The 72089-nt window shown below is 34.2% G+C and overlaps 7 protein-coding genes and 2 long non-coding RNA genes across 21 annotated transcripts in view; 5 read left to right on the forward strand and 4 right to left on the reverse strand.

Annotated features, from left to right (window-relative positions):
- Positions 1-48: 48 nt before the first annotated feature.
- Positions 49-2482, forward strand: LOC127264049 (uncharacterized). Its single transcript, XR_007841591.1, has 4 exons — positions 49-226; positions 1728-1826; positions 1925-2070; positions 2333-2482. It is a non-coding gene; the product is annotated as an uncharacterized LOC127264049 (long non-coding RNA).
- A 4298-nt stretch (positions 2483-6780) lies between these two features.
- On the reverse strand, positions 6781-10102 carry LOC127264079 (protein SIEVE ELEMENT OCCLUSION B-like). Of its 2 annotated transcripts, none has more exons than XM_051293454.1 (6): positions 9652-10102; positions 9359-9541; positions 8712-9160; positions 8505-8614; positions 8271-8413; positions 6781-8182 (listed from the first exon to the last, which is right to left on the reverse strand). In XM_051293454.1, the coding sequence occupies exons 1-6, from the start codon at positions 10048-10050 to the stop codon at positions 7070-7072; spliced, it is 2397 nt and encodes a 798-aa protein (XP_051149411.1). In that variant the 5' UTR covers positions 10051-10102; the 3' UTR covers positions 6781-7069. The 2 variants fall into 2 exon arrangements, with proteins under 2 accessions (XP_051149411.1, XP_051149409.1); XM_051293452.1 differs by having other exon boundaries at positions 9631-10102.
- Positions 10103-31116: 21014 nt separating this feature from the next.
- Positions 31117-36945, forward strand: LOC127263563 (protein-tyrosine-phosphatase MKP1-like). 11 transcript variants are annotated; one of them, XR_007841526.1, is made up of 6 exons: positions 31118-31403; positions 31987-33903; positions 34012-34140; positions 34226-34343; positions 35684-35808; positions 35937-36269. XR_007841526.1 is itself a non-coding variant. In XM_051292661.1 (2 exons), the coding sequence occupies exon 2, from the start codon at positions 32019-32021 to the stop codon at positions 33831-33833; it is 1815 nt and encodes a 604-aa protein (XP_051148618.1). In that variant the 5' UTR covers positions 31117-31403; positions 31987-32018; the 3' UTR covers positions 33834-35081. The 11 variants fall into 11 exon arrangements, 1 of the variants encoding a protein (XP_051148618.1); XR_007841525.1 differs by having other exon boundaries at positions 35726-35808; XR_007841528.1 differs by lacking the exons at positions 35684-35808; positions 35937-36269 and adding an exon at positions 36325-36945.
- On the reverse strand, positions 36494-38381 carry LOC127263564 (probable protein phosphatase 2C 14). Its single transcript, XM_051292662.1, has 5 exons — positions 37816-38381; positions 37590-37751; positions 37342-37515; positions 37086-37265; positions 36494-37018 (listed from the first exon to the last, which is right to left on the reverse strand). The coding sequence occupies exons 1-5, from the start codon at positions 38185-38187 to the stop codon at positions 36557-36559; spliced, it is 1350 nt and encodes a 449-aa protein (XP_051148619.1). The 5' UTR covers positions 38188-38381; the 3' UTR covers positions 36494-36556.
- A 5594-nt stretch (positions 38382-43975) lies between these two features.
- Positions 43976-45343, forward strand: LOC127263964 (protein CANDIDATE G-PROTEIN COUPLED RECEPTOR 7-like). Its single transcript, XM_051293287.1, has one exon. It carries the CDS (start codon positions 43976-43978, stop codon positions 45341-45343), a length of 1368 nt encoding a protein of 455 aa, XP_051149244.1.
- Positions 45344-46016: 673 nt separating this feature from the next.
- On the forward strand, positions 46017-49136 carry LOC127264061 (uncharacterized). Of its 2 annotated transcripts, none has more exons than XM_051293412.1 (15): positions 46017-46190; positions 46329-46442; positions 46533-46644; positions 46765-46887; positions 46957-47061; positions 47274-47357; positions 47429-47544; positions 47661-47762; positions 47851-47964; positions 48068-48124; positions 48239-48305; positions 48415-48468; positions 48559-48633; positions 48743-48778; positions 48868-49136. In XM_051293412.1, exons 2-15 carry the CDS (start codon positions 46405-46407, stop codon positions 48958-48960), a joined length of 1176 nt encoding a protein of 391 aa, XP_051149369.1. In that variant the 5' UTR covers positions 46017-46190; positions 46329-46404; the 3' UTR covers positions 48961-49136. The 2 variants fall into 2 exon arrangements, with proteins under 2 accessions (XP_051149369.1, XP_051149368.1); XM_051293411.1 differs by having other exon boundaries at positions 46017-46164.
- Positions 49137-50130: 994 nt separating this feature from the next.
- Positions 50131-52538, reverse strand: LOC127264222 (uncharacterized). The gene is made up of 2 exons (XM_051293680.1): positions 52123-52538; positions 50131-51645 (listed from the first exon to the last, which is right to left on the reverse strand). Exons 1-2 carry the CDS (start codon positions 52228-52230, stop codon positions 50548-50550), a joined length of 1206 nt encoding a protein of 401 aa, XP_051149637.1. The 5' UTR covers positions 52231-52538; the 3' UTR covers positions 50131-50547.
- An 11752-nt stretch (positions 52539-64290) lies between these two features.
- On the reverse strand, positions 64291-65038 carry LOC127263848 (uncharacterized). The gene is made up of 2 exons (XR_007841557.1): positions 64870-65038; positions 64291-64775 (listed from the first exon to the last, which is right to left on the reverse strand). It is a non-coding gene; the product is annotated as an uncharacterized LOC127263848 (long non-coding RNA).
- Positions 65039-69234: 4196 nt separating this feature from the next.
- LOC127263966 (magnesium transporter MRS2-11, chloroplastic-like) overlaps positions 69235-72089 on the forward strand; it is a 15696-nt gene continuing 12841 nt past the window's right edge. Inside the window, exon 1 of the mRNA XM_051293288.1 lies at positions 69235-69355. Coding sequence (XP_051149245.1) covers positions 69235-69355 — 121 coding nt within the window. The remainder of the gene's footprint in view (positions 69356-72089) is intronic.

Below are 72089 nucleotides of genomic sequence, written 5' to 3' on the forward strand. Positions count from 1 at the left end.
AATTTACATTTCGACCTCATATTATCCCAAAATTAATCTCCTATCGCCCTATATCGATCTCCGATCCACAGAAGATGCTCTCCGCTTCGAGTTAGGCCAAGAACGACCGTGGCTACCTTCCCTCGCCGACGCGGTTGGACGGTCGTCATTCTTCGAGTGATTGCTGGTGTAAATCTTCCAAGCCGCGACACTGTGCTCAAAAGATCGACAAGAGATAAAAACCTAGGTATTCTATTGTGTACTAAACGTCCACTTCCTTTTCTTTAGTAATTTTAAATATTAGGAGTGAAAATGTCTAAGAACATTCTGGGCATTGCCTTTATAGTAGCTCAGGTTGCTTTTCCGGTATTTTCGTGCTTGTGAAATTGAAGGGATTTTCATGGAAGAATGGTGGGTTTCTTTTTACTTTATAAATTCTTAACTTTTATGACATCTTGTGTCTTTTTTTAACTTTTCATTACGTTTTGGGAGGATGACCAGTGCCATGGTGGTAGAGTAAATCAAGGGATTGCTATGTTGTGTTATTTTTGTGACATAATCTTGTTGTTTTGTTAAGCTATGCTTGTTGATTTTCTTATGTGTTTTGTCAATTGAGGTTGAGAGGGGGATAAAGAAGATGGAGACAATGATAGCACTCCTTATTTTGAAAGATACGTGAGGGCGTGAAATTGGGATATTTGGTTTGTTACTGTTGTTTAATCAATCTATCGATGATGTTGTGTTTTGAATATGTGGTTCTGTGCTCTCAATATACTATAGAATATAATGCGAATGAAAGGGATCTTGATATAGAATGGGTTTATTTGCAGTGTTTTCAAACTTCATTTAGCACTAAAGTTAAGTATATTACCTGCAATATCTATTTTTATGAGGATCAAGAAATAAAATCTATTTGCTCATTACTCGATTCTGTTATATCTTTTGTTTGGAAGTAACCATATTAGTTGCAGTATCCAGTTTTGTGCAAAGACTAAGTTTTTTTTATTTGTTTTTTTTGTTTCAAGTATTTTGAGAACAATAACAAATTTGAACGTAAAATGGGTATTGGAGACTAGGTTTTTTATATAATGTTTTAAAAGAAAAATAATTGTTGATATGATGTTTTTTTTTTTTTGCAGAAATATAATTGAGAACACAAAAGAGCTTAGCCTAGCACTTTTAACTTGAATGGTGTAATGAAATTCTTATTATTTTGTTTATTTTATATTATCGTAACATAAACTAAAATATTTGGTGAAGGTGGCCCAAATAAGTTATTCGAGAAGTGTGAATACTGCTATTCCTAACAATGTTTTGTATCATATGCATTATTGACCTTTTCTTGGATAATGCTATAACTTATTCATCGATTCTTGAGGATGGGGTTTTACCTACAGAAATTAACACTATCCTTTAGACATAATTATCTTTCTCTTACCCTGGTTGATTGAATTTTCTAAATTGGAAAATAGATCAAGTTTTCTCATGAGGTTGCCACAACTGATGGAGAAGATGATAATCAGCTTTTGTGTGTAATATTTTGTATGAAGACATGAGTTCTCATTTGTTCTCCTTAAATTCTGAGAAAGCCAGAATTTCACTCATAACCCAGTTTATAGATTTCTATCAAGGGAAATTAGTACAATGGTAGGTATTATGAACTTATGAATTCTGTACAGGTTGTTCTTATCTCAGCATGATAGATGACTATTGGGCCATATTTTGTGAGTTACATGCCATATTTGCAGGAATAGCACAAACAGTTCCAGTTGGATTGATAAAATCCTTAGTTTGAAGACCCTTAATTGTGCATGATCTTTTAACAGCAAAAATCACAGAACAAACAAGTACTACTTTGGGGCTTCTTTTGAACAATTCAGACAATTCTACTATGAGGATTAGTATGATGAAATTTCTCTTGAATGCTATCTTGCTTTGCTTATAGGCATTTCCCCAAAACTACATCTTGGAGGAAGTTTTTCCTGTATCTGAGAAGATATCAAATACTGTAGAATGAATTCAACAAACTCTTTTGTGACTCCTTGCCGAGCAAAGCAAGATAGCATTCAAGTTGATGTTAAAGAACGGCAGGTATATGTTTCTTTTTTTCATAGATCGACTTAGATTTGTGTCTGATTGCTTCTAGAGTTTTGGAAATAATTTATTTTATTTTATTTTCTCATTTAATCTTCAATTTCTTTCTACCTATTTGTGTTAAAGACTGATTGCAGCCCCTATCCGAGCCACAAAGATATTTTCGCAATGTAGAAAATGGAATTCTATCGCATCAAGTCTTAGTTGTTGAATTTCTTAGATATTGAATATTTATAATTGTTGTTTGGTTTGACTGCAGCCCCTCCCAAACCTAATCGGGGTTGTTCGAGGACGAACAATGATGCAATTGTGAGGAGGGAAGTTTAATTGTTACAACAAATATTTTTGTAAATTTGAGTGCAACAAGATAAATCATGGGAGTTTTCACTTGTTTCCCCTTCGTACTAAACCCTGTTGATTGTTAGTTAAATAGCCTATTTAATTCGATATCTCCTCCTTAGCTATACCAAGTTATTAAATGATACCATTACTTTCCTATTCTAGCTAATGCTAGTATTCATAGTAGATTTGGTGATTCGGTGACAGTGTGTTAACCTACGTCCACGGGCAGGAACCAGAGAGATTTTATTATACCGATTCAGAGAGTTACAATCATATCATCCGACTATGAACCATAACTATCTATTTATAAGCACCCCAAAACACCCTAAACCCTAGGCTTATTTGTTATTAATTAGGATAAGCTCAAAAGGAACCCTGCCAATTGATACAACCTTTTTGCTTTGGTTTCGGGTTGGGTAGACCGCTAAATCCAAGTCATGATTCAACAATCTCCACCTTGACTTGGAGTTTCTCCAACCACCAAAGGTTCTTCAGTATCTCTTAGTTGTCTCCTTCTTGCCAGATGCCCCAAGAGGACTTTACCCACTGCAAATATTCACCAAGTTTAAGTAGTGCTCGAACTTCTCTGTCGGTAGCGCATTTGTCAACATATCAGCTAGATTGTGTTCTATAGCTATTTTTCAGAATAGAAAACCTGTCTTCCTCCAGAACATCACGGATAAAATTCAATCTTACATTAATATGCTTGGTTCTTTATGATACATTGAATTTTTAGCTAAACTCAAAGCACTCTGACTATCATAGAATAACACCGGTTTCTTCATCTTCAAACCCAAACTCTGCACCAGACCATGTAACAAGATATCATCCTTAATAACTTCAGCCATTGGCATGTATTCCGCCACAGTCGTCGACGATAGTGCAACCGTAGGTTGTAAAGTAGACTTCCAATTGACTACACATCCAAACAGAGTGAAGATAAAGCAAGTCAGTGATCTTCGTTTCACCAAGTCACCCCGTAATCAGAGTCTGCATAGCCAACCAGACAATCACCATGGTCTTTATCATCATACACCAGAGAAATATCATATGCTCCTTTCAAATATCGCAAGATCCACTTTACAGCTCCCAATGAGTTTTACCCGGATTAGACATAAACCTGCTCACCACGCTAACCGCATAAGCGAGATCCGGTCTCGTACATACCATCGCATACATAAAACTTCCAACTGCACTTGAATATGGAACCGTCTTCATGTAGCTAACCTCTTCATCTGTAGTCGGTATAGTGCTTCGATCAAGTTTAAAATGTGCCGCCAAATGAGTACTTACCGGTTTGGACTGATCAACAGAGTGCCTGCAAAACTTTTTCAATATACTTTTCTTGAGAAACCCATAGCCGTCTTGCTTCTCTATCATGCCAGATCTCCATACCCAATATTTTCTTTGTCGCACCCAAATCCTTCATCTCAAACTCACTCTTTAGTAGAGCCTTCAAGTCATTAATTACAACCATGTTTTTAGCTACAATTAACATATCATCCACATACAACAGCATATACACAAAGGAATCACTAGAAACTTTCTTCGAGTAAACACAGTTATCAAACTGATTACGAGTATAACCATTAGACACCATGAAAAAATCAAATCTCTTACACCACTTCCTCGTACACTGCTTCAAGCCATACAAAGATTTATTTAAAAAGCATACCTGGTCCCCTTTAGAACTGTCGAACCCCTCTGGTTGAAACATGTAAATTCGTTCTTCTAGATTACTTTGAATGAATGTTGTTTGTACATCAAACTGCTCCAACTCGAGATCAAAAGCACCCACCATTGCCAAAAGAACCTGATGGTTTTGTGTTTCACCACAAGAGAAAAGACGTCATGGTAATCGATTCCTTCTTTCTGTGAGAACTCTTTTGCCACCAGTCTCACTTTGAACCTAGCAGGTTCAACACTAGGAATTCCCTACTTTCTTTTAAAGACCCACTCGCATCCCATTGGCTTCACCCATTTTGGTAGTGCAACAAGATCCCAAGTCTTGTTCTTTTTAAGAGACTGCATCTCTTCATTTATTGTTATAATCCAAGTTTCTGCATCTTTACTCGCCACATCTTCGTTATATGTCTTTGGCTCATCATAGCCAAGATCATCACCAACCGCCAATGCATAAGCCACATAATTCTTGTCACATGTATTGACACATCCTGCAAACCTAGATGGTTCCTGAATATTTCTCTTTCCCTTTCTTGCTGCTATGGATTCTTCAACCCCAATACCAGCCTCATTAGCTTCCTCCTCAACCGGTTTTCCTTGAGGTTTTGACTAATATGGTTGATCGGATTGATCAATAGTATTATCATGCTGCTCTTCCTCTAACACAACTCTGTCAAGAGTCTCAAACGTCACCCTCTGGTCAGCACCACAATCTTTTGTACCGGCAATACTTTCACAACCTCTACTCTGATCAAGCATAACAGATTCATCAAATGTTACATCTCTGTTAATAAAAAATTTATCAAGATTGTTACCTTTTGTACACCACAGTCGATAACCTTTGACTCATGTTATATATCCTAGAAATATGCATTTTACCGCCCTCGGCTCCAGCTTACCATCATTCGCATGAGCGTATGCAGGGCATTCATATATTCTTAGATTAAAGTAATAAGAGGGTTTACCGGACCATACCTCTTGAGGAGTCTTTATGTCAATTGCAATTGGTGGAGATCTATTAACCAGATAGCTAGCAGTGTTAACTGTTTCAGCCTATAATTGCTTAGATAAGCCAGCAAATATGCGCATACACCTAGCACGCGCCATGAGAATTTGGTTCATTCGCTCTGCAACACCATTTTGCTGTGGTGTGTGCCGTAAAGTGCGGTGCCTCACTATACCTTCTTTCTTGCAGAAATCATCAAATGGAGCGTTGCAGAATTCCAACCAATTATCAGTTCTTAGAGACTTGACCTGTTTACCCGTCCGTTTTTCAACCATAGTCTTCCACTCCTTGAACTTCCCAAACACCTCATCTTTAGTCTTCATAAATTATAACCAGACTTTTCTTGAATAATCATCTATGAAAGTGACAAAGTAAGAACAACCGCCCTGGGATATCACCGGAAATGGACCCCATAAATATGAATGAACATACTCTAGAATTTCTTTTGAAGTGTGACGACTGGTACTAAACCTTACCCTGCGTTGCTTCCCTTTTACACAAGCCTCATATAATTGAATTTTACCTGTCATATCCCTACCAAATAAACCCTACATGCTCAACACAGATAACCCTTGCTCACCCATGTGATCCAATCGACGGGGCCACAAATTTGTCCTGTCATCATGTTTATCCAAGGACTGGGATACCGCCGTCGTTCCCATCACTGAAATCCTTTACCTGAGTACTTTCGGACATCCGGATGGTGTAAAGACGTTGCTTCTGATATAGCCTGTTCGTTTGAGAGTTATTCTGATACTTCTTACACAGTTTATTCCATAGCCCAAAAGCCGTCGCCTGATCTACAACCTCTCATAACACCTCATCAGTAACTGACAACAAGATCGCGGAATGAGCTATTGCCAAAATCTCCTTATTTATCTCATCCTTCGTGTCTTTAGGAAACTTGTCTTCTCCCTTCAACGCAGTCGCACGTCCTTGTTGAACCAGAAGTGCCTTCATCTTGACCTTCCAGAGAGTGAGGTCATTCGACCCATTAAACTTCTCCAGATCAAACTTATACGAGGACATCTTCAATCAATCAGATATGGCTCTGATATCACTTGTTATGTGAAAAACGAGAAAGAAAGAAAATAAAAAACACAGAGGTTTTATGTGTTCGGTGACGGTGTGTCAACCTACGTCAACGGACAAGAACCGGAGAGATTTTATTATACTGATTCAGAGAGTTACAATCATGTCATCCGACTAAGAACCATAACTATCTATTTATAAGCACCCCAAGCATCCCAAAAACACCCAAAACCCTAGGCATATTTTTTATTAATTAGAATAAGCTCAAAAGAAACTCTGTCAATTGATACAAACCTTTTCACCTTGGTTTCGGATCGGGTAGACCGCTAAATCTAAATCACGTGTCAATATATATATATATATATAAACATATTTATATTTCTCCTATATCCCTCCCTTCGTTAATAACCAGCAATAAATAAATCATTTTATATTTTTTCACATATTTTTCTCTCTTTATTCCGATAGGTAAGAACTCAAGTGAAAAGATAGATGAATTTTTCCATAAAACTATTGTCTTTGTTCTCAGTGAAAACTGGGGGTATGACTTATGACTTATGAGGAAGCATTTCATGTGCAGTTGATCTTATATAGTTAAAATGCAATATTAAAGTAACAGAGAGAGAGAGAGCAGTGCAGGAACATAAAGCAGGCAACCTTTAATTAATTTATTGATGGACAGCAATAACATTAGCAAACATGGCATTATTACAACAAATCACATGCAGAAATCCAAGCGGCTGGCTGGAAGCCGAACGGAAGGAAAACAACATGACATACAGAAATTAAAATATATAGATATAGATATATATGATAGATTTATTTCATCTCATATATATATAAATATGTATACTCTCCCATGTATATATATATGCTGCAGACTATATATATATATATATATAGGAATCTTGAAGTTAGAGGTGCAAGAAGGGATCAGTCGGTGCAGCAGCGGTACATAACATACTTGTCCATGGTCTTCCCGCACTCGGAGCAGACGACCCTCTCGGGGATGTAGCCGGCGTGCCCAGGCAGAATGAGGCGGTTGCAGTGATGCTCGGGGTGGAGCCCCCGCAGCTGCTCATCCAACACCGTCACAAACTTGTCGGGATGGTCGACCTGGTAAGCCCAGTCCTGGTAATTGTCCAGCACCGGCAGCAGCTTCTCCCCGTTCCCCTTGGTGATCTCGTAGTTGCCCCTGCTGAACACCGCCCAGCCCTGGTCGCTGCTGTCGAAGGTCAGGACATCCATGATCTCCTGCATTATCCTGTCGCTGTCCACCGTCATCCCGATGTGCCTCTTGGAGTTCCACATGCTCCACAGCCTCACCCAGAAGTACCACACGTAGTCGTAGTAGTCCGCCACCGAGAACACGTGGCTCAGCTTCTCCCTGTCGATGATCTCGTGGCACCGCCGCACTTTGTCCCGCGGGTTCCGCTTCCCGACGTACAGCATCTCCATGTCCACCTTCAGGTCCCTCGCCACCGACCGGGCTGTCAGAGTGAACTTGCGGATCCAATCGATGTCCTCCCCTCCGTACAGGCAGATCACCTTCTGCTCCCTGATCCAATCAGGAATGCGTGGATCAATGGCGTCGGCCAGCAGGTCGATGTTCCAGGTGCTCTCCGACCAGAGGGCAGACTCTCTAGCCTTGGTGAAGGGGAAGGCTGTGCTCCCCCAGATCCACATCATGGGTAAGGCGTCCAAATTCGATGGTTTTCCTTGGGGGTCGAGGACCACCAGCATCGGGGTGTGGACGAACTTCCAGACATCCCGGATGTACCTGATGGCCACCGGCTCCACCAGTGAGTGGTGGTCGACTGAGTACCAAGGCATGTGGTTGTTTCGAAGGTCGTAGAACACGCTGTCCTGCAACTGCCCCTGAGACGACGATATTGGATCCACGATGGGAAACCAAAGAACCTCGTACTCGTGCCTCATTGCTTGTTGGTTGTAGATCATGTGCAGCACATTTAGCTCCTCGTGAGGAAGATCCAGATCCGAAATCAGCAGCAGCACATACTTCAGCCTCAGCGCCTCAAGCCGTTCCTATTTATATATATATATATAATTAGTTTAGTTTAATTTAGTTGGAATAAGGGTTAAGGTAATCGAAAGAAGTTAGTTAGTTAGTTACATTTATCTTTCTGGTGCCATCGTAGAGCGGCCTTTGATCCTCTTTGGATCGAAACATGGCCCTTAGTACTTTCATGTTGTCAATATGAGCAGATTCGATAATTCTGACGAATGTCACGTAGGCATCCTCTTCCTTCTTCTTCTCTGTACAACGATTAATATACAGATCAAGTTAGCTTAGTTATCGAGAGTGAATCATCACATCAACATCAGACTGATCGATGTAATAACTTACCAACTAAGCCCTTGCAGAGTCTCAGTTGGGTTTGCAGATGCTCCATTATCACTTGCAGCTTATGAGTCAGGCTCAGAATCTCCCATGACTCAGCAGTAGACGAAAGATACCTGCAAATACAATCAAGAATGTACTGATGAAACATATCATATACTATAGTAGTTGACAAGATCGAAGAGTAAATGCAGGACAGAAGACATGACATACTCAGCGCCGGTGCCGATCAAGCTGAGGAGTGTGGACGAGCAGACGAGAAGGCTCCTTATGATCCAGTAAACAGCAGTGGGGATATGAGCTGTTGCAGCCGTGATTTCCGGCGATTCGCGGCTGATGTAGAGAGGGGGGAGCTCCTTGAACTCTATGATGCAGTGTGACACCTTCAGTGCTGCATTCAAGAGGCCAAGCACGGCCTCGAACTTCTTCTGTAATTCTCCAGCATTGGTCATCAGGTCCGGAAGATCCTTAAGAGCAGCAATGTTCTTGGCGAGCGGATCCTTGGTGTGTAAGTGCTCCACCAGCCAAAACTCGCCGTAATTGATGGCGAAAGCAGCAAAGGTAATGACAACCTTGGCATCCCAGGCGTAGCTCGACAGCGATTTAAGTAGCTCCATTGTTACTGAATGCGATTCTCCTCCACCAGAACATTTGCAGATAATCTGTTTCACACACATTTATAGATCTCAAAAACTAATTTTAATGGCAGCTGACTTCAGGCAAAGTTATTTATAATTCACTTCGTTTGAAAATTCAATTTTACTCGTGTTTTAAAAAATATTGCATAGAAACCTCTAAAAAGAAATATTTTGTGCAATATTTTTAAAATTACGAGCAATTTTTCCCTATCATTATTATACCTCACAGGAAATCTTGTTGATTGGATATGCCAGCAGTTTAACAATATCTGATTCATGCTCGGGATCGCGGTATAGCCTTTCATCGGAGTGAGTAGAGTGGAGCTTTTCATCATGGTGGTACAAGGAAGGTTGGTGGAGAGCCCTGTCCTCCAATGGATCTTTATGCAACTGAGTCTGTGTACCCTGAAGCATATTCATAATCCAAATATAAAAGAAGACTATATTAAGACAGATAAATCGATGGATAGATATGGAAGAGATCGAAATCCTACTACAAGGGTTGTTTCAGCAACATGCAATGGCTTGGCCAGGTGCAGGATATCCTCGACAATGGCGAGCACTGGCCTGGCATCAAGATCCTCAAAGTCTGGGGCATGTGTGGCCACAATCTGCTTGCTCAGGGCATTGTCGTCCGATGAAAAGAAGTGGCGATCCCTGTCGCGCCTCAATGTTTGTCCCCTTGTGGGAACTCCACCTACACTGGCTGCTGGTGCTGCTGCTGCAGGGACAAGCTTGGGAGTCGAAGGATTGTGATCAGGTTCATCGACGTGCTTTGCAATGGGATCCGGCGCATACTGCATTAGTCCACCCGCAGCAGGTTTAGGTGCAGCAGCAGAAGCAGAAGCCGCGGGTTTTTCAGTGATCCGAGGGAGGCCAGCCCTGCTTGCCGGCACAAATTCGCGCCTTTCCATTGAAAGATAAATAAATGCAGGATAGGATATGGAGATGAATGTGTGTGGTGTGAGTGTAATTTGGTGATGGATCTTGATGTCTTTATATAGAAAGAATGAAAGAAAGAAAGACAACAAATGGAGCTTGCAAAGAAAGATGCATACATTGCAATGATGAAATGGAATAAAGGTGTGTGTGGTGAATCTTCTTTGCTTGGGGTGTGGTGTAAACTCTGTTGGGGGTTTGGAACTCAGTTCCCTCTTAATTCCCACTCCCACCACTCAAGATTTTCAAGATTTTGATACTATTAAAATTTTAAACAAATATTACGGATCCTTCAGCTCTAAAGGTTGAATATTAATTATTATATCAAAACGTACTATAAATTAAGAAAAATTTACAAAAATATTTTGATTAGTATCTTATAATACTAATAAAATGATACTTATACAAAAAAATTATACAAATATAAGAATATTTTTAATGTTTATACAATGACGCAAAAGGTAAATATGATCCTTAGAAGACGGACGAAGAGAGTATAATATTAAATGTACTTTTTTCTTATAAAATATTATACTCTCTGTGTCCAAACTATCCGTGTTTTTATTTTGGTTCCCTTTTTTTTAGTAACTGTACTATCTACTTAACATTACAAATACTTTTACAATTTACAATACATTATACAAATGTCGTTATCTTTATATCACGCAATATTAATAAAGTCATTTTAGTCATTTCTATTTTATTTCTACTGTATCTCAATATAATACTAATATTTATAAAACTTCGTGCAAAAAATAAACGGAATGTTTTTGTCGAAATAGATCCTTAATTTTCCAGCTTATTTCATTACTTCATTGCTGCCAAACCTTTTTGCTATACCTTAAATCAATATGTATATATATATATATATATTTAGGAATCTATAGTTAATCAATATATTAATTAGTCTTAATCGGTACATAAAAATATATCAGAGAGCACTTATTGAGATAAGTTGTAGTATTCACTATATAAACTCATGTATTATATCTGTATTATATTAACATGTAATTTTGTGTTATCTATATATATATTCTGCGCAAAATCACGAGAGTAATAGCAATCATATTATATATATATATATATATTATTTTCATAATCACCATCACAATAATAATCCAATATTGTATCCACGTGATTCATGCCCCTATCTACTTTCTTTACTTGTTGATGCATCATTCTCTACGAAATCGTATTCCAGGCTCAAGTGTTCTTTTATCTTGCTTGGTTCTGTTCTAAGATCCTCCCCAGCCCAGGTACATTCTGAAGCAAGCTGTGATTCTTTAGTTTTCTAGGTCTAAATTACAGACAAGTAAACATGTATAGTCAAGACAAAAAGATGTAATATATGTATATAGACAAAATTACTTATAATCCACTCTAGTTAGGAAAGTTGCATCATACTCCCGCAACTTAAAAATTGCACAAGATTTATTTGTGTTTTAAAAAATATTACGCATAATCTCCTAAAAATTATATGAAACTTTCTTATACTTTTAAAAATATTACATAGAATTTTCTAATTTTTTTTTTATATAATTTTTTAATAAAGAGAGGAGAATAAGACGGACTTTCCCAAGCTTAAATGGGTCATAAATAATTTTGCATAGATATAAGGACTTTAGGCAGGCATTGTGTGTCGCATGTTGCATCTGTTTGCATTCTCATGGGATCCTTTGTTTCAAAAATAAATTTTATTTTCCTATCTCCACACATAACGTGTGTATATCACTACAAGAAATTATCAATTTTCTAACGAAATTTTTTCGTTACTAAATTCACTTTTTCTGTTACTAATGATATTAGAGACGGAATTAGAGATGGAATTACGTTAGCTACGTGAACTTTAGGAACGGAATTCCGTTACAAATATACTAATTTTCTTGTAGTGTATAATATATATATATATACACGTATGTATATATACATATTATGTGTGTAGGGATCCGATCTAGTTTGCATTGGGCTACTCTTGAATGCTTCTTTACTTGAAACTATGGGTTTATTTTATTGGTCCCAAAGTGATGTCATGAGATGAGATGATCATCATCTGTTGTTGAAGTGCAGTCCAAGGCAAAGCATATTATTATTCCCTTTGTGTCTCCTCTAGATCTGTTTTAGTGTGTATGTTATTAATTAGTATTTATGCATGCATGATACAGTAAAAGGGTTTTAGCTTTTTATGAGACACAAGAAACTATTAATTATTTTTGGGTGTTAGGAAAATTAAAGAGATTCTTCTGCACTTTGGATAAGGATTATTACAGTACATTACATTACATTACAGTCCCGACTACTCTTGGAAAGCAGCTTCAAGTTATTAGAGATGCGAACAAGAAATTTGTGACAGGCATGCTGATTTAATCTCGGTCACTTTTATGTATATTTAAGGGTTTAAACTCCATAACCATAATTTAATAATATTATAGTTGGAATTAATTATTTAACAATTAAAAGAAATATAAAATATGTGTTTAAATATATTTAATACTCCCTCCGTCCCGAAACTAAATATTCATTTGTTTATTGCACGTAGTTTTAGAAATATTAGTACTATATTGAGATATAGTAGAAATAAAGTAGAAATGACTAAAATAATCTTATTAGTATGTGTGATATAAAGATAATGACATTTGTGTAATATATTGTAAGTTGTAAGGGTATTTGTAATGTTAAGTAAATAATACAGTTACTAAAAAAATGGAAATGGATACTTTGTTATGGGACTGAATAAAATGGAAAAATTGATACTTTGTTATGGGAAGGAGGGAGTATTATATTTGAATAAAATATATACGATATGGATATTATTTTTATAAAGAATAAAGTTTTATATAATACAAATAATAAATTGATACTTTGTTATGGGAAGGGAGTATTATATTTGAATAAAATATATACTATATGGATATTATTTTTATAAAGAATAAAGTTTTATATAATACAAATAATAAATTGATACTTTGTTACGGGAACGGAGTATTATATTTGAATAAAATATATACTATATGGATATTATTTTTATAAAGAATAAAGTTTTATATAATACAAATAATAAAAAAAAATATTTATTTATTTATCATTATCATTAATTAGTTTTAAAAAAATGAAGAATTTTAAAGATAAATAATAATAAAAAAAATTGTTATTCGAGGAGCGATAGAAATAAAAGGTTTTGAATGGGTATTAAAAATTAGAAATTTAATTTAATTAATTTATATTTGTTAATTATGTTTAAAATTGATAAATTTATTAAAAATAGAAAAACATCGTCTTTTGTAGAACGGACAAAAATTGGTAATGTACGACGGGATGGAGGGAGTATGCATTTACTGCTATATAGTTTTAAATAACATTCATTGTATGATGTTTGTATTTATATATGCTACTAATTAAATATAAATTTTGTGTTATTTGTACATATGTATAATATATTTTAAGTTATTTCTATTATATAAAACTAGATAGACGTTAACTATGTGATGTTTGTATTTATATATCTTATAAATTTTGTGCTATTTGTATATAAATATAAAAAATTGTCCGAAAATATTTTTTAAGTTATTTTCACTATATAGTCCTAAATGAATGTTAATTATGTGATGCTTGTATTTATATATTCCACTAATTGAAAATAAAATTTTGTATGCAAGTATAAAAGTATTCAAACATTTTTTAAGTTATTTCCACTGTATAGTTTTAAATGAATATTAATTATATGATGTTTGTCTTTATATGTTTCGCCAATTAAATAGATATAAATGATGTGTTTTGTATCATAAGTATAAATTTTTTTTAATATATTCTAAATTATTTCCACTCTATAATGATATTTGTATCATATGAATAAAATTGCTTAAATGTTGTCCCGTAAGGGATGGCCTGTAGAGTGAACTTGTGATTGTGATGTCATAAGTTCAAACTGCGATGCCTCCAGGTCCACCAGCCAGTTGAACCTAGTGTGGTCTGTCTTGTCGGACCTAGTTTGCAGGATATTAGAGAAGCGATTATGCGGGTGTAGTGGAGAAGAAAGGCAAAATAGCAAAAACTCTTCTGTGGTTTTCCGAATTCGCTGAAAATCCCTCGTGGTTTTAAAATTCCAAAAAACCTATTCGTGGTTTCCAAAAATGTTGCACACTTCCCATATTTTATCTTCTTTCTTCTTCTCCAATTCTTCTTCAGGCTAATACTCTTTTTTTTCCAATATTTTTCTTTTTTCTTCTTCTTGCTCAATTCTTCTTCAGGTTAACAAGGCTCTTTCTTTTCTTATTTTTTTCCAATCTATTTTCTTCTTTTTTCTCCTTCTTCTCCAATTCTTGTTCAGGCGCATAGGTTCTTTTTATTCTCTTTTTCTCTATTATTTTTTTTCCTTCTTGTTATTCCCCAATGCTTCTTCAGGCCCACCACGTTTTTTCTATTCTTTTTTTTTTCATTTTTTTTTCTTCGCCCTTCTTCTTCTCCAATTCTTCATCAGGCGCACCAGGTTCAAACACTGCGATTTGGATCCAGAAATTTATCATTTCTGAGCTTGAATGGACAAATAAGAGAAAGGGAATGAGAGAAGATAAAAGGAAGAAGAAAATAGTGCTCAAATGATCATTTTAGTAACTTGCAGAGATACTTATCACTTTTTTTTGACAAAAAATCGCATTTGAGGCGCGTCACATACACTCTCCGTTAAGTCTTAACGAAAGTAAGGATTTTATGCAACGTTTTACGAACTACAAGTAGGTTTTTTGAAGTTTTAGAACCAGGATGATTTTTTTTAGCAAATTCAGCAAATCACAAGAAGTTTTATGCTATTTTTACGGAGAAAAAATGAAAAGTAGGAAAAGAATGAAGAATAATAGTAAGAAGACAGAGAAAAAAATTAAATGATAATTTTGTCCTTAGTATTATAACTACTATTAAATTAAAAATTAATCTAATGAACTAGATTTAATCAATACGGTGATGATTGTCTATAATTAACAATGTAATCTTTCACATACTTGACAAGTTTGTGATAGGATGTAAAGCTCGATTAAAAAGAAAAAATATAAATAAATAAATGAAATTAAAGGTATTTATTTCTTAGATTGAGATTGAAAATAACAAAAATAATTAAATTGATATTAATTTAATATTTCAAATTAAGAAAAATAATATTATATAAAAAAAATAAAAATAGTATTTAATTTGATTTTTTGTTTTAGAAGAACAAATTATTAATAAATAGTAAAATGCTAAGAGAAATCACACATACAAACAATATTATTATTCAACTTGCAAATTTTTATAGTTTGCTAGTAAATTGCTCAAGACGTTGGCTAGTAATAAAAAATTGTGGATTGCTTATTGGTGTCGACTAACCGTGTGGCATAGGCCTTTTAGTTTATATTTGAATGAATTTCTTTAAAATAGTGTTTAAAAAAAATTGAATTTAATTAAATTTAAATACTTTTAAACGGACAAAACTATCAAAAGATTAATATTAATTTATTTTTCACTAAACTTTCATAATTTATTTAAATTTTATAAATTATATTACAAATTTTAGCTTCGTATAATTGAAAATATATTTTTTCAATCTGAAATCTTATAATTTCTAATTAGCGGTGGTTAAACTATATTGTATGAGATAAATAACTATAATGTGAGAAAAATCAATATAGTGCTAATACAACGTAGTAAAGAGACAATTAGCTTACGATAAAAATACAAACAATACATGAACTATTAAATAAAAATATGTGATTGTGCTGGATAAATATTATTTCTGTTGAATTCATTTATAGATTATATTATATTTGATTATGATATTTTATCCGTTTTATGTTAACATAATTTGAATGCAATACAACTTAATAGCACATTGCATAGTCACACAAAATACATAGATTCGGTCAGAGATGGGCATTTTTATGTAGCTATTACGGATTCTCACGTTATAAAAAAAATAATAATATAAAGACAAATAATACATAACATATGTGTTGACAGTACATAGTAAAAGAGAGTTAGTATAAGATATAACTAAATAAAGGGTAAACTGTTTTTTTAGTCCCGTAACTGGACCTCCTTATCATTTTAGTCCCGTAAGTGGAGCCTGTCGCAAACTAGTCCCATAAGTGAAAAATTTTCGCTGTTTTAGTCCTCCGGCGCCGGAGACGCCCGCGTGACTCGCCGGAGGTGACGTGTCCGCCAGGTCAGCGACACCTGGCGTTGACCTGGCGGACACGTGGACTTTTTTATTTATCTTTTATTTTTTTAAATTTTTTAAAAAATTTTTTTTAATTTATTTTTAATTTTATTTATATTTTTTAAATTTTTTTATTTGATTTAATTTTAAAAAAAATAATAAAAAAATTGAAAAAAATAAATAAATCTACGTGTCCGTCAGGTGTCGCTGACCTGGCGGGACACCTGGCGGACACGTCACCTCCGGCGAGCCACGCGGGCGTCTCCGGCGCCGGAGGACTAAAACAGCGAAAATTTTTCACTTATGGGACTAGTTTGCGACAAGCTCCACTTACGGGACTAAAATGATAAGGGGGTCCAGTTACGGGACTAAAAAAAAATTTACCCTTAAATAAAAATACGTAAATTGTTGTATGAATATACTATTTGTATTTAATTCAAAATATAGATTGTGTTATCTTTGACTATGACACGTATTATCCGTTCTATGTTAATATAATGCACATACTAATACATATCTTTTCAAATACATCATAATCTATAATTGAATTCAATACAAGTAGCGCATTCATAAAAATGTAATTTGTTTTTAAATTATTTATACATTATAATTCATTTTAAAATTTTATGAATAATATTTTAAAATTTATTAAATAAATGTATTAATCATATCATCTACCAACACTAGGAATAATATTTTTGTTTACTATTACCAATGAAGCGTATGAATAATTCTTTTCAAATATATTGATTGGAAAATTGCAAAATAAATGAGGATATAAATGGTCCAATCTTGTAGTTAAAAGATAGAAATATAAAAATAAAAAAATAAAAAATAAAAAATAAACTCAAAAAATAAAATAAAAAATAAAATCAATCACGTGTACTCAATAGATACAATTAGTAACATATCAATACCTACGATGAATCAAACTAAATAAATTTTCAAAAGAACAAAAAAAAATATGTCTATCGTAAATATTAATATAAAAATAATAAATAAAAATATTAATTACTCCTATTAATCACATTTTATATATTTGTGTACGTAAGTATATATAATATAATCAGATATATCGTATATGTTTGTATTAAGGTATAATATATATAAGAGATTGGTGTGGGGTTCACTCCACCAAATTTTTTTTGTCAATTTTTTTGATTTTTTTAATTAAATTAAATTAATATGTATTAAATGCTATTAAGTATCATAATTGATAAAATTATAATTAATACATTTTTTAAAATAATAAAATAATTGATTTAATTTTACGATTAAAGTAAGTTATAATTTTGTCTATTTATACCCTAATTAAGAGTGGTGAAAATGTAATAATTTTGAAATATAATTTTAATTATTTTTATTATTAAAATAATTATATTGATTTAAAACTATCGTAATTATATTTTGTAATCTTAATATATATTTTAAAACACCAATTAGCCTCATAATTAATAATTTTGAAATTTTTATAACTAATATTAAAAAAAAAATCAATTCATTTTCAAACATGCAAATTAATTATAATTATATTAGTAATTAAAAAAAAATTCTCTTTTTTTTTAATTTTTAAATAAAAATATATATTCTAACTATTTATAATTAATGCATTACAACTTAATTATTATCAATTAAGATATTATTATTATTATTATTATTATTATTATTATATCTAATATATTACAATTAAATAATATTTGTTTTAAATATAAATAAATTTATTATGATTGAAGTTTATCGAATATTAAAAACGTATTAATTAATTTCAGCATTTATGACGAATTTGATAACAGCCCTCGTTTGAATGCCTATAAAAGACCATCTCTTCACTCTCATTTCAATCATACATCAATCTCTCATATTCTCCATTTTTTTCATTTTTCGGCAATATTTTTTCAGCGAATTTCTAATTAATATTCCAGTAACATCTCATTCCCATAGTCATCCCATATAATTTTTTTTTCCTCACATTTTATCATTGGAATTCCAAAATATTGAGGTGTCATCTAATCCGAAGATGATGCGTCGTTTTAATATATACTTTACTTATACTCTTTTATTTTACTTTTATTTTGTATTGTATATAAATAATTTAATATATTTTTGGGTTTACAGATATTTTTGTGTTATTTATTTTTATGTAATTCATATATTAGTTTATATTTAATAATAAAATTATAATTAAAAATTAATTTATTTTTATTTATAATATTAGTTATATTTAATGATGGTCGATTACCGATTATTTTGACTCAGAGGTATTGATCGTCCCGACGCGCAGAATCATTTCATTACCCCATTTCAAATACATTTCAACCTTCTTTCTTTTCTATTTCTTGGAAATATTTTTTCCATGATGTTGGCCTTAGCCACTCAATACAGTTTTTTTTTTTTTTTTTTTTCATTTTAGTTTATTTGAGTTTCAAAATATTTGGACTATACCTAATCAAAGAAAATACAATATTTTAACGTATAACTTATAATATTTTATATTTTTATTGTTTTGTACTTTGTATAAATATTTTAATATAATTTTTTTTGTATTATAAATATTTTCATGTTATTTACTTTTCAAATATTTTCTATATTAATTTCTATTTAATAATACCATTAAAATAAAATTGATTTATTTTTATTTATAATATATGTATTATATTATTCATATTTTTATATTTATATTAAATTTTTTGATTTATTTTAAATAAAAATATAGATATGGATGATTTAATGAAATTTTTATAATTTTATTAAAAATATTTGTGTATATATAAGTTTTCAATAAATCTATGCCATTTTGTTTTATTTTTCTTTATTTTGGATATTTTTATTAAAATAAATTTATATGTGTTTTTGTTTGGGGGTTTGGATTTTGAGTTGAGATTTGAATAGTAAAAATTTTAAATTTGAATAGTTGTATGATGTGATATAAATAGGTATTGATGTGATGTTTTGAATGTAAAATTAATTTTTAGTATAATATAAAAAATGAAAATAAGTATTTGATTTGATGTTTTGGGGGAGAAAAATGAGATGAATAGTATACTTAACATCCGATCCCCCGAACAAACACAACCGGATAATTAATATACCATAATTAACATATTTAAAAAAACTATAACTAACACAATCAATAAATAATTTATATATGTATAAGTTGATAAAATTATTAAGAATATGATATTATAATGTATATATAGAATACTTATTATTTATTTTAAAATTAAATAATAAATTATATTTATATTTATATTTTAAAAATAAATTTGCTATTATACATGTATTAATTACATAACTACTTATTACAGAAATTTTAATTTTTAATTTTTTAAAAAAAGTTTAACAGAAGCATAAAGCAAAATTATAAAAACATTTGATGAATAAAAATATAACATATAAAAAAATCGTGCATCGCACAGGTTTCCCACTAGTGCATATATATATATATATATATTAGAGAGATAAAGTGAGTATAATATATAGAGAGAGACGAATGAGTTGGGTGTTTTAATATTATATATATATATATATATGTAATGCGCGCATATGGATGTATGTAGGCAAGTATATATGTATATATATTTATATAAAGAGATGTGAAAGAGAATCATAGAGATAAGTGAATTGCTTGATATTTATTGTTCATACACAATACAATATTATCTCAATTTATAGGGTAATTAGTCGACTAAGTGTTTGGTTGGAAGCACACCAACCAATTCTCCAACCACAAAGTAATACGTAGTCCATTAATATGCATCAACATCGTCGCCTATGCTTTAGAATGTGTGTTACAATACTGCCCATTGATACTTTTATACAAAGAATGTGTCTCGTTAAAACTTTAATATTAAAAACTTTGTAGAAAAAAATCATAGTGAAGGAAAAAAGAGTACACAATTCCTTTATTGATTTACTCTCCCTATTTGGACTTGAGATTTTTAAGCCGAAGCATTATAATTCCTTTCACCAATTTGTTGAATATTGTTGTCGGTAGGGCCTTGGTTAATAAATCTGTAAAATTGTCGGATGATCAGATTTGTTGCATATCGATTTCACCATTTTTCTTAAGATCGTGAGTAAAGAAAAAAATTTGTGAAATATATTTTGTTCTATCTCATTTAATATATATGCCCTTTAACTGAGCAATGCAGACTGCATTGTCTTCGTATATAATTGTTGAGGAACTTTCATTTTCCGATATTAATTCACAATTCTTTCAAATATAATAGGTCTTTGACCTCAGTCAAACACATTTTTGACTGGCTTCATGGATAAACAATATATCGACATGATTTGATGATGTGGCAGTTATTGTCTGTTTTGTGGATCTCTAGGAGATCAGAGTATCGTAACATGTAAATATATATCCGATTTATAATTTTGCTTTATGCGGGGCAGACAACTACTGAGCATCAACATAGCCTAATAACTTGTGTCGAAAATTATTCGAACAAAATAGGCCAAGATCACTCGTCCATTAAAGATGGCGCAAAACATGCTCAATCACATTCCAATGTCGTTTTTGTAGAAGACAAACTAAATTTGGCCAATTAATTTACTACAAATGCAATATCTAGCCTTTGTAGTATTTTTTTGGTACATGAGTGCACCTATTGGACTAAAATATGGTACTTCAGGACAAAAAATCTCTTCCTCATCTTCTTTTGGTCTAAATGAATCATTATTAGGATTAAGTGACCTAACTATCATGGGGTACTCAATGAATGTATTTTATCCATATAAAATCGCTTTAAACCTTATGGGTATAAGCAATTTGGTAAATAAATATTCTATTATTCACATATTCAATTTGCAAACCAATGCAGAACTTTGTCTTTCCAAAGTCTTTGATTTTAAATTCTATTTTCAGATATTTCATAGCTAATTGAAGCTCTTTAGAAGTCTCAATAATATTGAGATCATCAACATATACTGCAATGATCACAAATTTTGACCCATTTTTCTTTATGAAAACACATTGACATATTGGGTCATTAGTGTATCCTTTTTTGGTTAAACACTGATGAGACGGTTATACCACATGCGTTCAGACTGTTAAGTCCATACAAAGACTTTTGTACTATGATGGAATAACATTCTCTGGGATTTGATTTGCATGCTTCAAACATGTTACGTCTTTCAAAGATTTTCATGTAAATACCATTCTCCAGTAAGCCATACAAGTAAGTAGTGACTACGTCCACAAGGCGCATATCAAGTTTTTCATGCACTGCTAGGCTTACGAGATATCTAAATGTGATACCATCCATAACTGGGGAATATGTCTCATCATAATCAATCTCAGGTCTTTGTGAGAATTCTTGGGCTACGAGCTTCACTTTGTATCGGACAATTTCATTGTCTTTATTTCTTTTTCTCACAAACACCCATTTGCACCCAACGAGCTTAACACCTTATGGTGTTTAAATTATAGGTCTAAAGATATTTCTTATGGACAGTGAGTCTAATTCAGATTGAATCGTATCTTTCTATTTTGGTCAATTGTTTCTTTTTTGACATTCATCAATTGATGTTGGTTTGTGGTCCTCGTAACTTTTCATTATATCCAGTGTCATGTTATATGAAAATGTATTATCAATTACTATTTTATTGTGGCTCCAACTTTTATTTGTAGTGGTGAAATTAATTGAATTTTCCATTAATTCATTTTTTTTCTAAGGTAGGCACTTTAGGAGCATCATCTTCAAGGATTTGTTATTTACTACTACAAGTTGTTTCAGGGATTGAATCATTAATCAATATCCTTTTATTTAGGGGATTCTTATCCTTGGAACCTACAGGTCTGCCACGCTTCAGGCGCGTAGAAGATTCATTGACACTTTTCATTTGTCCTCTGGAACATTTATTTTCACCGATGCATTTGCTACACGAATATAAGACCTGGTGACTCTACTAGAGTCATTAAATGCATCCGGTAATTGATTTACAATTTTTTGCAAATGTACAATTCTTTGTACTTTTAATTCACATTGTTTTGAAAGAGGATTCAAGAAATTCATAGGTATTTTCTAAGAAGTTTCTTTTTTTTAGTTGATTTTGTTCTCTCCCTAATATCAGGAAATTTGTCTTGTAAAAATGACAATCTGCGAATCGCACAGTAAATAGGTCACCTGTCATAGGTTCGAGATATTTAATTATCGATGGTGATTCGTACCCGACATAAATTCCCAAACGATGTTGGGAGCTAATTTTTGTATATTGAGGTAGTGCAATCGGCACGTAAACCGCGCATTAAAAAATTCTCAAATGAGAAATATTGAGCTATTTTCAAAACACTAATTGTGTTCAAGAGTATTTCTTATAATTTGTCGGTCTAATTCTTACAAGTGTTACTGCATGTAATATTGCATGTCCCCAGGCAGAAACGATGAGTTTGGATTTTATCAATAATGGTTTAGAAATTAATTGCAGTCTTTTGATAAAAGATTCAGCAGGCCATTTTTTGTGTGAACATAAGGAACAAGATGTTCAACAGTTATTTCCAAAGTCATGCAATAATCGTCAAATGCTTGTGATGAATATTCACTAGCATTATCGATATGAATTTTCTTTATTGGATAATCGGAAAATTGTGCTCGCAATTTAATTATTTGTGCAAGTAACTTTGTAAACGCTATATTATGCGTACATAGCAAGCATACGTGTGACCATCTCGTTGATGCATTAATGGGCACCATAAAATATTTAAATGGCTCACATTTTGGATCTACAGGTCCACATATATCACTCTGAATCCTTTTTAGAAATGATACGGATTCAGTCCCAACTTTGGTTGGTGACAGTTTGATCATCAATTTGCCTTGTGAGCACGCAGCACACGCAAATTCATTCGAATTCAAGATCTTTCAATCTTTCAATGAATGACCAATGGAGTTTTCGATTATTCGTCTCACTATGGTATTTCTAGGATGTCGAGACGATTGTGTCAAATCAAAAATTCATCTGATTGTGTAGACTTTTGGTCTACTGCATATGTTTCAACGGCACTTATTTTGGCATAATATAAGCCAGATGATAATGAGGGCAATTTCGCAATTACACACTTATTTCCATTGATGATTTTTGTAATCACCAAATATTCATTATTTGTCTCGTTCATTGTTTCAATATGATATCCGTTTCTACCAATATTAGTGAAACTCAAAAAATTTCTTCGAGCTTTACTCGAGAACAATGCATTTTGTATTTCAAGTCTTATTTCTTCGAGGAAGCAAATAAAGGCTCTTCCGGAGCTTTCAATTGTCGCACTGCCACTTATTGTCCTGATTTTTGATATTTTTAACTTCAGGTGAGAGAAATACTTTTTGTATTTACATATCGTGTGCGTAGTCGCACTATCAACTAGGCAAATATTGTCCTCTTTATAATGTTTATTTTGACACATGAAATTCATATTCTTTTTCGAATAAAACAAACAAAATGACAATATATTGATATAGCCAATAAAATACAAAATGATACAAAAAAAAAAAAAGGTATTACAAAAAGTAGAAGGGGTACAAAAAGTACTAAAGTAGTAAACTATAGAATCATTTGCTACCTTTATGGTCCTCAAGTAAATCTGTTGTATCAAGATGCATAAGATAGTTTTTTTAGGACATCATCATATGTGTCATCATTATCCTATTCAACGAGATTTACGTCAGCATATATGTTTTTCAGTACGTCATTATATTTGTTATCATTATTTTGTTCAGAGAGATTTACGTCAGCAGATGTACTTTTCCCTTTTAGCGAGGCCTAGTACAGATCAACCAAGTGCTTAGGCGTTCTACAGACGCACAACCAGTGTCTCTTTGTGCCGCACTTGTGACACTTATCTTCATAATTTCTTTTCTGCTCGTCATTCTGCCACTTCGGGGACTTATATGGTTTTTTGCCATTATTTCAACGAGGTTGGAGACGGTCGCATATTTTGCCTCTGTCATATATCTTTAGCCTTTTGTTGTTTTAACGGCCCGGATTTGTAGACTATACCGCATTTGCTTCATGGAATGGGCTGGAACCTATTGGCTTGGATGCATGATTTTTAAAAAACAGTTGGTTGTTTTGTTTTACCAACAAAAGATAAGAAATAAGAGCTGAATATGTTCTGAAGTCTTTATCTCGATACTGCTACTGTAAAAGCAGGTTTGAGGCATGGAATATGGAGAATGTTTTCTCCATCACGTCACTATCATTACTATTCTCGCTACATATGTTCAACTATGAAGTGATCCTAAACTTGGCGGAATTATATTCAATGACTGATTTAAAGTTTTGCCACCTCAAATTGTGTTATTCGCTTCGGGCTTTTAACAGTACGATCAACTTCAGGTGATGGTATCTTTTTTTTTTTAAATTTATTCCACAAGTCAAGAGGATTCTTGACCGTTATATATTCTATTTTCACCCATTCATCGATATGATGTCGGAGGAATATTATTGTCTTTGCTCAAATTTGATTGGTGGCATTATTGCCTCTCACAATCATTTCACCTACGCTCATCGATTTCAGATACATTTCAATATCCATAGCTCATGATAGATAATTTTTCCAGAAATGACAAGTGGGAAAATTTCTTTTTGCAATGTTAGTAGCCATAATAATATTGAAATATACTTACCGTACCAGAAAAATGATCATACTGATAACATGTTATAAATATTAATATAAGATAGCACATAGAAATATTAATTACCCCTAGTATTAATCACTATTTTATATATTAGTGTACGTAGGTATATATAATATAATTAAATATGCTGGATGTGTTTATATTAAGGCATATAATATATATATATATATATATTAGGATAGAGTGATTATATATATATATATATATGTAATATGTGTCTGTGGATGTATGTAGGCAAGTACATATGTATATGTATTTATATGGGGAGACCTGAGAGAGAATAACAAAGAAAAAATAATTGTTTGATATTTATTGTCCATACACAATACAATATCATCTTTATTTATAGAGTAATTAGCCGACTAAGCGTTTGGTTGAATACACACTAGGGGTGTCAAAATTCAACCCGATCTGAAAAACCGAACCTGTTCGACCTGAAAATTTTTAGGTTTGGGTTTGGGCATTTCGGGTTTGAAAAAAATCGGGTTGACCCGAATCCGAAACAAAAAACATTCGTGTCGTGTTCATGTCGGGTTTCAGGTTGACCTGATAACCCGAAATAAAAATTCAGGTCAAATTTTGGGTTTCGGGTTTCAGGTTGACCTGATTTTTTTGTTTTTTGTTTTTAATTTATAATATTTATGTTATATTATATAAAAATTAATATTAAAAAATAAATTAATAAAATATAAAAAATAGAAAGAAAATAAAAACCCACACACAATTAAGAAAAAACAGAAAGAAAAATTAAAAAAATACAGACACACTACGCCTACCATCCACCCAAATAAAAAACCATACCAAGAAGAAGCTGCCCTGCCGCAGTACCGCGCGAACGCCAATCAAAATTGAAATTTTAATTTGAAAACATTATTTTTCTCTCAAGGTTTATACGGCGCCGGAGTTCATTTGGAGTAATTAAATTTGAAAAATTGTTTGTTCAAGCGGTTCATATCTTCCGGTAAATTTTTATATTTTCTCATCTATTCTATCTTTTATTTTTTTTTTCTTTTCCACCTTCAAAATATAATTTATTTATAGTTTAGTTTAAAGATTTTGGAATTTTTTATAAAAAATTTGAATGTATGAACGATTTGCAATTTAGTTTTGATTTTTAGATTTAAAAAAAAAAAATCATATTACTAAATTTTAAAAGTTTGTTTTGATTTTCAGATTTTAAGCTAGGCTATTGAAATAATTTTTTTAAAAAAAATTCTTGAGTTTTTCCGTAATAAAAAATTGTTTATAAAATATAATGAACATTAAGATGAAATATTATCTAAAATGATGTTTTGTCTGTTTTAGTTGTATTTTTATATATATAATCAAATCTCTTTTTCCTCATATTTTTATAGTACTGTCATTATTTAATTTGGTGTTTGCATACTCTGGATGTGTATATTATAACTAGTAATAAAAATTTGTTTATGTTATATAAGTCATTATGAACTAAAACGAAGATATTGCGATTTTGGATGATGAGGATGAAGTGAGTATGGATCCCCAAGCCACTTTTTTTGGATCTAACTCTACAAGTCAAGAGACCGATCGAAAGAAATTAGAAGCAATATCGGGTTCCAAACGTAAAAGAAGACTAAAGTCTAAAGTATGGCAACATTTTGAGTTGTTGCCACAAGAGGAGGGCAAACCATTGAAATGCAAGTGCAAACCATGCGGTCATTTATTAGGGGTTGATTCAAGAAATAGTACCAGGTAACTTACAACGTCACATAGATAAATGCTCAAGGATATTATCTAAAGATATTGGTCAAACTTTATTAGACTGTGGCAATAATAGTCTTGGTGTGATGACACAAAAATTTGATCAAGAATGGTTTAGAGAGCTTCTTGTCTTAGGCATTATCAAGCATGAATTGCCTTTTCAGTTTGTAGAATATTAAGCATTTCGATCTCTTTTCATTTATTTGGAGCCACAAGTCAATCACATATCTAAGAATACTGCTAGAGCCGATATCATTAAGATGCATAAGACTGAAGCAATTAGACTTGGTGAATAGATGCGTGCATGCTCTAGTAGAATTTGTTTTACATGTGATCTATGGACTTCTATTGCCACAGATGGTTATCTTTGCTTGACAGCACATTATATTGGCGATAATTGGGTGTTGCAAAAGAAAATAATCAATTTTTCTTATATGCCACCACCTCATTCGGGCATTGCTTTATGTGAAAATTTCTGGCTTGTTGGCTACTTGGGGTATTCATAAAAAAGTGTTCACTATTACACTATATAATGCATCAGCCAATGATGTATTTGCTGAAATTTTTGGGAACATGCTTTCTTTGAAGTGAAAACTTATATGTCGTGGTGAGTTTTTGCATGTTCGTTGTTGTTGCCATATTATCAATCTTATTGTGCAAGATAGGTTAAAGAATGTTGATGAATCAGTTGAAAATATTCGTGAATGTGTCAAATATGTGAAAGGGAGTCAAGTACGGAAGCAGAAGTTCTTAGAATCTGTTAATCAATGTTCACTTGACTCTAGGACTGCATTACGACAAGATGTGCCGACTAGGTGGAATTCTACATATTTGATGCTTTCATATGCCTTGTATTATAAGCTTGTCTTCAATCACTTGAGGTTAAGTGATTCTAATTTCAAGTATTGTCCAACATCCGATGAATGGACAAGGATTGAAAAATTATGTTCATTTATAGAAGTTTTTTATGTTGCATCAAATATATTTTCTGAGGTGAAGTATCCTACTGCAAACTTGTACTTTCATTTCGTTTTCAAGATTAAGGTCACACTGTATCAAGGGTTGTGTAGTGATGATAAATTCTTGAAGACAATGGCATCTCGGATGTTTCAGAAATTTGACAAATATTAGAGTGAGTACAGTACTTTATTTGCTATTGCAGTAGTTTTTGATCCTAGATTCAAATTGAATTTTGTGGAGTTCTCCTATTCTAAACTTTATGGGCAAGACAAAACAAAATTTGAAAACGTGAAATCTAAAGTATTCTCTATGTTTGATGAGTACATGAGTTTTTCTAGCAAATCTAGTGCTTCTACATCTAGAGGAACTTTAACTCTTGAGGAAAATATTGATGCAGCAAAGAAAAACGATCATATGGACATTTTAAAGGTATTTTTATTTTGAGTTTTTAATTTATTTTTATGTTTAATTATTGCATAATAAAATTGTATATTTAAAAAAATTAATGTATTTGATATTATTCATAATTACAGAAATTTTGTTCTTTCGACCTTTCGATCCTTCAAAATAGTGAGCAAAAGAATGAATTGCAGATATATTTGGAGGAACCAAGAATGATTCTATATCATTCCATTGATGTTTTGGACTATTGGAAAGTTCATGGTTGTAGATATCCTGAACTGGCGAAGATGGCACGAGATATATTGAGTGTACCGATTTCTACTGTTGCTTCAGAGTCAGCATTTAGCACCGGTGGAAGAATACTTGATCAATATCGCAGTGCAATGAAACCGGATGCAATTGAAGCATTGATTTGGTGCAAAGATTGATTATTTGGAATGAAAGGTTTGATTGGAAAATGATCGGAGGTGAGAGTTCTCATTTGTGAGTTTGAGTGGGAAATTTGATCGGAGGTTTGCGGTGGTGGAACGATAGCGGGCAACCGGTGCTTAAGGGCTTTCGCGGTAGGCAATGGTCGGAGCAGATTCACCGGGCGGTGACCAGATCCAAAACTCACGTAATAGTTAGAAGAATGAAAAATTGATTGGGGTTAGAATAATGAAAAATTGATTTTGTTCGTCTCCATCGATCTCATCTATTAATTTTGCTGAAAGATTCTAAATTATTTTTTACGTAATGCTAAAGCGAAAGAGAAAGGATGATGGACGACTAAGATAGTTATATAAATTAGGAGAATTAGAAAATTACTATTAAACCCTTAAATTAATACAAGTCATTAGATTAAAAATTATTATTCAATGACTAATATTCAATTAGCATAATACTGAATTTTAATTATCAGCATGTAGCTTCAGCCTCGTATATATGCATATATATATGTTGCAAATTAATTACTAGTCTTTCACGTGAGTACATCCATATTACAAACTTAAGGTTAAAAATATTCACATATTATACATGTATAGCCCCACTCATGGGATGTATATAGACAAATACATCCGTATTACAAACTTAAGGTTAAAAATGTCTTTTAAAAAATAAAATTTAGACAAATATATTATTTTGCCCCCTCAAATTTATATTTATTGTTTGTTGCCTTATTTTTTTATACAATTTTTAATATAAAATATTATTTTTATATTATCGACACTATTTTCTATATTTCACATAAAAATTACATCAAATTAAAATATTAAACAAATAAATTTTGTTAATATTTTTTTATTCAAATTTATATTAATATATAATATTTTTAATTATATATTATATAAATAAAAAATATAATTTTTTACTCTAAAAATTTTTACAAGTGTCTCTTTGCATTATTTACTAATTTTTCTTTTTTATTTATTTTTTTTAATCACCCATTGTATTAAGATAAATAAAAGAAAATATAATTAAAGTAATAAAAAAAACTTAATTGACATAATTTTTACAAAAAAAAAATAAATAAATAAAATTTGAACTGTCGATTTGAATATAATATCGACGATTAATAATTTAAAATATATTAAAATCAAAATAATACCATAAAAGATTGAAACAGATTCCAAAGCTCCACCCCTAACTTCAGAACCTAGTTCCGTCATGGTATAACACATATGAGTAATGTGTAGTATATATTTATTTAATTACCAATTTAGCTTCACTCATATTTTGGTTTATTCAAATATTCTTTCATATTTTCGTTTTTAACTTCATTAAACTTAGCTATGTGAAAATCAAATCCAACTCGAAAAATTGAATCCGCTCCACCTGAGAATTTTCAGATTCGGGTTTAAGTACTTCAAATTTGCAAAAAATTGGATCGATCAGAATGTGAAACGAAAAAAATCGTATCGTGTTCAGGTCGAATTTCAAACTGACTTGATAACCTGAACTATCAAAATCAAGTCGAGTTTTGAGTTGACCTAAAATTATTTTTTTATTATTTTAATTTATAATATCTATCTTATATCAAATAAAAAATAATATTAAAAAATTATAAAAAAGAGAAGATAAAAACAAATAATTTTGTGTTTCGTATAGCACCAAATAAATCATAAAAAATAAACAAATATAAAATATTTCAAATTAAAAATTATAAACCCTAAACACTAAAGTGTATTTGTTTTGTATTTTGATTCGAAAGAAATTTAGAGAATTATTTAAATAATATAAAAATAATAAATGCATATATAATACTAATTTTTTTTTTTTGAAAAATATAAAGAAAAAAATTACATAAAAGACAAACCCGGACAGTCCTACCCTACAGGACCCACTCAAAAGCCAAAACAACACTAATCTATATCTTTTATATTACTGTGGTACAGAAGAAACAAAAATACATGCACGCGGCTCGTAGCGGTGGAAACTCAAAAATTAAAATCCCATTTCTCTTCCAAATTTCACATAGAGTTTATGTTTATAATGTTTGACTACTATTTTTCTATCATCATAAATTTTTATTTTTAATTTAATTTCTTTTTAGATTTTTTTTTTGGTCTATTTTATATTGAATTCGTGTCGAATTTGTTTGAATTTTGAGTGATTTGAAGCTAAATTAGATAGACTTGAACTCGACTCAAAAAAATTTATATGATGTTCAAATCTAAAATTTTAAGTCAAATTTTTGGTTTGAATTGACAATTTTTTTATTACACTCGTAATTCAACGCAACTCAAAAACACTAATTGACATATCTAATTAAACTCAAAATGTTCTTATACATTTTCATTTTACACAAACTTATTAATTTTTTTTTTTTCTGCAGCAAAAATCTTTTTAAGAGAATACATGTCAACTAAAGACAGTAATTATTAAAATATTCTAAAATAATTTAAATATAATTTTTTTAAAAGTTTAACAATTCGGGGTCGGTGTAACCGGACTTGAATTTTATAGATCTAATAGGTTTTTCAATTAGATTAGGCTAGCTTGGCCCAAATATTTTTTGGGTATATATTTTTTAGTCCATATCCATATTTGTATTTTTGGATATATTTTCAGACAGTGTCTTTGACAGTAATTTAAACGTTGAAATAACGACTGAATTGTCACCCGGCCAAGTTTAGCAAACGTACGAAATTGGCTTCTTGAAAGGAGCAGTTGGAATGACAACGGGGCGCTTTGACCACATGTTCAAGATCTACAACTACAAGCCTGCCTGCCTGCCAGACTCTGTTCACTTGCCTTCCTTCGTCTTCTCATGTTTGGCTTGCCTGCCACTCCACTCCACTCAGTCACTGCCGCCCATTCCATTCCATTCCTCTCAATCTTTCCGCCCTGCCCACTCGGTCACTGCTGGTCTTTATTCAAAGGATCGTTTCCTCTCACTGTTTACTGATCAAATGTCTATTGCTTCGCCCAAGCGGCTAATCATGTTAGTAATGTCTTTTCTTTTCTTCCTTTGATTTTTGGGGGTTGTTTGTGGTTATGTTTCTTTGTTACATTTTAATGCATATGAGTTTTTGTTCAATCTATTTCTTCTGTATTTTCCCCCCTGCTTTTCACATCGGTGTTGGATTGGAACTTTGGTCTTCCTGAATCTTGTTTAGTTGGATTTTACTCGGTCGCTGTTAGCGTCTCTGAGTTGTGTCATCAACGTATCTTTCAGAAGACGGAATAACAAATCCCCAAATCAAGGGTTTAGGTTTGAAATATTGGTTGAATTTGTTGAATCGTGGTTAATGAATTCTGAGGATTTTGAATATGATGAATGGCCCGCTGGGGGTTGTGCGTGTTGGTTTCCTTGCAAAAATCTCGCCTTAAAATCTTCAAATAGAAAAATTCGTGTAATTGTTTACTTCCATGGCTTCACGCTTTTGATTTGATGTTTATCGCGGGCGTCCAGTTCTATAAGTTAGAGTTTCGGTATGCATTTGTAATTCAGTTGATGGATATCGATTTTCCCGGAACCCTAGAATTCATTTGAATATTTTGTTTTGGTCTCAATGCGTTTCCAGTGTTGTTGCAGAGTGGATGCATAAGCTTTGAAATGTTTAAGGAAGACGAGAAGGATCAGGCATCCGGTGGAAGTTGGAGGCCATTCACGAGGTCTGCATCATGGACTGAACGTCCACCAAGAAAGTCTAATTCCAAACCGAAGTTGAACAACAAAGCACGAGCCTGTTTGCCACCGCTTCAGCCTCTTTCTATTATCAGACCAAGCATTGATGAATGGCCTAGAGCCGGGTGTGATGATCTTGGCATCTGGCCAAATCCTCCAACACCTGGTGCAAATCCCAGATCAGCGATGCCTCAGGAGACTTCAATTTCAGAGCAACATCCAAGAGAATTCCAATGTCAGAAAGACAAACTTGCTTTCTTTGACAAGGAATGCTCAAGAATTTTGGATCACATTTATTTAGGAAGTGATGCAATAGCCAAGAATAGGGAAATTCTTCGCCGGAATGGAATCACCCATGTGCTCAACTGTGTGGGATTTTCGTGTCCTGAATATTTCAAGAACGATCTTGTGTATAAGACACTTTGGCTACAGGACTGCCCTTCGGAGGATATTACTAGTATTCTCTATGATGTGTTTGATTATTTTGAAGATGTTCAAGAACAAGGTGGGCGCCTTCTTGTTCATTGTTGTCAGGGGGTGTCTAGATCAACATCGTTGGTCATTGCATATCTTATGTGGAAAGAGGGACAGAGCTTTGATGATGCATTCCAGCATGTCAAAGAAGCCAGAGGAATTATAAACCCAAATGTGGGGTTTGCTTGTCAGCTTTTGCAGTGCCAGAAGCGTGTACATGCCCTCCCTGCGAGTCCAACTTCAGTACTTAGGGTGTACAGAATGGCACCTCACTCGCCATATGATCCCCTTCATCTTGTGCCAAAATTGTTACGTCAACCAAGCATGGACAGACTGGACTGCCGTGGAGCTTTCATAGTGCATGTTCCTTCAGCTATATATGTATGGATTGGGAAGTATTGCTCCAAGGTTATGTCAGACAATGCCAGGGCAGCTGCCTTTCAAGTTATCCGTTATGAAAAGGTCCAGGGTCCTGTTATAACTGTTAGAGAAGGTGAAGAGACGCCAAGATTCTGGGAGGCGTTTAGCTACGGAAATGATTTAGCTGATTCGTCTAATGTAAAGTCTGGGGAAAGGAGGTTCTTTGTAGCCTCTGCTAATCAACATGTTGATCAACTGAAGCTTGATGAGTATGATCTGGATTTTGAAATTTTTCACAAAGCCCTTGCTGGTGGGGTAGTCCCACCTTTTCCATTGTCAAGATCAGCAACTGAGACTTGCCTTCCTGCCATGGAAAACAGCTGGGACAGATTGAGAAGAAAGATTGCCAATAATCTTGCAAAAGAAAATTTTCTCTGTACTAAATTGGGATCTAATTCTCTGCAGATACATGATGGCCTAGAGAATTTGGGTGCATGTAAAGAGCTCGAAAACAATGTCTCTCCTTCTGATTTATCAATCCCCTCGAGTATTCAATACAATGCCCCAGATTCATTTGCATCATATGTAACTGGTGGTACCTCAGATTGGACAGAAGGAAGATCAAATCCTGATCGCCATCTGAATACTTTGCTTTCTCGCTCACCATCTTTCAGTTTGGTGGATTCCTTTTCTTCCTTTTTTGTTAGTAAACAAAAATCCAATTTGACATCGCCATCTATTTCACCTTCAACATCTGGTTGTTCAAGTTTGTTTACCTGCTCACCCTCATCATCCAACTTTTCATTTGTATCAAGTCAGCCATCACCAAGCCATCTTGATTCCAGAGATACTGATCCTTGCAAAAATGATCCTCCAGTGGAAGGTTCTTGTTTTGTAGAAAAAGAGTAAATATGTGCTTCATACTGTGGGCCTCATTCAGAAGCTGCAATTCCTTCATTTCATGTTTCAAGAGTAGCAGGTTTGTGTTCTTCCTCGGGGAAATTTCACAATTCCTTATAGAGTGTAAAGGGACAATGCTTCGCCCATGATGCTACCCTTCATTGATTTAAAGTGTCTTAACTTACAGAACTTCACTAAATACTAAGAGATGATGTAGGGATGGATGTTTGGTGCAAAGACATGAGTCTTGTACTATCTTCCTGGATGGATGGAGAAAGTCTGTTTCTAATGCTGGAGTTTGAACATATTACAACATGTATGACATTTTTCATCATCCTGAAGATGACATGTCTGATGAAATTACAGAAGATAACTTCCTCTATTATTCAATGTACGTATAGGGAGTAATGTGTCATCAAAAGGAAGACATAATCATTTCATCTGAATGACATCATTCAATGTGGAGACAGTTGGCCCCAATCTTCCTGCTGATGATTCTGGGAAAATAATGAAATTAAGGTACCTATCTTTCTGCTGACGAGACAATTTTGCCATGATGGTTGAACTGAAAATCTTATATGCTTATTCGTGTGCGGGAATGGAATGAATGTATTTCTATAATTCAACAAGGGTAAATTATATAACAATCTCTTGTGTTTTTATTAAAATATGCACAAAAAATTACGTTGTATTTTATTTATTGCGTGAAATACATGTGTGTTAATTTAAAGTTTGCACAAAACATCCTCTTTAAAATTATAAAATGAGAATTAATCAGTTATTTATTTATATATTTATTTTATTCAAAAGAATTATTTAAGATATTTTATATATATCTGTATACATATATTTTTATGACGTGGGGATCTGCAACTGCTATTGGGTAAACTCTCAGTCGAATCTAATACCCTGCAAACTAGGCTCGACAGCCAAGTCACACAAGGCGAACCATAAGATATTTTATCTCGTTTATTTGTATAAAATTTAGGGTATGTTTCTTTTGATGGATTTGGAAAAAACTTTGATTTGAGTTTGGTATTAAAATAATGTATGATATGATTTTTTGTGAGAGAAAAAGAGTATCTTTTTTGAGAAAGCGCAGAAACCAAATAGTAGAAACCTAGGCTTTGAGGACAAAATAAACAAGCCCTAAGTATTATAGGGTTCATACGAAAAGGATGTTTCGTGCAAACTTTACATTATGCAATAAATAAAATATGAGATTTTTATGCATTTTTACTAAAGCACTTTTATAATTTACCCATTCAATAATGGGGTACAAACTATATATCTTAATGAATATGCATGCATGAACTGCTGATGAAATATGTCTGCTTGGCATTGTGGAGGTATGCATTTGTACCCTAAGCTCTACAACTCATGTCTTGGTAATATTAGTACCTAGCTACAACAAACAGGCCAAATTTTGAAGGCAGCACATTTACTAGGCAGTTCATTTATTTCTACAGGCAGGATGCTAGACTGATTCAGTGGTTTAAATTATGTCTGGGACATGCATGCTTGTCGGAAAAGTCCATGGCCACACAGTTTGTTTCTTTGTTGTCTAAAATCTTATTGAACTCTTTATGCATCTCAGGTCTTTGTGCACAATGGTAGATTTTTTCGGTATCATTTGATCCCCTTAAGGATTAATATGCCTCTCTAATAAGCTGGATGTTGAGTTACCTATTTCATTATATTGATGTTGGATGAGGAATAAGCATATCCTTCATGTGAAGAATTTTAAAATATATTGGTCGAGCAGCCTACCTTGACTGACTAAATCTGGAAGGCACATTATTGTTTTCTGCTTTTCTATAAATCACCTATTGATAAACCTAATATGATATATATGTGAGGTGGCATACTTTGAAGCAAAACTAAAAGGTGATCTCAACCAGGTCTGGGTTGCAAGTTTACTTGTTCTGCTAAAAAAACAAAAAAAGTCTCAATGAATGTGTTGCCGAACACCAAAATAACATGCGTAAGTATTCATAGTTACAAGCCTTTTCCGTGTTGTAGAGTTGTTTTGATTACTCTTATGATGATTCCTTTTGAGTGTATGGAAGGAATGATTTTGTCACGATTTTGTCACATTTACTGATGTTTCAGATGGTTGAGGAAGGTGAAGAACCAGGTGGCTCCCCTATTTATTGTTTAGAAATATATAGGCACAAAAAACTGGCTGTGCTTGTAATATCCATGGAGGGGGGGACCTTATTGAATTCATTAGAAGGTAACTTAGGTACAGATGGGGGGGTTAAGTTTCCCTATGTTGAAAGAGAACAAATTTTGTAAATCCAGTGATAATTTACATAGTTGCACGGCAATAGGTCTTCCTATCCTCTATATCTTCAGGTGTTGTCATAATTTAGAACAATTTATTGTGTATTTTTATCAATCATCACATCATTCGAATATGATTATATATCGAAATTTCCATCAGCTTTGTTTCTTCTACTACATGAGGTTTTTTGTGGAATCGAGTCATTCTTGGCAGGTGGTTTTCTTCTTGTTGTTGGAACTGAATTTCAAGATAACCGTCCTCCTTTTTATTTCATTTGTACCGGACATCAGATGGATACACACAGCCAGTACAATTGGAAACGCCGCATCACCACTCACTGTTGGGTTGTCGTTATTAAATAATAGTGCATAAGAAAGCTCGGAAGTGAAGCTCTTCTGTAGCAGTTGTGTAATGGTTTATGTGAGCTTGTTCTTGTGGATCGGATTCATGAAGGAGTTGCTGTTGCTGCTGCTAAATCAACTATCATGACTGTAATATCGTCCAAACTACCCCTACTCACAGCAAGATCGACAAGCTCCTTACAAGCTGCGCCTAAAAGGCCATGGCCACCTCCATTGACCACTGCTGGCTTCTGATTCTCATTCCTGCTGGTTTTTCTCATCATCATCGTCTTCAGTTTCTTTGCCTCAGAAGTTCTCCTGGTCTTGTGAGGAGGAGAAGAGCAGGATGGTTCATCGTCATCATCATCTTCTTCTTGTTTGTTTGGGCTTTCCCGACATGGTTTGTTTATTTTCTGGCACAATTTACTACTACGGCCTTTTGGATGGAATATCCTTCTCTCTGATTTAACCAAGGAACAATATTTTCTGCTGCTGCTGCCTATGTTCCACTGAGATTGAGACTGTATTTGCTTTATCACAATGTCCACTGCTTCTTGATTGCCAACCTACAATGTCATCCATCCATCACAATACAATACACAGGCATTGTTGTGTTAGAGTGAGGTTACCTACCTCATCCCAGAGCCCATCAGATGCTAAGACCAAAAACTGCACTTCTGGAGTCAAGTGTAGGATCCGTGTGTCGGGCTCTGCCACCACCCAATCTTTGAGATGAGCGTCGCCGATGCCTCTTGAAACAGCCAGCGTGCCGTGAACTCTCCACATTCCGCGATGGAACTCCACATATCCACCCTGTATTTGAATTAATGAAGATGACGACGACGATGATGATGATGATGATAAGTAGAGTAGGATAGTAGAGACAGACATTTTGTTGAATTCTTGATCTCTCGGCCTCCCGCGATGGCCTGTGATCGGCTGTGAGAGTTTCTGCCACACCATCTCTCCTACACACAACAGCTCTGCAGTCACCCAAGTTTGAAACCATCATCTCCCTCTCCCAAATCACTGCTGTCACACAACATGCACCACTACCCCACCCCTGCACCCCACCAAAATCATTCATACATAATCATATCATCCATAACAATTTGTAGACACAGACAATTTAATTACCTGTTTCAAGAATTCCTCGTCTGTTTTCAGATACCCTATCTTAACACCTTCCTCTTTTGATTCACCTTTTCCCAACATTTCAAAAATGTTGAGATGCAAATTATCTGCCACAAACTCCGCGGCTTTGCCTCCTCCATGCCCATCATACACCCCAAAGAATACCTACACTTTTTTTTTTTATAAATTTGAAGTCGAAAACAAGAACAAACAAAAAAGGAACACAAACCTTATCTCCGTTTGAAGAAGAAAAGATCTTGTGGGCATCTTCCATGAACTTCTTCTTGCCCTTGAGGGAACAGACACCAAACCCAACCCCAGAATTAGAACCAGTAAAGCAGCAGATGGCGCCATCGTTTTCACTCTCAATTTTCCCCTTGAAAGCGTCCATAGAAATTTCTCGCAGAACATTAGGGATCTCGATCTTGAGTGGTCTCTTTCTCTTCAAACCATTCGCTGTGCCTTGAAGATTCTTCGAACTATCATCAAACAGAGAGAATGCCAGAGAAGAAGAAAAGCAAGCGGCGGCGGTGTCAGCGGGGAATTGATTCATTTCTGGGCATCCGGAGCCTGCAACCAAGATTGGTTCAACCTCTGCCATGGAATCGATCTATCATATGATTAATTGGTCAAGGAGATGTGAATGCTTTTTAAGTTGATATAGCGAGGGAGCGAGTGGTAACGGCTAGAAATTTGGTTGGGTCAAAGAATTTACTCTTGGCAGTTAAGGGTAGGGTGCTTTGATGGCGTCAAAAGCTGATGGTTGAAACTTTGAATGTCTGCTCCGTAGCCGTTGAGCGACGACACATACACAGACAGACTGACTCGAGTGGTACCACACTTCCCTCGGTTGTATTTCCAATCGTGTCATCAATTTTGGTAGATAAATCAAATTAAAGGTGTGTTCTTGTTTGACTTTTGTTCTTTCTCTTTTTTAAAATAATTCGTTGTTCACTAGTATTTAATTATGGGTTGGTTTCATTTGTATTTTGAACTAATTGTTTTACTGTTCAGTCCCTTCAATTTCCATTAAAATATTACTCTTTCGTAGGCATACAGGGCATGTGCGATAAATAAAAACTGATACGACTCCTTCTTCCTAAACACTCTGCAATATATATATATATATATTTTTGTATTTCTTAAACATTCTGCAATATTTTTAAAATAGAAAATAATTAATTATATTTAATTTTTACTTCACATTTTATCATCTTGCATCATCCGAATAAAAAAAAAATATATACATTTCTCTTTTCATAACATCACATAATTTTTAAATTATCCTACTTAATATTACCCGCCTAAAAACTCAGTGCCCAAAAAAAATATTGTACTTTGTTTAAGACGGAGGAAGTATTACATTAATAAATGTAAATGATTTTATTTTTTTTTTGTATAGTTGAGTTAGATAATTAAGAATTGAGAAATAAATCATTTCATTCTTTGATTTTATTTTCATTATATAGTAATTTGTATATTCATGCAATATATTATTTATTTTTATTATTTTTATATTTATATATTATTTAATTTTTACATTATATTACTTCAATCTTACAACATCATATTTAATTTATTATTCAAATATTTATTTTTTAGTAGTTGTTAAAAAATTACACTAAATTTTAATTTTACAAAACATTGTACTCCCTCCGTCCCGTAAAAGAATATCATTTTTTTTTTGTCTATCTCAAAATAAGGATATAATTTCCTAATTTAGTAATTGTATTGCCTACCTACGCAATATAATTAATACCTTTACAATTTCTAATATATTACAAAAATATAACACAATCTAATAGGGACATTTTTTTTTAACTATAAATCAATATAATACTAATATTAAAAAATTTACGTACAAAAAGCAAATAGTGCTCTTTTTTTGGAGTATCTAATCTATTATTTAACAAAAAAAAACACCAAAAATATTTTTTTATAAATTTTCATTCGTTAAAACTCTTTCATATCCGATTAATCATTTACAGTATTATTAGTCGATTCATCCAAATAGTTACATTTTTTATATATTTCAATTGAATTCACTGTTTACCAAACAAAAGAAATAAATTTCATTTTCGAATTACTTTTAGCAATTTCATTGTCTACTCTAATTTTTCTACCATTTTATTTTTTGTACCAAATATGTAATAATTATAATAGCAATTATTTTAAATAAATATTGATTTTTATTTTTATTTTTATTTTATTAAAATTAATAATAAGATAAATTTAATAGAAAAATAAAAAAATAGATAAAAAAATATATATTTAATAAAATATCAATTTAAATTTTATAAAATAACTATTCATTTTATTATTCAAAATTTTAGAGTTTGATTATTTAGTGGAATAATTTTTAAAAAATAATTTCTTATGTAGATATAAAAAATTATATAAATAATATAAAAATATTGAATACATATAATATATTATTTTTTTGAAAAAATATACTTTTAAAAAGGGTAAACTGTTTTTTTTAGTCCCGTAACTGGACCATTTTATCATTTTAGTCCTGTAAGTGGAGCCTGTCACAAACTAGTCCCATAAGTGAAATATTTTTTATGTTTTAGTCCTCCGGCACCGGAGACGCCCGCGTGGCTCGCCGGAGGTGATGTGTCCGCCAGGTGTCCCGCCAGGTCAGCGACACCAGGCGGACACGTGGATTTTTTTTTTTTAATTGGATCAAATAAAAAAAGTATAAATAAAATTTAAAATAAATTAAAAATAAGTTTTAAAAAATTTAAAAAATAAAAAAAAAGTAAAAAATCCATGTGTCCGCCAGGTCAGTGACACATGGCGGACACGTCACCTCCGACGAGCCACGCGGGCATCTCCAGCGCCGGAGAACTAAAATAATAAGGGGATTCAATTACGGGACTAAAAAACAATTTACCCTTTTAAAAATGATATCTTTTTATAAAAGACACCCTTAAAACCTGTAGAGAAAAAAAATAATAAAATAAAAAAACAGAAACGCACACACCAAATCCTAATTATAATATATTTTCGGAAATATTTTTAATATTAGTATAATGTCAAAAAGAAATTATGAACAATAATTGCATTTTATTTGTTGCGTTAAATGTTTGAAATATATTTGTTTTGTCATTTTCCTTATTATTATTCTTTTACTAAATATACAACCATAAAGCATTACAAATACTTTTAATTTAAAATATACTATGTTGGATTTAAGATCAAATAAGTATATCGAACATATTGTTAAAGTTATTATTTTGTTCAGTCATATCATTTTAAGTGGTGTAACTAATATAATTAATTTTTGACTGATGAGTTTGATTGTTATTGAATGAAAATGCAACTACCCATGTATAATATTATTATTTTGGTGACGTGACAAATTAATAATATTAATTAAAGGCATAATTGTAATTACAATTATGTTTGTCTTATTATTTAAATAGGTCCTCGTGACAGAGCGTCGTATATAAATCTGACTTTCCTTATAGTTTCTACTTCTCACCCATCAATGATAAAAGAAGCCGACGCTCTGATCTTGGAAGACGAATTCTTTTAATCACTCAAGATTTGCATTTGACTTCATCTGACTCTCCATATTGTTTCTACTTCTCAACCGTGAAGGTTGAGACTACTAAGACTCATGTTCCAGTTCCAGCTCCATTACCTCGAGCTCGTCCTAAGAAGACTTACTTCTTTTACAAGAAAATTGGACATGAGAAGAAGAATTGTATTAAGTTTCACGGTTGGCGTGTGAAGAAGGGTGCTTTCTTACTTTTGTTTGTTCTGCGGTTAATTTAGCTTCAGTTTCTCGAAACACTTTGTGGTAGACTTTGGATCAACTACTAACATCAGTATTTCAATGTAGGGTTGTCTGAGCTACCGAAACTCAACTGATGCTGAAAGAAACATGTACTTTGGAAATGGGGATTCAATAGAGGTGGAAGTCGTGGAAATTTTTAAGTTGTTATTGAGTAAAAGACATTTTTCTTGAATTTTGAGAAACTTTTATTGTAAGATCATTTTGACGGAATTTGGTTTCTATTTTTTATTTGGACAAATTTGGTTATCATTGTTCTTTTGGAAACAATAAAGTTGAGTTGTCTTTGAATTCATGTTTGGTTGGTTTTGGTACTTTTATGGTGAATGACAACTTATATATACTCGACATTCTAAAAACAAAAAAAAAAATCCGACGCAACCGTATCTAGTTTTTTGGTATTTGTGAGGCGGGTGCTAACTCGGGACAGACCCTAAAAAAGGTTAGCAAGGAAAAGAGTGCCTAATGAAAAGAAGCGACTTGAGACCAAGTAAATTGCTAAATCTAAGTGTGAGGAAAGAACGTAGTTAGATGGGGAGACTGTGACATACCTACAAAGCCAAGAGAAAGGCGGTGTGCTTGCGGTCGGCTACAGGGATCCTTTCCGCCCCCTGCTGGTCGATTATGAATTTCGTCCAGCTCCATTCTTTGACTCATGCCAATGACCACCCAACGTGGTCTGCTGCGGGCTCTTGTCCATCCAAGGAGCCCGATACCGGATCCTCATCCACGATGGGAAGGTGGACGATCAGGGCCACGTCCATCAGGGTCAGGCCAATAGGGCCCAATGACAGGAAGACACCCGTTTCCGTAAGCCAGAAGGCCGCCATGGCCAACAACACCTTCTCGTGCAGATGGAAGGGAAGGGTGGAAAGGAAGATGGCTTGGTCAATATGTTGGCGTTTCCATTGTTCCTGGAAACGTTCAGCTACCCTAGTATACCAAGTGCGATAGGGCTCTTTGGGATCGGTTAAGTGGGTTTTAATATTGTCGTTTATACGGACGGAGTTATAAGCAGGATTGTTAATGGCTAAAGGATTTTCGGCTCCTAGCACTTCCCTCATCCAATTGAAATCCTCATAGGTAGTGCAGTAGGGACGAATGGTGGGGGTCAAGACTTTGGATGATATGAAAGAAATTTATGGGTCGGATCCATCGACAAGTAGGGCTGGAACACATTGGTTGTCCATTGTTAAACTTTAGATGTGGATCGAAAGAAATTTAGAGAAAGTGAAGGTAGGCAGATAGAACGAAGAGATCGAAAGAAATTTGGAGAACGTAAGGGAAAGCAGATAGAACAAAGAGTTTTATTATTGAAGGAGATATATAGGTAATGATTTCGAAATGGGGTATTTAAAACCCCATTGATGGGACCTGAAACGGCGTCAGAAAAGTACTGTCACTAAGCTACATACTCTCAAACGTCTTATCATACGGCGATCGAGAAATGACGTTTGGAAGTCAGGTGGCGGGAGCAAGTTGTTAAGTATAAAAAATATATAATTAGGGTTTTGGCTCAAAACAAAAGAAAAGTGGCCCATCGGTGGGCCAGGGATTTAGATAAGGGCGTCGGTCAGTTCAGACTGGATTGGGTTCGGTTGCTAGGCAAGAAAGCACACCCATTATGAGAGAATAAGGCGTCGGTTGCAGTTTGGATTGAGCCGAGTTTGTTTGATAAGCAGGGAAGCACACATGTTGTGAGAAAAATGGGATGGTTGAAGTGCACAACCGACAAAAGCGGTTAGTAGTCGGTTAAGGGCACGTGTCGTCAAAAGATTGGCTTCTAGGGTTAACTGATAGAAAGTTTGGTAACCGATTTGGCGACGGTTCAGGGAGGTTCTGACTGCTCAGGGTAGTTTTGAAGAAATATTTAATATCCTGGGAATAGGGGAAAAAGACATCTTCAATCAGTCAAAATTAAGAATCACTTGTTGGGGGTCATCATTTACTTGTTTGTTTTATTTACTTTAATACATTGAAAAACTTATGTATATATATATATTATCCAAATTCGGTAGTATTCTTTCGAATTTCACTTTGTATTGTTGAAAATATCTCAAAAATAGTAATTTTTAGTATAGACTTTTTTACCTTTTGTGACTTAGTTAGACATAATTGTGTTTATGTAAATAGACTTACATTTAAAAAAATTTGTAAAATATGTGTAATGAGACGGGAATAAATACTTCATATTTAAATGACTAAAAAACGTAATTATCTTTGGACACGAAACAATATTATTATTAGTACTACTGAAGTTACAAATTTTGTAGTAATATTTTTGCTAGGTAAATTAGATATAAAGCAGAAATGCATGCATATTAATTAATCAATTAATCATATAATGTAAAACACTAACTTAGTAGACAAGAAGGCGGATTGATCGCAGCAAAAGCTGATGGTTGTGATTAACCTTTGGCTTTGAATTAACTTAATTCAATGGCATGTGAATTCTATGATCAATCGGATCCTAAAGCTAAGCTGACGCTGAGGCTGTGGCTGTGGCTGTCTTCATCTTCCTCCTCCTCATCACACTACCTACGTCACATCACGTCACTGCAACAGCATCTGCACTTCTAAAATGAAAATGCATGAAAATCTTCACCACCATCTCCTCTGTTTTCTCTTCCTCTTCTTCTTCAATTCACTTGCTGTTAACTCAGAAATCCAGACCATTAAAATATCGTCGGATTCCCGGCGCTTCATCCCTCTCCAAGACTTCGGATTTGGTAATGAGGGTTTCATTTCCATCTCTGTCTCTTCGGTTTCCATCATCAGCACCACCACTTCCAAGCCTATCCGCAACCCTGTAAAGCTTTCACTTATCGGCTGTTTTTACGCCCCAACGCCTGCCCGTCAGGCAATGAAGATTGCTCTAATCAAGGACATCTGCCTTATAGGAAAACCATTCATTTTCCCAGTTTTCACTTTCGATGACAAAATCATTTCATCCAAATCGCATTTCAGGACAAGTGTTCCTGTCGCAATCCCAGATTTGTACTACATTTTCTTTGTGAATTGTGCAAATAATGCCTCAGTTTCTGCCACTCTTGATCTCAAGACATACAATGTCCAGCCCAATGGTGATCCTGACTACACCGACGAGCAATTCAGTCCTTTGCCAACAATCCTATACATTTATTCCATGTTTCACTTCGGTTTTATTTTAACATGGTCACATGTATGCTACAAGAGCAAGCTCGTCGTGCAAAAGATACACATTATGATGGCTGTTTTATTGTTGCTCAGATTCTTGGAACTTTTATCCCATGCTAGTAGTCAGCATTCCATTAAGCACTCAGGATCGGCCCATGGTTGGGATGTGTTTTGGCTTACAATGTACGTTCTCAGAAGCATATTATTCGTCGTTGTGATCATGCTACTTGGCTCTGCCTGGTCCCTCTTCAAGCCCAGCCTACAAGAACTAAAGAAATACACAATGGCAATCACCATTCTTCTGCAAATTGTAGCATGTATCTGTTTTATCCTAATCCGTGTGATCGGACAATCGAATGAAAAATACAGGCACTGGATAGTTGCCTACTACGCCACTGATTTTTTATGCAACATTATGATGATGGTACCAGTTCATACTTCAATATATATACTGGACGTTAAATTCATGGAAGGGAAGGAGCCAAGGAGAGGGGTGCAGAAAATGGCCTTTGAGAATTTCGCAGCAGCACTCTATGTATATGTTGGCTTCACGAGATTGGTCTTGTTTGTGTTCAGGACTATCACAAGCTACAAGTTCTGGTGTTTGAGCATTGCAATGGAGCTTGTGGTTGAACTTATATTTTACATTTTGATTTACTTATTGTTTTGGCCTAATGATAGGTATGATTATGCTGTTGTTCTCGAGGATAGAAAAGAAGAGATTAATTCTGCTGCTGCATTCCCTGAAAGTTTCGACTTTGATCTTCGGGGCAGATTTTTGTTGCGCTACTTGTTCTGATTCTGGTCATGTTGTATAAACTGTTGTAATACATAACACTGGAATATTTGAGCTGTGAAGATAGACAGGCTTCTGTTCATTGGGAGATTTCGGTATTTGCTGTGTTACTTTTACAGAAATGATCAATTCAAATGGCCGGGTTTTGCATTTTTGCCTACTCTACTTATTGTATTGATCAATGTCTTTTTTAGTTTTTTTTAGCTTCATCCACTCTAAAAAGCCTATTATGTTGCCCTTTCTTTTCCCTTTTTTTTTTTTTTTTTTTTTTTTTTTATCTTAACCTGAATAAATGCGAGGTCATGCTTTACTTAAGGCTTAAAGTAATGTGCTGCCCTGCATGTCAAGCCTGCCCTTTACATTCACTTGTGGAATACCGTGCATACTGCATCTGCTGTACGTGTTTTTAACTTAAATCACGGATTAATAATTCAAGATTCATGTGGGCTAGCTTGATTAGGAAGTTATCATGTTTTGAAATACTAATACATTCATTACAGGAGCTGTTGTACCTTTGAATGCACGGAAAGCCAGTTCTTTTTTTATGCACAGTTGACTGAGTGGAAGTTCTTGAATGTGGAGTGATAAATCAAAAGAAATTAATGGTTTTGTATTGTGGGCACTCCGATCCATAAAAGAAAAGGTCCTTGGTTGCTTCAGTAATTTTTGTTTGTGTATAATTTTCAGCTCAGCTCAATTGGCACATTTCCGGTCTGTTGCTTTGAAGCCATTGGTGTTTTAACAGACGTGGGCTCACGAGCATTCAACTCATAATTCTTCCCTTTCTATCTATCATTAGGATTCAGATAGAGATCCTCTGCAAGGTATTTTGGCTCCTTCGACTACCTTTGTAAGCAATCTACATTGTTTCCCCCTTCAACAGGCTATTTTTCTTCTTATTACTCTCATAATCCTAAATTTCTAGTTCCTTCTGTTTTCTTTCTTCTTCCTTCCGGTTTCTAACACAATTTTGCACGTGGGTTCACAGAACTTGTACTTGCTACAAATATTTTCAGTTTCTTCACTTTCTTACCTGCATTTGGTGGTGCACTGGAATTCTGAGAATGGAGTCTGTAAGGAAAGGGAAGACGACAGTAAATAGGTTTGTAAGTTTTATATACATTATTTGGTGCATGTCTTGGGTATTGCCTAGCTAACAAACATGGTGTACCTTTTGATCGTTGTTTATCAGTACAATAGCCCAGAAATCTCATGAAAGCATGAGAATTCTTATGACCATTAGCATTGGAATCATGCTTGGCTTCTTTATAGGAGTGTCCATTCAAAAAATTCTGTTGCTAAAGGTACACATACGTACATACATTCACTGCGTCATCTTTAAGAGGATTCCTCTGTTTGTCTTGTATGACCTGATCCATATATTCTGGGCTATGCTTTACTAAATCTATGCTTTTTATTGACAGCCTTATATAACTTCTGTTCTTGGTCATGATTGTCCAATCAATGGGACAAATATCTCAGATGACTTGAACCAACACAGTACAATCATCACTGAAAAAAGCCAGATTTCGACAAATCTAACAAAGGTTTGTATTGTCTTGCTAGTATATATTAATGATTCTGTAATATACATCTTCTGAATGATCCTATTACAGATACTGTTGCATTCAAATCCTAGAGGTGCAGAGAGGTTGCCTCCAGGCATTATTGCTTCTGAATCAGATCTTTATCTCCGCAGATTGTGGGGATTACCTAGTGAGGTATGTACGCCATCTTCCTTGGAAATGTCTGCCTTTTTCTAAATGACTGGAAAATTAGCTAACGAAATTGTCTAGATATGAAATGGGGATCGTGACGTTCTTGATGAATTTTTCTGAATTAGATTCGATATATATATTCACAGCATCGTATTGACAAAGCAATAACATCTTTTCGTGTGATTTAGATTTCTAATCAATTTGTGTCTGTTTAGGACTTACCCAGCAAAGCAAAATATCTAGTCACATTCACTGTTGGGTATGAACAAAGAAATAACATTGATGCAGCTGTGAAAAAGGTCAGTATATGCTTCATTCCTCTCAGCTCCCACTCTCTCTATCCATTCTCACTGCACAGGTTTGTCTGCAGTTTTCAGGGAATTTTACCATACTATTGTTTCATTACGATGGAAGAAGCTCCGAGTGGGATGAATTTGAGTGGTCCAAACAAGCTATCCACATTAGTGCTAGGAAACAAACCAAATGGTAAAGCCGTAAAATCTTTAGATGCCTATGATTAGTGCAGTGCCTTTCTTACAGAAAAGCTGTTATAATTCATCGAAATCATAATGAGACAAAGATGTCTATGAATTTTGCAAAAGGTGGTATGCTAAAAGGTTTCTGCACCCTGATGTTGTTGCACCTTACGACTACATTTTTATTTGGGATGAAGACCTCGGTGTTGAGCATTTCGATGCTGAAGAGTAAGAATACATGAACTCAATTTCTTCGAGTAGAAGCTTTACCTTTCTAAGTTAAAAGTAATATATTTCCCTACGTTCGCAATTCCAGATATATTAAGCTTGTGAAGAAGTATGGTTTAGAAATTTCGCAGCCTGGTCTAGAACCAAATGCGAGAATGCCATGGCAGATGACCCGAAGGCGAGTTGACAGTGAGGTTCACATGTATGGCAGTGTCTCTTTGCAACAATAATAATTTAAGACTACATTTCCATCATCCTACCTTTCTAAGTGGCCTATTGTGTGCAATTCTTCTATTTACGTGTAGGGAAACAAAGGAGAAGCCGGGATTTTGCCCTGATCCTCGTTTGCCTCCCTGCGCAGCGTATGAACTTGTTTTTCTATGTATTTTCATGAACCTGTCTGGCCTGATATCCTTACGTTTGCTGCAGTTTCAGTATCAGTTGTCTATATTACAGTGCCTCTTCTTGATATATAGGTTTGTAGAAATTATGGCTCCTGTGTTTTCTCGAGATGCATGGCGCTGCGTATGGTATCTGATTCAGGTTGCTGTCATTTATCATAGTAGTTTCATGGAGCATGGAAACCATATTTGCTGATTCTCTCATTGGTCTGACATTACTTTGTTTATATGTATGCATATACACTTTGCAGAATGACTTGGTTCACGGATGGGGTCTCGACTTCGCTCTCCAAAAATGTGTTGAGGTCACTAATTCTCTACACCTCATTGGCATGGCATCATTTGTAATTCCTTAATCAGTCTTATATTGTTTGTTTGTGATGCCGCGATTGCAGCCTGCTCACGAAAAAATTGGAGTTGTCGACGCTCAATGGATAGTCCATCAAACTGTACCTTCATTGGGAAACCAGGTACAGAACAATTCAAGATTTACCTCCTCCATTGGCTACACCTTCTACCTTATTCTAAGTACATTCCTGCTTACTTTATCTTTTTGTTCGTCGTTCATCAATCATGTAGGGTCAAGCTGAGGGTGGAAATGCTCCCTGGCGAGGGGTATGCGGTTCTTGTCTTCCTACTCAGCTAAATTCGTGAACTTCTTTTCAGATATTTGTATTGAAAGTGTTCGTTTTCCATTGGCTCAGGTGCGGCAGAGGTGCGAGCGAGAGTGGGCGATGTTCAAAGCCCGGCTGGATAATGCTGAAAAAGCTTATTACAATGAGTCAGCTGGAAATTGATCCTTCCAGTTTCAGACAATTGAGAGAGAGAGATCACATGAGATGATTAACTGAAGAGAACTGCATTGTCTTACATTATAACAACCTTTGCAGATTTATATATTGTGATCTTTCAGTATAGGTTCTGAGTATTCATACAAACTGAACTGCAGTCCCCAACATTATATTATAAATCATATGTTTTTTTCATTCCAGCAGCACATGCTACATCGATCACGGTCGCTTATTGCACACAGATAAGTTTATTTAGGTAGGATGGGATATTCAATTCAATCCATGATAGCCTTGGCATTCCAGAATGGTTTCTCCTCGACATAAGTTTGGTGACGCGGTGGCAAAAGAAGCCCTTCATAGCTGTAACCACTCCCCCCTCGGTATCCTCCATCAGACACTCCATAGCTGTGAGGCGCATTGCTGTGATACTCATAAGCATTGCGGTGCTTACCATGGCCAGGATAGTCATTACTGCGGTTCCAGGGATTGGCATACTGCTCTCCTTCAGAATACTGGACTCTATAGACGTCGCACCCATCCTTGAAACTGTCGCCGTACTTGTTATGTTCGTACTCATGCACGTTGTGGCTGTTGTAGTTATGCTTGGGGTGGTCACCATAGTTGTGCTTGGGGTGGTCACCATAGTTGTGCTTGGGGTGGGGTTTGTTGTGGTCGCCATAGTGGTGCTTGGGGTGGGGCTTGTCGTGATGGCCGCCAGGCTTCATCATCTGCATGGAAGAGCCCGAGCTGTAGTGATAGTCGTCGCCATCCTTGAATGCGAAGTCTACGACTTCTTCTATGTGGTAGTGCTGCTCTTTGTAGCCTCCTCCTCCTCCTCCTCCTCCTCCTACAGGATACTTCTGCATTTTCAGATTTTGATGTTTGAAGTGATATGGTGTTACTGAGTTTAGGGTCTGTTGCTTATATAGATTGATTTGGTGATGAGGGTGCATCTGATTCTGATTCCAATGTTGATTATTGTGCAAAATGAATATGAATCTAATTCGACTAAGTGATTGATTTCCAGATCAAGAGCTGTCCTTGCTTTATTCCCTTCCCCACTCAGGGGAATCTTAAAAATAGTTGTTGTTACAATAATTCTTGATTTCACCTTACAGTATCCAAATGGAAATGGGCACGCCTCAAAATTCATTACAATCGATAATAGACACTGGATGAAGAATGCTATAGCTGCTTATCAAGGAATTAAACAATATACACAAACAAACAGATTGATCCGACATTAAATATTTCCTTCAACAGACTAAAAGCCAACATGAAGCTCAAGGCTCATTACAAAACTTGTACCTGTAACAACAGCCGTGCACCGATACCATTCATTAGCAAGAAACACAAATCTAAACACAGAAAAAACTAAGGAAAATTATATACAACACTCAGCTCGATGATACACGCTCTACCACTTGTCGAAAGAATGGATATAGAGAAGTAGGCCGGACATGTAGCATGGTTATAAAAGCAACACACGACAGTCATTAGTTGGTCAACAGTTGCCTTGTTTTTCTCTGGGACTGGGAGGCATACCTGAGCTCAAACCTATACAAAATGCATTATGTACTCAAGCTGTTCATTCTAGCCACTCTCTCGCAAGCAATTCCCCGGTAGAAGATACTTATATCGATCCGCATTCTCCAAAAGATATGCAGGGAGATGAACAGCAGAGTAGGAGTGCGGAATGGGTCCCATTTTCCCAATAATTTCCTTAAACGTATACTCTTCAGGGAGCATATCAAATAAATCAGCTCCTTTGCATATGACTCTCTGGATTCTTTTGGTATTCAGAAAATGAGAGAATCTCACACGATCAACGTGACTGTAAGCTTTCATTTTGAATATGAATTCACTGATGCGCCGGAAGCAAAAGCTACAGTGCCATCCTGCATCAGCCAGAATGTCATCAGATTGCCGGTAGTGAGCATACCTTGTCTTGCCAGATTGATAAACGTGTACGGACGCCCTCCAGCTGTTATTGTCAAGGAGGAACTCAAACGAATACAGATAATTCTTGAGGCGAAGATGAAGAATTGGAGGTATACCATCACACCACCGTAATAAATTAATCGTGTGCCTGCTAGGTATCTCATCAACATCCGACATAATCAGCAAGTCATCATCTTGAATGCCAGCCTTTTTGAGGAGAAAATCTAATGCAAGTCTCTGATACGCTTCCTCAACAAAAGGATTCTCTCCTCTCTTAAACCTCCCAGGGACTTGCCCATAAAAGAATCGGCGCTCAACAAATTCAAACTGGTCTCGGACTGCAGAGAACACAAAAGGCTTTGGCAACCCAGTGAATGTTGAATTCGACTCTAGCAGGACAAACCCTGTTACATAAGGATAGATCTCTTTCCACCTTATCTTAAGCACGTCCACCTCATTGCTGAACAAAACTGCATCATAAACACGCCTAGGAAACTCACGTAATCCCCAACCATGAAGTCTGCAAAGATGCTCCATCGACACATTCTCGTGATAGTAATGCGGAATCTCATGGAAAGGCTTAGGGGGAGACTCCCATAATGGTCGCAAGAAATACGTTATCTTTTGACCATGCATATGTGTAACAAAGACAGCTGTCGGTACCAATACGAAAATAAAGATGTAAGCCTTTATATCCAGCCCCCGAAGGAAACATTTTAATCTGGCAATGCTTAATATCCGTCCAGATTCCTGAAGATTTAGAATATAACAGGCAGATTAACAACTGTTCGTAACCCACACAAAATACAAACATCCAATCTTCTTCAAGAGATGCTACTCAAGACCAACACACACCAACTATTTTTTCGAGCATAAGAACTATGTCTCGTTAATTTTTATAGCATCACCAAGGTTAAGGCATTATTGATTATTGAGCACTACATGCCTTCGGGTCACCATTACAGTGAAACTAAAAGCAGCATTGAAGAACCAAGCAAGTTTTTATCATCAGGAAGCATGGAGACCTAAACAAATTTGCCCTTTTAATTTTCACGAATCGTCTTAAAAAGAATTTGCCACAGAATTTAAGACATCCACAATCGCAAATCCTCCCACCAAAGCATTAGCATTCATATTCAAGATTTAGGTTTAATAAACTCCATATTTTCTATTCGGGACACATTAATCGATTGAAATTCAAAAGGGGGAAACTGAATGATGATATACCTCTCCATGGGGAGTGCCATATTTATCGTCAGTCTTCTTGGAACAATAATGAGATCCCCCTTCTGCCACCGTACACACCTTCTCCCAAAATCTCGATACGAAAAACATTTCTCTACCTATCTCTTATCCACCTCCGCTATCTCTTTAGCCAAATCACTTTCAAGATCAGGAAAAAAAAAAAAAAAAAAAGAAAAAAGCGCAACCCCGACCGAAAAAAGAAGAAAACGGAAAAATCTAAACCCGGATAGGGGTCTCCCCTTGGGAAGTTGAGAATTTAGGAGCAAAAGTCCGAGGATGGCCTGGAAAAGCACAAAGGGAAAGGTGGAATGAAAAGATGCAAAATAGCCCTAATTGTAATCGTTACGTTGCTATACCCCAGACGCCCCAAAATTGCGTAAAAAGTAGCTTTGGAAAAGTTGGCAAAAATTAAAACTAAATATAAATATATAAAATTGGACGAGCAAGAAAGAGTCGGGGCGCATGCGCGACTGTGAATATGACTGCGAATGGTTGGATGAAACGGTTAGATTTGTCCAAACAGTTTGTATTTATTGTTAAACTATAAAGTTAAATTGGCTGTCAAGCCTGATACGCACGGTCTAGTTATATAAAAAATAAATTTATTTAGTAAAATTATTCAAATATATATATATATATATTTCTACGTAAAGGACTCGTGAAAATAATATAAAAATAATAAAAATATAATATATTAATTTTTTTAAAAAATATTGTTTTAAGAAATTGTAATATTTACTCAAAGAACATACTGTGTTAGTTTTTAATTTTAAATAAAAAAATTTACTACTCATTTTGTTAGGATTTTCAATTAAAAATAATAATCTCTACATCCGTAAAATTATCTAAATTTTGGGCATGGATAAAAATAATTATATATTAATATTAAAGTAAGATAGATAAAAAAATAAAAAAAATATGATAAAAAATTTATTAAATTATTATAAAAAATAGTGAGGTAAGTATACAAAATAGTAAAAAATTGATTATTATTTATTAAAATAAATTAACAAAATTATTAGTAGATAAAGTTGATTATATAAATAAATTGCTCATAAATTTAACAAATGATAAAAAAAAAAAAAAAAAAAGTGACATAAATTTAATAAAATTATTAGTGGAGTACTATTTTATTTTATAGCATAAAATATCCTATCAAAATAATTTAAACTAAAATTCAAATCATTACTCCAATTTCAAATCCAAACAAACCAACTTTCACGAGTTATTCGGCCTTCACAGTTTTGGATGTCAACTGCCGGAAGTCATGGTACTCTTAGAGGGCCAATTTATCACACAATTGGTGTGTCATATTATCTATTGCCATGTTGACCACATGGTTCTCTGGTATGCAAACTTGGCACATACTTTCCGATCTTCTTAAGCGTTTCAAGAACTGCTCCACAGATTTGTCATCACGCTGACGTAAATTTTTCAAATTTGAGACGGTCACCTCTGGAAAAAGGGCTGTAGAAGCACTCATGGAAGGCTCTCTCCATGTTTGCCCGTGTGTGGATGGAGTTCAGAGGTAGCAAAGTATACCATGAAAAAGCTGGATCTGTCAAAGACAAGGAAAAAAGATAGAGTTTATACCATTCGTTATTACCGTATTCTCCTCTACATTGATCCGTCAATCAGCTGATATGATCGATGGTGGAGCGGGAGTCTTCCCCTGAAAACAACATGAATTCAGAGATTCGAGCATTGCGGGGTAGCGGATGATCCAAAGGAATGTACCTCGGGAAAGATCTTTGATAGTAAGGCCTAGCCGGTAGGCGGATGGGATCATCATAAATCCTCCAAATTGAATCTTCAATCGTTTGGGGATTTAAAAGTGTATGAGGCAGTGATACTACTTATGCTTGCCCCTCAGGTTGTTCGGAAGTTGCTTGGACGGGCAACGTATTGCGGGATGCTGGTTTTGGGAAGGCCTAATGAGCAGGTCCCCGTTGTGGAAAACAAACTCGAGGGCCTTCCGTAGCTTCTCTAAATACTGGGGCCTGCTGTAATGGAGAATTTCTAGGGACTAGTTGGGTAGAAAATTCGTAATTCTACTATAACCCAGACTAGTAGCAAACTGACATTCCGTAGCAGCTACATGCTCTCCAATATACTGGGATGTCAATAGAACAGCTCCCCCCGGTCCCCACATTGTTCCAGAAGGTGTTGGGGCGAGTTAAGGTGTTAGAACAGTTGTCGGCTCTGCTCCCAAGCATTGAAAGTCCCTTGTCCAGCCGTCTAATGTCCTTGAAGGCCCAGAACGGGAGCTGGGGTGCTGAGTGTGTCTCCGGTGAATAACGAATTTGAATGCCAATTTGGAGTTGATGGTACTAAACCAAAGGTCATGCCAAATCCGTCTGTCGGAGGTGGCCCAAAAGAGGTTTGCCCAGCCAGTGCGCTAGATTCTCCAAGCTTCTGGGCGTTGAGCGGAGGTTCTCCAAATCTGTTATTGCTGAAAATTCTAACATGACCATACTTGAGCGCCTAGGAGGTTGTATCCACCCCGGAGCTGGCTGTGAGGGTGGTGGGAGGCCAAGTTTTCTGCAGATTGGAGCTGGTCGTCGGGGCCTTGCCTTTTGGAGCTTTCTCCTCCCGAAGCAAAGCAAATTCAGTCCGGATAGTGGCCTTCAGCATGTCGGTCATGTACCTGGAAAGTTCCAGTGTAGATTCATGCATGGAGGACTGAATCTCCCTCACGATCTGCTCCCGGAGCACACTGGATGGAAGGCTAATGATAAGGTCTGGCATTCCAGCCACCGCGGAGGTCTCGTCGTGCGGAACAGCCTCCTGCGCGGGGCAAGATGACGAGTTGCCCATAGCTTCTTTATTTTTTGACATCTTCATAGTTTTTGGCGGTGTCAATTTTCTCTTCCAAATTTGCATGCAATAGTCACGAGACGTCGGTGTCCCACTGAGCGTGTCAATTATATTGTTTTCAAAAATCACCTTCGGCGGCTTAACTGGAAGTTTTCCAGAATCGATTTATTCTTAAGGGTTCCTCGGCCTTCTCAAGAAAAGATCCGAGCTATCTCGCGATATCTGAATAATTTACGGATCAAGGAAACTAGAATCTAAAACTATAACACAAGGAATAAACTAAAAATTGGAATTTTTATTGATAAAAAGCTGGAAAAGATAATGTTCTTTAATAAAGAAAATACAGAGAAAAATTAAATTAAAGAAGAAGATGAATGATGAATATGACGTGTATTAAAAATTGCCTAGATCTTGATTTTGTTTGAATCTTGTTAATTTCTTATTTGGATAATATATTATCCCAATTTTTCCTCCCAAGTCCCAACTTCTTTCCAAACCAAGTCTTATCCACTAAGCTACTCTAGGTCATGCCCAACCTATTTGGTCGCGGGACAGCCCAATCCATGGGGCCTGTATACTCTAATCCTTTGGGCCGATGAGGATATTCGGCCGCATGTCTTATTGGGGCTGCCCATCATCTGCATTGGGCTTTTTCGGCATTGGGCCTTCACTGATTGATATTTGGGTGAATACACCATCAAACATCTGGAAACTGCATTTGGTATGACTTAGCAATTTAATTACTCTAAATCCTCCAAAAAGAAGCCATTGGTTATCATCCAGTTAGAAAATTTCAATCCATGGTAACAAAAGTATCTGGAATATCGACCGAAAACTTACCAGAATGAAGTAGAAAAAAGCGAGAGAGAGAGAATTTAAATATGAATGTTTGATGTTGTTATTCGAAATGAACTATAAGGGGCCTTTTAAAGGCATACACCACTAGGGATAATAAATCGATACTGTTGAGCAAACATATGCTTCATTCAATTATATAAATTGAAACAAAAATGCATGAGATGAATATTCAAACTTTGCATTCAAATTCATTCATATGAATTTACAACCATACATTTGAATTTTAAATTATAATATTCTATACACATGCATCATGTTTTAGTTTCAATTGTAAACATGTTTCATGTATTTGTGAACTTTGTGTGAAATGATTATTTTCGTTACTTGATTCACGGATTCGGAGTCATAATTTTCATATTGGTAGGAAAAACTTTATGTTTACACAATGGATGATTTATTAAGTATGTTTATTCTATTTGTTTTTGTCTTTTCTTATCTGGTTTTGTTGCGCGTAGAAAGCCAATACATTCCAAATTCATTATTTACAATTATCACTAACATTTATTGGATTTCTACGCACAACAACATTAGATTGAAAAGGCGAAAACAAATAGAATGAACATAATTAATACATCATCCATTGCGTAAACACAAAGTACTCCCTACCAATGTGAAAATAATGACTGAATCCATGAATCAAATAAAGAAAATAATCATTTCACACAAAGTTCACAAATATCAATCCCTTAAGTCATAGAATCTCCGTTTACCTTACAATAATGGCGATTAAGATTCAGGCACTTCCTTTTTTCTTTTCAAGTTGTTCAAGATCTAGAATTTTAAGATTGGAATAACATGTAAACTTTAATGCACATTGGTAGGGAGTAATTTGCACTTACGCAATGGATGATGTATTAATTATGTTTATTCTGTTTGTTTTTGCCTTTTCAAATCAGATTTTGTTGCGCGTAGAAAGCCAATACATACCGAATTCATTATTTACAGTTACCCGCTAGCATTTATTGGCTTTCTATGAACAACAAAATTAGATTGAAAAGCCAAAAACAAATAGAATAAACATAATTAATGCATTATCCATTGCGTAAATGCAAAATATTCCCTACCAATGTGAAAATAATAACTCCGAATCCGTGAATCAAATAAAAAATAATAATCATTTCACACAAATTTCACAAATATCAAGTCCTTACGTCATAGAATCTCCATTTACCATATGATAACGGCGATTAAGATTCAGGCACTTCATTCTTCCTTTTCGAGTTGTCCAAGATTTGAAGAATCTGAAAATTTTAATGCACAAGTATTATATAACCTACTTTTTGACATCAATTCTCATCGAACTCGAACAACTCACCCTACCCAATCCTAAAAATTATGTATCTCAATTTGATGCCATGGCTCGTCCTGAAGTTAAGATATCTCAAGGGCGAAGAAATATTGAATTGAAACCGATCCTAGAAAATTAAGTAATATTTTTATGCAAGAAAATAAATTAAATAATAGTAATAATATAATAAAATTAATAGCCGAGTAGAGTGATGCTTTTAAGTAATGGATATTATGCTACCGAAAAATAAATAAAACAGAGTCGATGATACCCTCTACCTGCAAGACAAATTATGTTCCTGTAGTATCTTTGGTGATGACGTTTTACCCTATGTAAAATGACTTTCGCTTCCAGATTAACTGCCACAACAATAAGTCGGAGCCTCGGTGAACAAACACAAGGATAGAACTGAGCTTCGCCAGAAGTTTGGAAAGACTTGCTGGAAACTTGACTGGAGAAGATATGAGAAGAGAGAACTTGTTATTGGTTGGTATTGAGAATGAAAGAGAAGATTCTAAATATAGACATCTTCACTCGATTAAAATAAAAAAAGATTAATTAGCGACTATAATTACAACCTTAGTTATTGACATAAATGGTTCCGTAATTTATGTAAATTTCAAACTTTTTGTTTGAGATAGCAAAAAATTATGTTAATTTCAAGCATTCCGTTTGAGATGGTCGTAATTTACATTAATTTTAAACATTCTATTTGAGATAGTCGTAATTTATGTAACTTCAAACCTTCTATTTGAGGTTATAATTGATATATCCATTCGATAGAATTTTACTTGGGGGTTTAACATTGGGCTTCACAATTTTGTTTCTCTCGAGACAAACAATAATAATCAAGCATTAATCAAGGTTTATATCTAATATATATAATATATTTTTAATTCAAATTAATCCAATTAAGTTGGTATATTGGACCGTCGCATTTTCACTCATCGATTACTTGGTCCTCTAAACTTTTAATTTAAAATTTTAAAATTAAATTGTATCGATTAAATAATTAATCGATTATCCAACAACATACTCTTTTCATTTGGCCTCCCAATGTAGAATTTGTGTTTGATTGTTATTCTAACATACATACAATGCAAAATTTACTGGATTTCATGCACGGCCAATTGAAACATCAACTAGATGACTCTACTGAAGAATTGGAAGCTGCGAAAAAAAAAAAAGGAAAGAAAATTGAAGCTGCTTTGGAGCGTTCACCAGTTCAAATTATGGTAAATCAATTCCATCGCTATCAACTCCAACAAGCAAAACAAATGTTGGAGAATCTTCCGTATGATTAATTCTATGCTCTTGGATTTTGCCAAGGTTCAAGCTCGAGGGATGTTGTTGGTCCTTCAAATCCTGGGAAGGTTGCTAATGAATGCAATGTTTCACCAATTCCTCGTGATTGGCTGAGTTTGTGCTTCTTTTGTTTGTTTTTCTTGTTTGTATTTTTTTTTTTCTAAGAATATTTAGTGAGTTCCCTCTCACTCAAGTTTGTTTACCTAGCTATAGGCTTTAGGCCTCCAGAAACACCTAGGAAATGTCCTATTATTGGTTGGAACGAAACGAAGATCGAATCAAGAGCGTATCAAGTTCAACAATATAAGTAAATGTAAGAAAAGCATATATAATTCATCTTTGAGGATACTTTGGATGCATGAAGAGACTCCAAGACTATCATCTCTGGAATCAGTCATGTGATAAGCATCACAATTAACCACACCTCCCAAATACTCCGAATACGTTCATTCAAGTCGAAGCCAAAGGTCATCTTCATCCTTATATAACATGAAACTAGATCAAAATTTAATTCAACAGTCCACTGTCACTCAAGTCAAAGAAAATAAACTTCCTCGTACATTCCTTCTAACTTTCGATACTAATAATGTGGAGAAATAAAAAAATTTTATTTTTCTTGTTTGCTTGTGTAGGAAAAGTCAAACTTGAAAAATAAGTTATTTTTATTTCTCTATTTTGTTTCTCTTCTATATCCGGAGAAATTAATATTAATACAATATATATTTTTTAGCAAAATAACATAAAATGTCCTGTGATTTTCGAAATTTGGTGAAACCCCTATGTGGTCCTAAAATTTCATAAAATCTACTTGTGGTTCAAAAAATATTGCACACTCACCCACCTTCTAAATTGCACTCACTCCGTTAATTCTGCCATAGCTTGACCGTTAATACCCATATTTGTATATTTTTACTTAGAATATTTAGGGTAGGGTTAAATAACATGTTAAGTGGCTTTGTCCCGCATTGGAGTGTTTTAAAATTGAGAGAAATTGTTTTCCCAGTTACTTGTGGTGACAAATTTTCTATAAGTTTTTCTCTATAAATTGGTAGCTTTGGGTTGGATTTGTATGACACACCATAAATTGACAAGTAGTATTCCCATATTTAGTTGGGGCTTACTTGTTTTTCATGGAGAGCTTTTGGAAAATTAAAAGTTGAGGGCTTTAGAATTGTTATTCAAGCATATTTTGTATTCTTTTTTTATAGTAAGAATTTGTTTTGTCTTTGCCCGTGGATGTAGGTCATATTGACCGAACCACTATATTAGCATCTTATTTTTGTCATTGTTAAGATTTTGCAAATATTTGTTTAGGCCATATTTATAACAAATTAGTATTAGAGCCCTTGTTATATTTTTTGGAATCTTTTGTTACCATGCAATGACAATCACAAGGACGGTAGTGGAGAATTGTGACAGAAATGTCAATTTTGGGATGTGACAGCTCAAAATGAAGGTCATTTTGGTCCAAGAAGTCGATTTGGCTATTCAGGGTATTAAAAACATGCCCAAGGATATGGAGAAGTCCATATTTTTTGAGCTGGATAAGAAGGTCCGTTCGAGCATTATCTTAAATATCTCTGATGAGGTTTTGTGGGAAGTTGCTACGGAGACCTCAACTAGGGCAATATGGGATAAGTTTAAAGCTTTGTACATGAAGAAGTCTATTGAGAATCTTCTCTACCTAAAGCAAAGCCTTTATATGCTTTGAATGGCGGAAAGTACATCATTACTCTCCCATCTTGATAATTTTAATTCAACTATTATGGATTTGGAAAATATTGATACTAAGATAGATGATGAGGATAAGACATTGCTACTTTTGTGCCCCATTACCCCAATCATTTAAGAATTTTCATGATACTATGATTTATGGGAAATAATTTTTCTCTTATCAAGAAATCAAGTCTGCTTTGAAATATATGGAGCAGATAGATAGAGATATCACTGGAGAAAATATTGGGGTTAATGATGAGAGTCTAGTTGTTAGAGAGAGATCGGATAAGAGAAACTATGGCAATAGTAAATATAGATCAAAGTCTAGACATCAAAATATAAAAAGTGTAACTATTGTCATAAAATGGGGCACATTAAAGTTGATTGCTTTAAATTGAAAAACAAGCAAAAGGGAAAATCGGTTTAAAAGAAATATAACACCTCTGAAGCTAGTGTTGTTGTTGATGATAGTGAGAGTAGTGTTTTTCTTGTCACTCATGATAGGGTGCGATGTACAGATGAGTGGATCTTGGATAAAGGGTGCACTTATCACATGTGTCCAATAGGGATTTGTTTGTTACTTATAATTCAGAAAACGGGGGAACTGTCAATAGGCAACAACGCCGTTTGCAATGTTGTGGGTAAGGGCACGATTCGTATCAAAATGTATGATGGAATTGTGAGAAAACTCGCTAATTTTAGACATGTCCCTGATCTGAAAAAGAATCTCATCTCTTTGGGCACACTTGAGGCACTTGGTTGCATGTACACGAGTCAAAATAGTATTCTGAAGATTTTCAAAGGTGCTCTCGTTATTATAAAAGTTATCCAATCTGGCAGCTTGTATACTTTGCAGGGGGCGATTGTCACTAGGCATGCATCTGTTTCATCATCCTCTTTGGTTGAATCTGATATCACCAAGTTATCGCGTATGCGTCTGGGGCATATGAGTGAAAAGGGCCTGAGAATCTTAAGCAGCAGATGACTTCTTTGTGGACAAAGTACTGCATCATTGGATTTTTGTAAGCATTGTGCATTTGGAAAGTAGAAAAGAGTGAGTTTTAAGTCACCAGCAGTTCACAAGACGAAATGTACCATTTGACTATATCTACTCTGATCTTTGGGGTCCATCTTGTGTTTCATCTAAATGTGGTGCCAATTATATGCTGACTTTTATTGATGACTACTCAAGAAAGGTTTGGGTATACTTTTTGAAAAATAAGAATGATGTTTTTCTAACTTTCAAATTGTGAAAATTTTTTATTGAAAAACAAACATGATAAAAATCAAGCGGCTGAGAACCGATAACAACTTGGAATTTTGTGGATGGGAGCTCATTGAATTTTGCAAGAGAGAAGACTTGTTCGGAATCGCACAATCAGGTTGATAAGCAATCAACATGGCTGCCTACATTGTCAATCGTTTTCCAAATTCTGCTATAAAGTTATAAAATCTTGAAGAAGTTTGGTCAGGTACCCCTGCTGATTATGTTTAGAATCAGTAGAGATGTTACCTTTGATGAAATGGCCATGTTGTCTACAAGGAGCCTTTGAGTTCATGAGAGAATACATAGAAGCAAGTAGAGTTCAAATTGGTTGTTCTAGACCCCTCAGTCAGACTCTTTTATTTAGTAGACATTAGTTGATATTACAAGTTCAGAAGAAAAGCCATATTCCATAGCCACTAGAAGATAGTGCAGAGACACTCGACCTCCACAACGGTATACAAATTTTTTCGCATATGCATTGTCTGTTGCAGAAGAAATAGGTGGAGACAGTGAGCCATCCACATATTCAAACACAATTTAGCGCGATGATTCTGTTAAGTGGATAGCGGTGAAGAATGAAGAAGTTGAGTCATTCTACAAGAATAATACTTAGGTTCTTATGAAACCACTATCAGATAAGAGAATTATTGGAAACAAATTGGTCTTCAAGAAAAAGGAAGACATTACAGGGGGTGATGACGTACGATATAAAGGACGGTTGGTTGGTTGCAAAAGGCAATATTCAGTTACATTATGTTGATTATAATGATGTTTTCTCACATGTTGTCAAATATAGCTCTATTCGTATTTTGCTTGCTTTGGTTGCCATTGAGGATTTTGAGTTAGAACAGATGAATGTTAAGAAAACCTTTCTGTATGGAGAACTTGAAGAAGATATCTACTTAAAGCAACCTCAAAGTTTTGAAATCATAGGAAAGGAAGACAATGTCTGTTTACTAAAGAAATCCTTATATGGACTGAAGTAGTCTCTGAAGCAGTGGTATAAGAGGTTTGACTCTTTTATGTTGAGTAATGAAAATTTGAGAAGTACTTATGATAGTTGTGTTTATTTTTTAAAGTTAGCTGACGGTACTCGCATCCATCTATTGTTGTATGTTGATGATATGCTTATTTCTGCCAAGAATATGTCCGAAATTCAATCTTTAAAGTTGCAGCTTACTAGTGAATTTGAAATTATGGATTTGGGAGCAACAAAGAAAACTTCTGGCATGGATATCCAATGTGATCGTGGACAAAGACGTTGGTCTTAACTGAAGAAAGCTATGTTAAGAAAGTTTTAGAGCATTTTGGCATAAATAATGCCCTACTAGTGAGTGTCCCTTTTACTAATCACTTTCGATTATCAGTTGCTCAGTCACCACAACCAGTTGAAGATGAACAAGATATGATGCCGTTTCCTTATTCAAATGCATTGGGCAATAGTATGCACCGGCCTAGATATTCTGCAGGCAGTCAGTGTTGTTAGTAGGTATATGTATTGTGTTGTCCTGGATAAGCACATTGGCAGGTTGTGAAGTGGATTATGAGATACTTACAAGGTACTTCGAATGTCTGTTTGGAGTTTGGAAGAAATAGTAGCTCTCTAATTGAATATGTACATTCTGATTATGCTGAAAATCTCGATAGAAGAAGATCTCTCTCAGGCTATGTATTTTGCATTGAAGGTTGTGCAGTTAGCTTAAAAGCATCATTACAATCAGTTGTAGCATTGCCTAATACACATGCAGAATATATGGCATTGAAAAAGGCAATTAAAGAAGCTTTATGGTTGAAAGATCTTTTGGGCGAGCTTAGTCTACATCAGAGTACTATTGTTATTCATTGTGACAGTCAAAGTGCGATACACTTGACTAAAGACCAAAGGCATCAAGAAAGAACGAAGCACATATGTGAAGTATCACTTAATCCAAGATATCATTGCTGAAGAGAATGTTTGCGTTCAGAAAATTGATACAAAGGAGAATCCTGCTGATATGTTTACAAAATCCCTTCCAATTCTCAAGTTCAAATAGTGTTAGTTGGATTGGAGTTCAGTGTTGGTGATTTAGCCCGGTGGGGCTTTCGTGGAGAAAGTGGAGCAAGCTCGCTATTTTGTTAATATTGGACACGCCAAGGTGGAGATTTTTTATGTGCCTTTGTCCTACATCTGAGTATTTTAAAGTTGAGAGAAAGTGTTGTTCGACATTACTTGTGGTGACAAATTATCTATAAGCCTCTCTCTATAAATTGGTAGCTTTAGGTTGGATTTTTATGATACACCAAAAATTCACAAATAGTATTTTGGTTGGGGCTTACTTGTTTTTTTTTTAGAGCTTTTAGGAGATTAAGAGTTGTGGGCTTTATAATTGGTTGAGCCATATTTCTAAAAAAACACTTTACCTCTTCGAAATTACTCCCGAACCAGACCCGACCCCCGATGCTTTGATCCGACACCGCTGCTCGCACAATTGTCCGGCCGATGCTCTATCAGACGATGTCACTCGTGCCAATGCTGATGTGCTCACCGAAAAATCCAAAATCTTTTAGACGGCTCAACGTGGCTGCCTACCATAGACCATCCACAACACCATCCGCTTTCCCATCTGCCCCTCTTTTTGTGTATATATATACATATCTGAATATTCAAACAATACCAACCACCCAATTTTGATTGTTCATTCTTCTTATTTTCTGGGTATTGCATAAGACTTGGGGCAGTTAAATTTCATTGCTTTGGGTTTTGAGGGAATCAAATTTCATTTCTTTTATGAGATTTTTAGACTTTGGTAGATCGATTGGGAACAAAAAAACAACTGATTTTTTTTTTTTTTACATTCCGGATCAATGAATTTATTAAACAAACTTCATAAACAAAAATTTGAATATGAGCGGATGTGAATTCAAAATAAAACCCAAAATTAATTAAACCAAAATTAAAATTAGGTATATCAAAACTAAGACAAACTAAGTCTGGAAAAGAGAAAACAAAACAAAAACAGACAGATTATAAAATAAAATTAAAGCAAAGCAAAGTTCTTCCTGATTGTGGTGTTGAAACGAATATGCAAATTCCCAAATTAATTTGAGAAGAAATTGAGCCATTGACGATTGGAGATTCGACCAGCAGAGGCGACTCCAGACAACGGCCGCACTTTTGGGCACTGGCTATGAACTCTATTCTTCGGCAACAACACGGAGGTTGTTCTTCCTTGGACAACAACAATGAACTACTCTAAACAAGCCCGATAGATGTCAAACTCCTACAACGTCCCAAATGTAGCCGATTTCAGGCTGTGAACAACTTTGGGAACCAATTCCAATCACAATTTCTCAGGTGATGGTGAAGAGCGGATCCTTTTTCTCTCTACAAAGAAACCCTGCTGCCTTCGTCAACCCCTCCAAATAAAAGAAAGGGGATGAGTTTTGGCCAACACAAAACCTTATCTTCTCCGACGCTAAGGATAAAGAGAAGACGTACCTCGATAACGTAATGCATAATTGGTGGTGGTGCTGCTGCTTCAAGGCCTAGTTTAAATTGAGGAAGAAATTAGGGAAGAACCAGGATTGCGGCCTTATTGAGGTAGGTGAAGAAGATGATTGTTAGGAAAGAGTTTTTATGTAATTTTCTTTTCTGTTATATGTGAATTTATAAAAATACTTGCACTTAAAGTGTACACTCCTCAATCTCCATTAAATATTGACAGTGGGAATACTTTTTACCATATTTTTGGGACCACTAGTAGATTTTACGAAATTTTAGGACCATGCGAGGTTTTTAGCAAGTTTCGGAAACCACAGGGGGATTTTAGGCTATTTTGCCTTTTTTTTAAAAAAAAAATGTATTATTTAATTTTGGAAAAATTGCATACAACTTCTTTGTGATTTCAAAATTTAGTGTAAATTCCCTTATACTTTAAAACTTACATGGCGTCCCCTTATACTATTAAAAAAAATATTACATGAAACCCCCTATCATGAAAAATTATAGATGTGAAAGCATTTTCTCATCACACAAAAAATGTGAAAGGGATTTCATGCAACATTTTTTAAAGTATAAAGGTGTATCATGCAATTTTTAAAGTACATGAGAAATTTAGACTAAATTTCGAAACCACAAGGAAATTGTGAATAATTTTACCTTTAATTTTTAGAATTTTTTCAAAAACTATATTTTTTTCACTCTTATAAAACATCACATATATTTTATCATTCAATTATTTAGTTTTTTTTTATAATTTTTTAAAAAATACACTAAAATTTAATCTTACAAAACATCGCATCTAATTTATCAGTCAAACAAAAAACTTTTTAAAATATTTTTCATGGATTCCCTCTTATTAAAATTCTCTCTAACCCGTTTAATTACTTCTTCTTGACTAATTTATCCAGATCGCTGTATATATATTTTTTAATATTTCTCAACTGAATCATTTACTTTATCAAATAAAAGAATTAATTCTCATTTTCTGCAATTTTATTCTCTATTTTTATTTTTCTATAATTCCATTATGTGTACCAAACTCCCTCTAATACTAATATTAATTTCTACAACTAAAATCTATTTATTTATTTATTTATATTCACATATTAAAATTGTGTTTGAAAATGGGGCCATCGTTCCTCATTCTTCTTTCCTCATATAACTGCCTCACCTAAGGGTGCACAAAGTTCGGATATTTGCAAATACACAAGTATTTGATATTTGAATCAAACCAAAAAAAGATTCAAAATTGTGAATTGTATTCGAACCAAAATCTTCGATTAACCGAAAATATATACAATATTTGCAAATAATTTTGAACTGTACTAAATTGAAAAACAAATATATTAAAATTTCAATTAAGTATTTACAAATATTTTAAATTGAACCAAAATTAATCCTAAAATAAATATATTCAAGAAACAACTAAATATATTCAAAATACATGCAAATCATCAAATGTTAAAACATAATGACATTAAAAAACATCCATAATGCTATAAAAATTCATATCCCTAAACAACATGCATGCATAATCCAAATCATACACCCAATTATCTAAAAATAAGGCAATGAAGGTGTAAATACAAGCATATCAAAATTTAAATTCATACATCTATACGAAGATCCTAAACTCATGCATATCCATAATGTCATTAAAAAAAATATTCATAAGTTATGAAATCATTTAAAGCGAATATCCATAATGATTGTCGATACATCTTTTTGATTCCGTAATGCCATTTTTATTTAAAGTTCTCCACTCATCTATTTTATCAAATGATCATAAAATATATTGAATTATATATAATCGATAATTATAGACAATAATCAATATTCAATTATTCATTGACAAACTACTACTTTTTAATGTACCAAATTAATTAATATGTAGGAAAATAATTGGCATGAATAATTATTTGGTTACCTCTGTGCTATTCCTCCAAATCAAGATATGTGTTTTCCATGCTATAAAAAAGTCAACAAACAAAATATATGTTATAGTTATAATTAAGTTGAATTATATAGTAGAATACATGCATACATGATACAACAACAATAGACGAAGATGATGGTTTATATATGTATGTATATGTAGTATTAGTATATGGTTTTAAAAAATAATTAGATTCTATTTTTTTCAAAATCTTTGCATTCTTCTTCATCCACTATTTGTGAATTACCCATTCGAATCCAATCTTGTATATATATGAGTGCTTTGACCAACTTTGGTGTAAGAGAACACCGGAAGTGATCTATAACAAGCACTCCAATACGAAAAGCATATTTTGAAGCAACCGTGGATACCGGAATAACTAATACATCTTTCGCTATTCGAGAGAAAGTGTTGGATATTTTGATCATATTGGTTTCCACCAATATAAGATATCAAACTTCAATTGGGTCATGTTTTTACATTCATCATCCAAATACTTATCCATTTCCAACTTCAATGCCCCATGCACTTCAATTACTTCAAATCCTTCCAATGTTTTCTCCAATTTGTTTTCTTAAAATCATCAATTTGGGAAAAAATGTGTTGCGCTAATAGAGTGAGCTTGGCTAGATGAATCCATTTCAATGTTGGATATTGTAGTTGAGTTATATTCATAAAACATTATTCTCACAATATTCTAAATTGATTGCAATTCTTTTTCTCGACTCTCTCTATACACGTTAGTGATCATAAAATTTACCCAACGTATTTTATGGTGAGAATCAAGAAAGGTCTTAAAGATAAATAATTTGATTGACATTCTTTCAATCCCCCCAATACTTGAAAAGCTTTGAAAACATTTTGGAAACCATCAATCTAACCAATGAATTCAGATCTTCCATCATTGATTGTATATTATATGCAACAAAAAAAATGTCTTTCATGTTTAAATTTCTAGTTGCATACTTGGATCCCGAGATTTTTACAGTTATGTTAGAAAAACATTTCAAAAAGGAAATAAATCTACATGCATATGACCAATCATCTTATGTGGGTGGCACTTTTTTATTTTTTTCAACTTTTCCTTATATTTTTTTATCTTCACGTTCCAATAAATTAAATGCATCTATTACTTTTAAGGAAACATTTGATATTTTATATGTTGAACTTCATCTTCTTTCACATCCAAAGAAACAATAGCATTTGTATTCAATTGTTGTTTTTCCATCAACTTTTTGAATGATTATCTTCGGTTGGAAGAAGATCTCTCATAAAGAATAGCATATTGGATTCGTTCTATTGAACCATTTATTTTATTCAATCATCATTAACAATGAGATTCAAGATATATGCACCACATCTCATGTGTAAAAGCTTTCCATCTAAAACCACTTCTTTACATTTTTTCAATCTATCTTTCAGCCATCTCAAGTTAACATCATTCGTATTTGCATTATCAACCGTTACATTAAAAATGTTTTTAATCGTCCATGCTACCAAACGATCTTCAATTTTCTTTTCAATTGCATAACATGAGTGACCAAAAATTGGAGAGAAATTCAAATTTTTTTTTTTGCGCAAATTCTACTCATAATCAATAAAATGCATAGTTAATGACATGTAACTCATATTTTAACAAGATGTCCAAATATCTGTTGTGAGGCAAACACTACCATTGTAATTCTTGAAAAAACTCTTCAACTTCTTATATTCAAAGATCTTAATGAACTTCCTAACAAGTGTTCTTCATGATGGAATTTCTAATTGAGGTTGAATGTCACTCATGCAATCAAAAAATCATAAAAAGTCTTTGGTAGTTGAACTTTTCCGGGATTCGAATCAGATTGCCATAGAGACGTTGGAATTATTTTTTAGATTACCGGCGGGTTAATGCGGTGGTTGTGCTACCTCCTATTGCCCCCTCCCTCGAAGAGCTCCAAAATCATTTGGACAAGTGGTTGGTTGAATGACACTCATGCAATCAAAAAATCGAAAAAAGTCTTTGGTAGTTGAACCTTGCCGGGATTCAAATCAGCTTGCCATAAAGATGTCGGAATTATTTTTTGATCACTTGCGGGTTAATGCGGTGGTTGTGCTACCTCTCATTGCCCCCTCCCCCGAAGAGCTTCAAAATCATCTGGACAGGCGGTTAAGGGCAAGCAGGCTGTTGAAAGAGCTACTGGGTAGGTCCCCGATGTAGGATATGTGGCTAAGTACTTTATGTAGCTCATCTTGGTGCAAATTGCAGCTGAATTAGAAAATTTCCATATTGAATTATCTTCGTTCATGCAGGGAAGCAATGGCCTTGGTACATCCCGAGAGCTTAATAAGGGGCAACTTCCGGAGTCGTTCGATGCCCCCCAGTGCAATAGGGTGCGGCCAGAGCTACTGTACCCGAGGTTTAGGCCATACTAAGAGGTTCTAGGATGAATGATGCGTTCAGGAAGGCTGTTGTCCATGTCCCTAAGCTTTGGACACTCTCTGCCCCATTGGATGTTCGGATAGACAACAAATGTTTAAGGTGCCATTCCACTGAAGAGAGGATTGGTATGCCATTGCAGTGCTAAAGGAATGATTTCCACACTTTCTCCAATTTCCACAATCAACGACGGCCCCGTGGAGGCTTGCCCCAAAGGTAGTTTCGGTTCTCCGATCATCTAAACATCGGATGGAGGTTTATTGGATCCATCTTTTTTTGTTTAAAATAGTCACTTAACCGTATTAGAGTGGAGTGGCAGAGGAATCAATAGTAGTACTAGAAAACGCCTACGCCAAAGCCAAGATATTCCTAATCGGAGTTGGTTGCATGTGTCTTCTCTTTCCAATTCTCCTCATTTATGAGCCATGTGATCTCGTTGCAGATTGTTTGCTTAAGAATGTCTGTGAGGTAGAGAGATATTTAAAACGCTGACCATGCAATGATGCTTTAATTTATCCTCGAATTTGGTCTTGTTGCACGTTGCCCGGGCGAGTGACAAGTTGGTCGTTCCTCCTAAAGGCTCTTGGCGATTTTCAGCGCACAATTTTTCTTGTGTTTTTTTTTGCGCCGAGCTCTCTCCCAGAATTTTTATTTAATCCTTAGACATCATTGATGGCGATCTCAATTTCTGGTTGCAGAGTTGCATTAACGTAACAAGACGTATTGGTCTCCCACCAGACGCTCCAATCTGTTATAGCCGAAATTTGTTGATGACAACCTAATAAATTTGGGCCTATCAAAATTGACGTTGGTTGGGTTCCTCAATCTCTTCAAAAATGATTTCGGCTGGTCTCGCTCTAAAAATTGATGCACGAATAGATCTGGGTAAGATCGATCGCAATAGATTGGTTGGGAGCTGATCTCATGCGATGAAATCGAACTAAATCTAACCATACAGATGAAAATAAAAGCAAGAAAAACAATAGAAATAAACTTTTATTAACTAAAACATTAAAATTGCAAGGAAATAAAGACACGAAAAAAAATTATGCAACAAGAAATAAGTGACGTATCCGTTTTGATGGATTGGATCTCCCATTTGGATAATTGTCTTCCCTAATTTATATCCCTTGAGTGTGGCAACTTCCCTATAATTCCACACATTATCACGTGGAAAAATTACTTTGCCCATGATTCCGTCTTTCTTTAACTAAGTTTGTATAAAAATTTAACTACGTACATTCCCTTTTGAATTTGGTATAGGCCTTCCGAAACTGGGCCGAATCATACATTTTGGGTTGGATATGCTCTTTCTTTGTTGAATTATTAGGCTGGATCTGTGTTGAGTATTTTTGTAGGGATACAATCGTATTTTTAATAAAGCACTAAAAAAAAAATAATATAAATATTACTCACAATATTAAAATTAGATCTTTTCCACTTATCTATATATAATATATAAGATGACAATCTATGTCCCATTATTTATATATATATTTTTTAAATTTTCAAAATTATAATTATTATTCATATTTTTTAAATATTTTGAATAGATTTTTATTAATGATAATTTATCTAAAGGAAAAATCAATTTTGGTCCAATTATAACCGATTTTAATTAGTTTCAGTCCCACCATTATAAAACCAACGAAAATTGTTGACGTGGATGTAACGAAGTCGACATGGCAGATGACCTGGAATGAACACGGCTGTGTACAATACAACACACCCATATTTATCACAATCAACAACTGCCCGGTCAAAAAGTACGACCATGTTAAATTGTACACGGTCATGTATATTCTTACGGTCATGTACCAAGATGGTGTACGTACACGGTGTGTACATGTAAACGTAACTGGCCGTTCATAGGCAGATAAAGATGATATTGGGGATTGAAGTGGAAAAAGTGAAGGATCTTTTGGGGAGATGAAGAAGAATTAATTATAAAAAGACATTTCTTGATTTCAAGTTGTAGAAAAGGCTTTTACGGTTATTACCAAAATTCTTTTTTGGCTGTTTTTCGAAAGTGACCGATGACACACAAACAAACAATAATATTAATGTTTGATAAACATTAATGAATTAAAGATTTTCTTAATGGAAATTCCTTACTGGTTGAAGAAGCTAGCTCATCCAATGTAACTCCAAAAAAAAAGGAATAATAAAGAAAGAAAGAATTTGCAGAAATGCACGGAGCTTTTAAATTATCTCTGTGTGTACGAATGGAAGGTTTCTTTCTTGATAAAGAGGCGAGACATAATACATTGATAGCCAGATATAGACTACATTTGGAATTGGAATGGAAAAAGTGAAAGATCTTTTGGAGAATAAATTTATGACCAATCAGGGATATACATGGCCGTGTACGTACACCATCTCAATACATGGCCAAAAGTATATACTCGTCTGTGCACAATTTAATACGACTGTGTTTTTTTATTGGACAGTTGCTGACTGTGATAAACACAAGTGTGTAGTGTGTTGTATTGTAAACAACCATATTTATTCTAGGTCGTTTATCACGTCTATTTTGTTATTTTCATATCAACCGTTTTTATTGATTTTTATAATTGTGGGACTGAAATTGATTATAATAAGACCAAAATTTGATGAAATTTTTATATTGCAACAAAAATTAATACATTTTGATTATATTGGATCTATTAGTTATTTATTAAACACTATTTTTATTTATATGATCTTTTAAGTAAAAATAAAATAATGTTTCTGTCCATCTTTTACATATATATTTATTATATTAGTCCATCCGTCCCACTTATTTATTTTGTCATTTTTTTAAAAAAGATTATACGCTTTGATTTTATTTTAAATTTTTTTGCTTTAAAATTAAAATATAAT

The sequence above is a fragment of the Andrographis paniculata genome, unplaced genomic scaffold (assembly GCF_009805555.1).
Source record: "Andrographis paniculata isolate CXL003 unplaced genomic scaffold, ASM980555v1 Contig69END, whole genome shotgun sequence".
In the NCBI taxonomy this organism is placed as follows: domain Eukaryota; kingdom Viridiplantae; phylum Streptophyta; class Magnoliopsida; order Lamiales; family Acanthaceae; genus Andrographis; species Andrographis paniculata.

Coding starts and splice junctions, on each gene's coding strand:
- LOC127263564 (XM_051292662.1), bottom strand. CDS start 38,187: ATGGCAGAGGTTGAACCAATCTTGGTTGCAGGCTCCGGATGCCCAGAA. Junction 37,266..37,341: donor GATCAAGAATTCAACAAAAT/GTCTGTCTCTAC, acceptor ATTCAAATACAG/GGTGGATATGTGGAGTTCCA. Junction 37,019..37,085: donor CTGATGGGCTCTGGGATGAG/GTAGGTAACCTC, acceptor ATGACATTGTAG/GTTGGCAATCAAGAAGCAGT.
- LOC127263964 (XM_051293287.1), top strand. CDS start 43,976: ATGCATGAAAATCTTCACCACCATCTCCTCTGTTTTCTCTTCCTCTTC.
- LOC127264222 (XM_051293680.1), bottom strand. CDS start 52,230: ATGTTTTTCGTATCGAGATTTTGGGAGAAGGTGTGTACGGTGGCAGAA. Junction 51,646..52,122: donor ATGGCACTCCCCATGGAGAG/GTATATCATCAT, acceptor CTAAATCTTCAG/GAATCTGGACGGATATTAAG.
- LOC127264079 (XM_051293452.1), bottom strand. CDS start 10,050: ATGGAAAGGCGCGAATTTGTGCCGGCAAGCAGGGCTGGCCTCCCTCGG. Junction 9,542..9,630: donor TTGCTGAAACAACCCTTGTA/GTAGGATTTCGA, acceptor AATATGCTTCAG/GGTACACAGACTCAGTTGCA. Junction 9,161..9,358: donor TCAACAAGATTTCCTGTGAG/GTATAATAATGA, acceptor TGTGTGAAACAG/ATTATCTGCAAATGTTCTGG.
- LOC127263563 (XM_051292661.1), top strand. CDS start 32,019: ATGTTTAAGGAAGACGAGAAGGATCAGGCATCCGGTGGAAGTTGGAGG.
- LOC127264061 (XM_051293412.1), top strand. CDS start 46,405: ATGGAGTCTGTAAGGAAAGGGAAGACGACAGTAAATAG. Junction 46,645..46,764: donor AAAAAATTCTGTTGCTAAAG/GTACACATACGT, acceptor TTTTATTGACAG/CCTTATATAACTTCTGTTCT. Junction 48,634..48,742: donor TACCTTCATTGGGAAACCAG/GTACAGAACAAT, acceptor TCAATCATGTAG/GGTCAAGCTGAGGGTGGAAA.